Consider the following 71,505-nt stretch of genomic DNA (forward strand, 5'->3'; position numbering starts at 1 on the left):
ATTCTCTTATTTGAGAGGCTGGAACCAGCGAATGCTTCCCATGACTAATTGCTGCAGCTCCAAAAAATATATGAGTATAAATATATATTTTTAAGAAAATAACTTTTTCATGACTTGTTTTGATTGATCCTTGGGAAAACTTTCCTCTTGCTCATCCTCCCCATGTGGAGGTCAGAGGTCATAACTATCTCACTCCTTTAGGAGAATTATCAGTAGCACGTGTCTGGCCATCAAACATGCTTGAACTCTTGCTCTGGAGGAAATATGTCCACATCAGTCTGGTATGTGGAGTTGAAATACCTTAAGATGTGATTCATGTTCCTGCATGCTGCTGCAACACTGCAACACCCATCCACCTATCCTTCATTCCATCCATCCCGCCATCCCCACTTCCTAAAATTGAAAAAGTTTATATTGCAAAATTGTAATATGGCAAAGTGCAACATCCAAATCACAAAAGAGCTGCATATTTTTTGATAAAGGTGAAATACCATACCATGGATGAAGCATTGTGGCGCTACAGAAATGCCCCACCCTACAAATCATATTCTCCAGACGTAAAGAAACTTGATCATTTGGTAAAACAAAAATCACTTCATCTTTTTTTTATTTTTACCTACTTCTCATAAACATACATAAACACATAAACATACATAACATACAAAACATAGTTTCACCTAACTTATAACAATACTCATAACTTCTGTTATACAACAGAAAAGAAAAACTATAGAATAAACAAAATTAAGAAAATACAAGGGAGGTGATTAGAGCTCTGACATTGCCTGTGTGAGTGGCTCATCATCTTTTGTATATATTTTATTCTTTGCATATCGTTCAGCCCTAGTGCTGATTGACATCTGCTTCTTCTGTTTTCCTCAGTCAGGCAAACTGCCCTTTGTTCATCCCTTGATTTCAAAAAGTCCCTTTCAATCAAGCGGCAAAATTTTTCATTGGCCGTTTTATGAAGTTACATGTACATAGTTTTGGTGTGGTTAGGTTTATGCACAAAAATGACTTGGTTATGGAAAGACCATGGTTTGGATTACAGTTACTACTTTGGTTAGAGTCATGGTGACAGGAAATGATCTCCACTGTTAGTAAGAAAATGGAAGTCGAATGTTTTCTTGAAACATCCAACCCCCCCGACTTTATGGCTCTATAACGTCTCCTGACTTTCACCATCACTCCCAACAGACAAGATAGTTATTCCTACAGACAGTAGAGGACTTTGTCTCTTGAACGTAACACCTTTGCCCCGTCACTGTCATCTTGAGGGGATGGTCTCATCTATTTTTTTATCTGGGTCAGGATCACAGAGGCACCTGCTTTGCAAGGCTGATCTAAAGCTGGCTGCCTTTACAGCTCACAGTCAGGCCTTTGTGGTCTTCACTGGTCTCCTTGGTCAGTCCTTTGTAGGCATGCCAATCAGAATACAACCGTAGCCTTCAGCCCCTCTTTATATTAGTAACGTAATATCTTCATGTTGTACCTTGTCTTGTTTGGAATCTTTTTCAGTGTAGTCATTAAGGGAAAGCATCTAACCATCAAAGGTACATCAAGAATGACGAGAAGTGATGAGTAGTGTGTGTCTCCAGTGCACAAAGCCATCACATTGTTTAGCCTTCAGCTGACTAACAGTTATGTTACAGTTTTGTTTTTTTTTTGGTAAGGTTTCAAAAAGTGGGGATCATCTTATAGCAGAGGACAAAACTAGTATGTGTTCACAACACCAGATATTCTCTTTGAATGGGGACAGTGCCACCAGAGCACGGTCTCCCACAGAGTGTTGCATCAAGCATCACATTGTTTGTAATCTTCATGTTGCTGGGCTAGCATGTGTTTCCAGTCTGTTTAAACTGTGGTCTTTCTGACGACTTCAGGCGATCTGACAGTCATACATCATGGACGATCTTAGCATGTGATCTACTTTTCAGATGAATCTACAGACTTCATCATTAAAAGCTTTTTTTTTAAATTTAAATATTTCTGAAGGCCGGCGTAACGTTTTTTGCTGCCACATAGTGATAAGTGAAAAATGTTTCAATGTTTCTTGATGTCTTTGCAGAAAATAAACGAGGGAGAAAATTGTCTGATAGACAAGAATCATATCTATCACAGATGATGAGCTCAGACTGAAGTCTGAAAAATGATTCTGATGCTTCAGTAGTCTGACAGCACCGAGTGTGAGTCTGTGACTGATGGACAAAAACCAACGAGGCTTTTACACGTTGCATGTTTCACTTACACAAGACAAAAGGCTGCTGGTGTACAAGAAACCATAAAGGTTTGATGTATGCGTTTGAAAATGTATAGTAAACACATGAAATAAAATTTGATTTCTGAGAAGTCAGACATGGTCATATGTTGGCTCAGCAGACCAATCAGCTGCTGGCTGGAGTTCAAACACTGACCAAGGGGGAAATGGAAACCACTCTGTTTGCATGTCAGCATGGTTCGAAAGCTTTACCGCTCCTTTTGATCAACTATACTTGATACTTGGATTTTCCAGCGCATTGTTATGCAGTCCATACGTTCAGCTGTTTTTAATGTGGCTTGTGCCGTGCCATGATATATGCTCAGTTGAATCTGAGTCCTTTCCTTTCTCTCAGTATGTTGAGATGTTGTCTCCACTCCACTAATGTAACACAGTCTAGATTTTTTTTTCTTCTGTTTGTCCTCATTTCTCCTTTCACAGGTTTGACTGTTAACTTCCACTCATGAGATTCCCTCTCTCATCACCCCTGTTTTCTTTTCCCTTTCTCTCTTTTACTACCTGTTCCTCTTTTACCACCTCTCCTCATTGCCCTCCTTTCTCCTCCCTCGCTCTCCCCTCTCCTCCCCTCCTCCTCCACCTCGCCCCCACTATCTCACCTCAGCCTCTGTAATTGCACTGTGTCTTGGGGCAGTGGGAGCAACAGGCTGTTGTTTCCAGTTTCCCTCTGCTCTCTAATTATCCCACCTGAAGACCTGATGAGAAGTCAGACAGCCAGCCAAATGACAAGCAGACACTCGCACACACAAACACACACACATATTTTAAATGGCTTATTTTTTTTTACCCATTGAAAAAAATTAAAGTGTATAAAGACGGCAGATAATTCACAGAAATGTAAATTATCCATGCGTCTGTCGCGACAATAAGGAGCGACCCAAAACCTAGAGAGCTGATGGTATGGACACATGAAAGAGGCAATATTTTCACTTCACTTGGCCAAATTCACAAGTGTGTACTCTCCTGCAGTGATGTAATGAGTGTGATCACTGTGAGTGTTTGTTATTAAAGTATTAATCTAACATTTGTCAAGGTTACCAGCACACAAACTGCTGTGAGGGGGTTATGTCACAGCAACGACTATTTTGTTGAACTTCTACTTTTAAAAAATTACAAATTTTCCACGAAGTAATGAAAAAAAAAATTAAGTACAAATCCACGTTAAGCTGTAGGAAGGACGTGGTGAGCCTGGATTAGCATTGAGCCTTAGAAAATACACCTACCAAGACCCATAAAGCTCCCTGTTAAACATATAATTCAAATATTTAACTCGTACACAAACAGGAATTTGAACATTAAGAGATTAACTGGATGGATGTGTAGCGTATCTGGCCTTAGTCACCATGCAGATATTGTAGAAAACCTTTAGCTCTGGGCATAATCCAGGATTTTGCACAGTTGCCCAATATAAACTTTCTTGTCTGGCGAAAGGGGTCTGGGATTAGTTGATTGGGGTGACTGCACTTGTCTTCACAGAGAGGACGTGGCTGCAGTTGAAATGTCAAAAATAATCTCCCTTCCTAACCACTTTTCCTTGACCCTAATGGAAAACGTCATGAGGTCAGGGAAAGATGTGAAGGAGAGTTCGTAAGGACATAATTTTTTTTTTAACCAACTTTATGTGTAACACATGGAGGATAAATACTCCATCCAAACCACAAAATCAAAACAAATGGGATTGAAATGTTGAAATAAGATAACATGAAAGAAATATACAAGTGAAAGAGCTGAGCCATTAAAATAATGCAGTAAAAACAAGGAAATAAGTAAGGGGCCAGAATAAAATATATTATGTTTTGTCATGATGATGATATTGTCAACTAGAAATTCAATATGCTTATTCAAGATAACTCCAACTGGACTCAGAGGAGAAGAAATCTATGGATTTGCAGCTGAGATAATCATGCAAGGATTTCCTGGTGAAATTACACTGGTGCATGATATTAAATAGGAATTGTGGGACAGCATTTTCTCCTCTTCTTTTGTAAAGGAAGGTCCAGTCTTTCCTATGCTAAAGGAGATAAGATGGGAAGCATTGAAGCTCCTTAACTTATCATTTAGAGAATTCAACCAGTTTTTATCATGATCGCAGCCCTTATTAGGTATCATGTAGTCTTAGACAAAGTACTGGCTAGATGGATAAACTGTTATTTGTCAGGAAATAGTTCCAGCACGTAACATTTCTGTTCTCATACAGATTAAACCGCATCCTTACTCCAGCTCTGCACTTAACACACAGACATGAGATTGATAAACATCTCAACATCTCACTCTCAGACAGAAAGCAAATTAGCATATTCCCGTAAAGTGTTAGTTATAGATGAGATTAAAAAAAGTTCCATGTCCTTACAAGCTGGGAACTGAACCTGGCTCATAAAAATCAGTGTCATCAGGAATTATAGGTAAAATGCAGTTCCAGTATAAATTACTGTCGGTTTCTGCTGTGCCTCGTCCTTTCATGGTGGTTAAACTCACTTCCTCTGCACAGAGCTTGCTATTTGCATTTCAGGACGCCGTGCTCATTTCAGGAAATTTCACGAGATCTGGTGGAGTAATTTTGGGGGAAACCCAACCAAAAGGCTCTTTTCTAGAACTCACCATAGTATCTGCCTCCCAGATGTTTGGATTGTCCTCCTTAATTTCTTTATGAATGGTTTACCGCAACAGCCTCTCCTTGGTTAGGCTGGCAGTAAGACAGCGAGACAGCTTCCCCTAAACTGAGCCCAAAAAAAGAGATAAAAAAGACAGACAGGAACGGCGGACCACCTTTTGTGGCTGTGTCATTTCCCTGCTCAGCGTACAGTATGTTCCAGATGACCTCAGAGTAGTCTCTTAAATGCTGCAGGCAACTCCTCAGCAATCCAATCCAAAATAAATACTCTGAGAGTATAATCTGCCAAAGTAGTAGGGAAGCTGAAAACAGCACACTGTTGGTAGATGATAGATGGAGGACAGAAACATTAAACACTGTTACTTCACCTCCGTATCCTCTCCTAACTTCTCCAGTTACATTTGAATGAGCAAACGCAGATTTCACATTTGCGCCTGGATGCTGCCACAGTCATCTAATGTCAGCTCACTACTCTAAATCATTGGTCATGATTTTTTTTTAAACTGCACATAGACGACCACAATTCTCACATCACTCACCGGCTAGCTGCCATTTCACTAGTTTCTGTAACTCGATACGATTTCTTCTTGGGTTTACTGTCCATACTCCAAGACAAACAGCAATATTAAGAATCAAACCTTCAGGGATTTTAACAAAGTTGAACAATTCATTTGTTAGTGGATGAAAATCTCCAGCTCCTGTGAAGTTTAACTGTGCAGCAGCATGCACAGTACAACTATTGATTTATTATTATTAGTTATCTATGACGTCCACTCACCTTTTATTGACATCGCTCAACACGGTCTGGTCCATTCTCATAGCTCACCACTCAGCTGTGAAGGTGGTGACATTTAATTCAAAATGGTCTTTGAGAAAATGAGATAATACCAAACTTGTGTGGGGGCAGGAGCAGCGGTAGCTTGTGAGCAGAGGTGTAGTGCCGGAGGGCATCTATGACACCACAGTTAAGTTGTGTCTTGTTTTGAAGGTTGTGTAATCACTGTTCCTGCGGTGGCAAGTTTAAATAGATCAGTCAACTATAATCACATAATCAGATGTGAGACTGACTTTATGAGCAGTTTCATCATGTTGAGAATATGACGCAGCAGTCAGCCAAACATCCGGCCAAGTAATATCAGACAAATGTAGGTTGTGATCAACAGCAGGTGAATGAACACAAGTAGTTCGTGTTTTGAATGATTTCATTTACTGACTTGTGTCAAGCAAATGAAGCCACATTGGAAACATCCATTCAGAGGAAAAGCTGCAGTGCAGGCAGAGGTCCAGCGAAGCTAACAGGCTAGGCTATGAAAACATAGCTAGGCTAGCTTTCATGTCCAGCAGCTCTGTGGAAGCAGCACCAGCTGTCCTGTGGTAGCAGGCTGACTCTGTCCTGTTTCTTTGTAAATGCATCACAGATAAAGAAACGTCAGAAGAGTGAATGATGAATAAAGATGTTTTCAGCCTTTTCATCTTTACTAATTAACCATTAAATTCACTGTGCAGCTCAGAGGCTACCGGCAGCTTTTCAGGTGGAATGTTTCCTTGCTTGTTACTGAATGTGTGTTTGACGTTTGGAAATCAATCAATACGCTGTAAATGCCAATATGACAAATTCATGTGCTTAAAAATGTGCATACATTTCAAGTGGATTATGCAAGCTGTGATATTTTGTCATCAGTTGGAGAAAAAAGTGGCAGAGCATCGTTCCAGTGCACCCTGGCAGCACTGCACCAATGCTTGTAAGTTAGCTAACTTTAGCAGCTAGCTTGAGACCTTCAGCCAAACCAGTGGCTACTGACATTACCTCCTGACGTTTCCTCATGAAGGAAACACTGAATTTATCAGAGGAAACCATCCATTGTGGAATCTTGGTCTTTGCATCTTGTTGTGTTTTACATACTTGTCTTGGCAAGTTGCCTTTCCATAAATGCATTGTTAATATGGCTTTAAGTGCACCTTATGCTAACTACACATCGGCTAACACAGCTTCAGTGTTTACGCAAAAATTATGGATGGGCTTCATCAATCACTTTGCTAAAGCAAGAGCAAATGCTCCTCCCACAGAAAATAGCTGCTATTAATTCTGACTTTTAAAAAAAAGGGACCCAACATTTAGCTATTGTCATGCTTTACCACTAGTCGCGCTAAAAATGTAAAAGTTATCCAGAGTTTAGTGCTGGATTAAAGGTTGTGGTGTCTAATCTCAGATTTATCTTTATCCTTTTGAAATAATGAATCCTCCATGAACATTTAATGTTGTTTTACCTGTCAGATTTTGAGATAATTTCGAGGAAAGGAAAAGGTCAGGAAATCATGCAGCAGGGTCAGTGTGTTGTTGGCTTTTTGTTTTTGATTTTAATCTCCAAATTCCTGCCTTGATCATTCAGATCAGTCAAATAATTTAACTAATGGAAACCAGAGCATTGTTTTTTGTCTCAAGCTAAGTCATATACATAGTGCAAGTTTACAATAGACAATTTATTATGTTATCACAGCATAAATTTGGATCACACCCTCTTTTTCCTATGGTTGTGGAACTCACCTGAGAATACCATTTTGAGAATTGCAGTCAAAAATGGGTTCTGTGACTCATTTACACTGAGGCAAAATATTCCACAGTGGCAGGATAACATACTTTTTGCCTCACAGACTCACATGGATAAAGATGTGTGCACACAAAGTGGACGGGGCTGATCCACATCTGGTGGACCCTGCGAGGAGATCCCCGAGAGGAAGAGGGAGAGAAGAGTGACCAGAAAGGCAACACAGAAAGCAGAGAGGCTGAGCCCAAATGAGGAAGACCTCAGTGAGACGGAGCAAGTACGAGAGCATGACACCGGTCAACCACATGCAGAGGAGGCTGTGAGTAATGACGTTCAAGCTGTGGAGGTGTCTCACTGCAGATCCAGCCTCCCCCATGTATCCTCCCCCTCTTCCTCCTCCTCCTCCTTCTCCTCCTTCTCTCCTGCTGTTCACTCCTCTCCATCTGTTGTGATACAGCTCATTACAACCGTGTTCCCAATCCATCACATTGTCCTCCCTCCGCCTGGAGACCACAGCAGCCTCGGAGCCCCTCAGGATACAGCTCGACACTCTGAACCAGGGGTTATCTAGCACTGCATCTAGGTGGCAACTGGTGCAGATTTCAGCATTGACCTGACTGGATCATTTTCACTCTACTTTTTCCTCTTTTCAGTGTTGACTGGGAACATTTAAAATCTCAGGTGTTGGATTCACTGGAACCCTTTTTTTTCTGCTTTGTGATTGAAAGGTGTTGTAAATATCTTTGGGTTTTTCCCCGCTGTTTTTTTTAATGACTGGAAGAAGGGAGCTGCTGTGGTGAATTTTACGTTTCTCAGCAGATTTGTCACCTGGACAGTCAAGAGGCAAGCAGAATGGACTTCACCTACTTGTGGGTCCTTGCCACGACTCTGATGTTGTTCCACCAGTATCAAGGTAAATCCAACTTCAATATCTGTCTCTGTAAGCCCAGTTAAACTTGAAGCAAATAGAGATATAAAAAAAAAAGCTTGAGGGCTTGGATATGAGTTGCTGCAGACTTTGTTTTATGTTTAACTTCAGTGAGTTATTAACTGCTGAGGCTCAGTGGCAAACATTTGTAGTAAAATCTTGTTTTTAGAGTGTCAAAATTTATTATTACACTCTTTCTGCAGTCTGTTATAGTTGAGCATACAGCTGATTTTCCACCTTATAAAATTTTGCTCAAAAAAGTAAGAAAATGTCACCAATTCTTTATTCTTAATAAATGACAGAAGTGTATCTCTGTGCATGTAATACATTGTTCTTTAACTTATTTTGGAAAAAAAATCTGCAATTGCATTGAAAATAATTAACTGATGGACTTTGATGCATCTTTTTCCATATGCATTGTGTACTGAAGAATTATTTTCATTTACAATAGACACTTTGGAGACTTACACTTAACATCAGTGCCATTTTCCAAACATTAGTTTACATTGTAGTCAGGGCTTATGAATATGTAGCCTGAAAGCGACCATTAACAGTACAAGTGAAATATATAAGAGAAAGCAACAATAATATAGTGAAATAATAAAAATGGGATGTAAGCAGAAATGTAAAGCATTCTCTTTAACTTCTAGTGTGTTGGTTTAAAAAAGAAAAAGAGAAAAGTTTGTCTTTGACTTCATTTTATTTTCCAACTCCTTAGTTTTTTCTTTTTGTTTGTAGCACTTGTGTAATGATTTTCCCATTCCTTGTTTCCACCATGACAATGAGATGGGTGTGTCCATGTGTCCCCAGGGCCAGGATAGGCCCAGGCTGTGTGTGTGTGTGTGTGTGTGTGTGTGTTTTATCACATTCAAATTAGTTAATAAACTGGGAACTGTTGACGTTCCAGTCACATTTTTGGCTCAAAATGACTTTATTGTTGGTTTCAAAGCTCCTCCACACACAAAACAAAACCTTAAACTACAGTCACAGTCCAAAGTATTGATTAATCTTTTATGAACAATTGAAGGTTTGTAACTCTTCAATATAAAAAAGAAAAACAAACTCTACAAGCAAGTTATTGTTTTTGAGCAAATATAACTGTGTGTGCTCTGTGGAGAGCTAACTTATACATTCAGAATGCAGTTCTGTACATCACAGGGATTTTTAGGTTTTGTTGCATATGGAGAATCTGGAATGTGTTTACGGGATCTCACTGCCAGGGGTTTTGAGATTCCTTGCTACACCTGTGTGAACCCATGTGATAACAAAGGCATTGTTGAATTTCTCTCCCTTGTCAGCTCTGGCAACTGGCCAGAGTGAGTGTCACTACTGTGTATTGGAGCTCCTCAGTTCTGAGCCACATGTTTGACTGTTAGGTAGGGAACGTATTAATTGTATGTTGGCAGATGGTCCTGGGGCAAAGAGCCCACTATGAGCATATAATAACTTGATGTAGCCCCAGGCCATCAGATCCAGAGGTCTGTGATCTGGATAATGTGGTACAGTTTTTGGCTTTTGCAGCTGTATCTGCTAAGGACTGTGTGGTAAAACCCTTTTCATCAACAATAGATCCTTTAAGAGTGTTGGAAGAGTTATGTAACACCATGGTTGTACTGAAAACTGGTGTAATCTAAGCTTTAGATTACTTTAGTTGCCACTCCCTGGTTTAGGTGTCCTTCAGATTGGGACTAAAGCCAATCTGCAGATGGTTTCCTTAAGAACTCATAACAATGTGTTCATGAATCTTCATGGTGTGCAGAGTTTTACCTTTTTGAACACTAAAACTTCACATGTGCGTAATGGGAACCTCTCTTGCTTAAAGCAGCACTCAGTGATTTAGTTTCACACCTCCATAGAGCGTGGGAGCTTGGAGGAGATTAAAAAAAGAATGAAACAGCAGAGCCTTGAGATATCCTGACTTATACTAAGCTCTTTGCCCCAAAACATGTCTTTCAAACTTCACAACAGAAGTTGAAGACAACAAAGGTCCCCCCTGAGACACAGAGGACATTATGTACAACTGTTTTCTCTGCGTGATCAATAAATTTACTTGAAATCAAGAATTCCTTCTTGTAGATTCCTGTGTCTCCGTCCTTTGGTGGCACTGGTCTAACGGCAAGTTATTTGTTCTCTGTGGTACATATATATAAACAATAGTATCACTATTGGACAATATCAGCATGCTACAGTATGCCAAGTCCCACAGTTCCAATATGTGCCTGTTAAGTGTTAAAACATTGCCAGATTAACCTGCTGGACTCCTATTAACCCTCATTCCTCCCACTTGCTTCGCAGTGTGTACATCTTACTTATGATAGAAGGCGACCTGGATTAGATTAAATACAAATTAATTTGGGAATGTGCAAAATGTACCAAAAAATGAAATATGAAGGACCTTATTCAACACCTTGAGTAGTTGATAAGGCAGTACCCACTTTAGGGTACTTGAGACTTTAGCGGTATATCCAAACAACACAACAAGCCTAGAGGTTCTGGAGCCCTGGTTAATAATCCAGCCCCAGGAAGAACACAGTGTAGATGGAACAAGGAGCAGGAGTCATTGCAACAATAATCTGACCTCTCACCAACTTCCTACTAGAGAACAATACCAGTGTTCATTGGAGCCGGTGTGGCTGGGCTCATTTACATCTGCAGTCTAAGTAAGTGACGCTAAATTGAAAAACTGCAGTGACACAATCCTTTGCCTGCCTGATGGTAATTTGTGGCAGCCTTAAATATTCCCAATAGTCTTGTTGAGTAACACCTCTTCAGATATGTCTGGGAGGGATCTTCACAGAACAACCTCTTGAGTGTTCAGGTTTTAAATTGTTTTAATCAGAAATGTAGAGCCAGTCAATGAAAGCAGATCACATACTGACGTGTGAGAGTTCACAATTGCACATAGTTGGAAATCTCCACAAAACTACAGTTTCTTGCTATAAAAACATAGCTAAAGGACAGTTTTTCCATATAAAGTATAGTGTAGTTTTTAAGAGTACCAAATACATGGGAATAAAAACTTGAGGCTGACTGGTAAGTCGCTTGAGAAGAGGTGTGTTGCTACTTAAGTTGACCTTGACATTATGAAATGGGGCTTGTGGTTTACTGTCTCCCAACCCGCCCTGAATCTACTCATTTTCTTGCGTTTTGCTCTAGGCATGCTCATTACTGACAAAGAGAACAACACATCACTGAGGTTAAAGCTTTTGTGTGTGCCTACCTCATAAGTTAAATCTTTTTAGGGTAGAGTCTTCGTTAGTGTAAGGACCTCAGAGGAGTATCTAAGCACCACTCTGTCAACATCTTGTCTCCCCTTTTGCTGTACTTTCCTGGCTTTGACTTTTTCCATTGTCCATACATTTCTTTTCCTTTCCACTTCTCTCTATCCACTCTGTTTTTTTTTCTCTGCTATCTGCACCCTTCCTTTGGTCTTAATCTGTGTTGTCTGTTTGTGTTCGTCGTGTGTCACAGCCAGACATCTGAAGCCTATTAAGGTTTGCTGCAGAAATCACAAGACAACACCAGAATATGTCTATAACCACCTAGAGACTAAATAAAACCTAATAGCCCATATAACTACAGGAATGGCTGACTGAGCTAGTTAAGTGCAACTGTGGCTCAAAACACAATCCATGTGTTCCTGTGGCATCACTTTTTGGCTGGACTGCAACAGCAGGGCCTGCCCTATAAACAAGAATGTCACTGACTGACTGAGTGATCAAGTTACACCGTCAGTCAGCTGAATGCTACGTGACTGTGATAAGGTTACACCACTCATCAGCCGGCCAAGTGTTGGAGTTTCCCTGTTGGTTGTTGCTCTTTCAAACTGATTTGGCGTCAACAAACAGTGTTGATTTCCAAACAGAATTATTTACGTCTGATCCTATGTTTTTATGTTTTCAGGTTGCCTGTCTATTCATCTCATTCTCGTAAACACGATATCTCAGGAACGCCTTGAGGGAATTTCTTCAAATTTTGCACAAACGTACACTTTGACTCAAAGATGAACTGATATAAATTTGGTGGTCAAAGGTCAAGGTCAGTATCCTAAAAGGCCTTTAAGGACTCAGAGTAACTCTCGTGGCCCTTGACTCCAAAGAGCACATTTGTGGCTGCAATTTGCAATTTGCTGTTTGTTCCTGAAGCAATGACGCACTCTATTTTACCCTTCCTTGGATTATAAAATATACTGACTGAACCTGACAGCAGCCAATCACATTGTGCAAGCAGGATGGAAAAGCATTTGGCACTGCACACCAGCAGACACACAAATAATGAATAATGATGGACTTCTTGGGACTTGTATTTCTTGACTTGGAACTTGATTGGAACCTGAGCCAAGATCTGACTCACTTGTGACAGGAACAAAAATCAATATCACATGGATATCACACTCATTACTTTTGTCCATTGTTCTTTTTTTTTATACATTTGGGATGTTGCTTTACAATCACAGCTTTAGCTGTGGCTGTACCATTGTGTAGCCTCATGAAGTGCAAAAGAAACAGTGAAAGTTGTCAGGACATGAACAGTCAAATCTAAATTAAATAGCTGCTTGAGTTTATTGCAGTTATGTTTTGAATTTGGACGAGATAGTTTGTGCACAAGAATTCTAAAATCCTATTCCTGAGCAGGGTGGGAAACAGTTGCTGTTATGAGCCTAAGAAGCCCATTGAGACATTTATCGGGTTATGTAAATAAAAATGATTTGACTTGACTAGAAAAAACAAACCTTTATATAGCAATATGTTTTGTCCTCTCTCTTATCCTGTTATCATCTCACGATCCCTTAAAAAAACATGCAGCCCCGGGGCGGCCCGGTAGTCAATTGGTTAGGGCGCGTACCATGTGAACGCAAGACGCTCTTAGCAGGCAGTCACCGGTTTGACTCCCGATTGGTCCAACTCTTTCCTGCATGCTATTCCCCTCTCTCTACCCCCTTTCCTGTCAGTCTCCACTGATATATAATAATCTATGATCTATAATAAAGGCGCAAAAAGCCCCTAAAAAAAAAAAACATGCAGCCCCTTGGGTGGGTTCTGACTCCCATCAGCAATAGCAGCCTCACCTTGACACCTGTCCCAACCTGCTAATCCTAACCCTGAAGGTTAGCAGCTCCTTAATGTCTTCACTCTGCAAACTGTGCTCACTCTGGAGGTCAGGAAGGGTGGTGGGTAACTGTCGTCAGTGGCTCATCTGGAATCACTGATGGAGAGGGGTCTGTTTTACTCCCATCAGTCCAATAAGATTTTTCCAGGCTATCTGGGGCATCAAAAACTCCAAATTAGGCAGAGAGTTTACATTGGCTGTCATGTTGGCAGCACCTTTATTTCCTCCTAGGAAACTAGAACCAAGGCTATAACATCACATTGGATATGAAATGATCGGATGGTGTTCATGAACTACGTGCACGATACCATTTCATACCTTCAGTCCCTTTCTATAGGTGCACATGCATGCTGATAGAAGTGAAGAAACGCACTTATGTGTTCCTGAATCTTTGTTTTTAAGAGGCTTCTACCTGCACAGTGACTTCTGCCAATCCAAACAGCCAACCCATGGATTAGGCAGCTTATCCTCCTGTATATTGTCAAATATTGTCAAACCCTGTGGAGCCAGGCAGACTCTCTCATAACAGGGCAAGAAATTAAACTTTGGCTTGGCAGTCTCCAAACAATGTAGGAGCCTGCCTCTTGGGTTTTCCCACATTTTTTTTTTTTTTTTTTTTTTTTCTGGAGCCACAGATGCAAAATACCGCAGATATTTGCATGAATACTTGCACATGTATATAAAGTATGGAGGCTTATGGATGGGGGAAAATCTGCACCCAAAGACCAGAAAACACTAAATAAAATTATGAGAAAAGGAAGCATGCATTGCACTCAGGGCTGCTTGGAGGACTGATTGGGTGCCAAAAGTGGAGATGAGAACCTAATGTCTAGGAAAAAGTGTATAATGTATGATGCATTGCCTTTAGCAAGGAAACAATAAACTTTCAACTCTCAGCTTACAGCCTGCTGTCACATACAAAAAGAGGTTGGCACAGAGTTTGTGTTTTGACCTACACTTCAAACGGAAAATGGTGGTATCATAGCAGCAGTTTCTCTGCCTAAAATGGCGCCTGTGACATCTCTACTTTTGAGTGAAAATGTTACAAAATGATTCCAGTCTGGCTTGAGTTTCAATAATATTTCTCTCAAGCTTTTTTCCTACCTTTGGCTCCCAGAACATTAAATAACTTCATAATTAAGTTAAGCGCAATGTGGTTTCTTACGACCAGGGAAATAATATTGTTAAATGCGGTTTCTCTCCTTTTGACATCATTAATAGACTGTGAACATGAAGTCAAAGGTCTGTGGTGTTTGTTTTAACATCTCTGTTCTCTGTTTAATGTTGTCACATCTACTGATAGCTGTTCTCCGAGCCCCCAGTGCTGTCCAAACTTTGGCCACAGTGTCATGGAAACCACCAGTTCTAAGTGATGGATTCGAATGCGACCATTTTTGTTCACATTGTTATTGTGCACTTTGCTTTGGTCAGTCAATGGCAGAAACTGGGCATGTGGTAGTCGTCATTTAGCTGGCACAGATTTCCAAGACCAGCATGCTCTGACCTCAGTGGGAGTTTTAACAAGGGCTCATTGAGCCGCACAGAGCCGACACCCCGACTGTGCGTGTCCATGTTTGCACCTTGTCCTACATATTAAACAACACATGGAAAAGAAATTGTGAATTTGAAAATTTAACCCAGGAAGTGGCTTTTTGCTTTGTAACAAGGCTGTGTTGAAATAATACTACTTGACCCCTACAACTTGTCTCCTATGTTTAACTACCATGTTCTGTGTCATTATGCAACATCTGTGTACAGTTTAAACTAAAATAATAAAGCACTATAGACTAGATTTGACTCAGGGCCCCTCTACAGCTTCCACAAGATGAAAGGCCATGTGTTTTCAGTAATCATGAGGTCACTGGACTCCATCCACCAATAGGAATGGTAGTGTGGGACAAATTACACCTTTAACTGGTGGTGTAAAGCCAACATAAGATCTGAGGAGGTGTCAATCAAGCACAGTCCATACATACCCTGAACAGGTCACAGAACAGTCAGTCACACGGCTGACATGTAGAGACAAACACTGACGCTCACAATCACACCTACGGGCAATTTGGAGACACAACTTAACCTGCAAGTCTTTGGAAACCTTTGACTTTTAAAATGTCAATCACCAGGTGCAGTTTTTTTTTACATACTGAAAAGCTTTTCATCTTCTTATTTGCATTTTTTTCTTGCTCTCATCTTACCAGAAGCATTTGCTGAGCGGTGCTCATTGCCAGGCGGTCCTGTGTAGTCTTGGTGATTAGTATCTGTGTGTAGACTCTAAAGTCAAGCTGCAGCCTGTATGTGTGATGACTATGTTTTTCATTAATGAAATCATTTGCTCAGTTAATCACTGCTGCATGTGTGATGACTCAAGTGAGATGGAAGTGATTAAAGCAGCTGCTTCATGGGTTCATGAGTTACTGTACTCTGACATTCTTTTCTGACTGTAAAGGGGTTTTTTTGCACTGTCATTTATAATAATTTAAAAAATAGTATCAGTTAAATCTACACACAATACCCAATAACGACAAACTGAAAACAGAATTTTAGAATTTTTGCAAATTTATGAAAAAGGAAAAACTGAAATATCACATGAGTATTCAGACCTGTTGCTCAGTAGTCGAAACACTGTTGGCAGTGATTACAGCCTCCAGTCTTGTTGGGTATGACGTGACAAGCTTTGCACATCTGGATTTGGGGATTTTCTGCCATTCATCTCTGCAGATCCTCTCCAGCTCTGTCAGGTTGGATGAGGACCATCGGAGGACAGCCATTTTCAGGTCTCTCCAGAGATGTTCCATTGGACCCAAGTCAGGGCTCTGGCTGGGCCACTTCAGGACATTGACAGAGTTGTCCCTCCTGCGTTGTCTTGGCTGTGTGCTTAGGGTCATTGCCCGTTTGGAAGGTAAACCTGCCCAGTCTGAGGTCCTGAGTGCTCTGAACCAGGTTTTCATTAACATTATTTATGTACTTTGCTCCATTCAGCCTCACCCTTGACCAGTCTCCCAGTCTCTGCTGCTGAAACACTCCCCCACAGCACAATGCTGCCACCACCATGTTTCACCATTGGGATGATATTGGGCAGATGATGAGCAGTGCCTGGTTTTCTCCAGACATGATGCTAAGGACATACAGTTGAATCTTGGTATCATCAGACCAGAGAATATCTTGTTTCTCACAATCTGCTCCTCCGTTACATTGTGTTTTTGTAAACAGAATGTGAAGAAACTCTCGCCACAACACAGCTGGGTACAGCTGGGTATGTTGAGTTGGTCACAGTTTTGTTTTCTGTTTGTACTCGTAGCTCGTAGCTTTAAGGAAAAGTTTGACGTTTTGGGAAGAATGCTTATTCACTAGCCTGACTCTGTGCAATGATTTAAAAAAAAACACCTATCAGCTCTTCTAAAGCTCTGTAGTTAAGGTTGTTAAATCTGGGAAAAAAAACAAAAAAACAATTGTGAATATGACAAGCAGGTGCCAGGTGACCAGCAGAGACTTAAATGTCATTTTTACAGTTTTTGTATAAGTTTGAACAAATGAGATCTAATGTGTTAATGAATGAGGTGCTGGTAGATGTGCTTTGTTACCATTAGACCATCAAAACGATTAATATCAAAATTTGAAACTACTAGATTAAGGTCAGCGAAAGATCACGGTCGAAAGAAAGGAAAGAAACAGTCCACTGTCGCTTCTGAAAATAGGCGGTAATTCTGTTCACAACCACAAGGGGTCATCCATCAGGCAAATGTCAAGGTACGACCATTTTATTTTGTGAGGTCAATTTATGTTTGTCTTGAAGTAAAAAGAAATTTCTTGTCCATCATTAGTGGCTGTGGATTCATTATCATATGGAGGACAACATGAAAATTTGACAGTCAGTTTTTAATTTTTTAGACTTGCCTCTAAGATTGCAGTGAGAAGAGGGCATCACTTGATGATTGTCCCTGCTCAGGCTGAGCAACTGAACCTCCATCCCGTTTGTCTAACCTTGTATGTATAAACCACAGCCAGCTCTACCCTCTACCAGGTGGCTCTCGTCAGGATATTGCATGAAGGCCTGTTTGTGCCTGTGTGTTTCTTGGAGGATATGCGATGCCTGTGGGTGAGAAGCGTGACGTACCCATGCCAAATGGATTAAAACCTGTAGCATTCTCTTCAGCATTAGGACAAAACAGCCTAGTTCAGTCAAGTTTGGCTTAGCAGTTCCAAAAATGACCATGCAAACCAATGGGGAGGCTGCATTTATTTTCTGTGTATTTGTGCTGCAGGGCCAGCTCCAGATAAGGAGGCAGAGTGAAGTTCTCCTCTTTGACCTTAGCGTTCATTTTCCAACCCAGAGAATGAATAGTTTTACTTTAAACTGATCTGGAATATACTGGTAAAACACTATGTACAGGCAGTGAGTACAGAAGCTGTACAGAAAAGCTCAGATGTTCAATAATAGCCATTTTCTTATCTTTGAAATCGACAATCATCTTGTGCCCTGTCTGACATTCCGGCAGTGAGGTCAGAAGATCAGGGTCAAGCCTAAAACTGGTAATTATCAGTGTTATCAGAACTGTTAAGATGGGCGGGACTTACCAGGAATGCAGTGCCTTGGCATGTACTTTGTTGAACCACCATGACATCATGTAAGTGATAATACACTACTTGGCATTGGGTGGTTCTTGGCCCCATTCCAACTTGCAACCAAAATGCCACCATATGTAATTAAACTAAAAATATCAGTTGTTACTTTACACACGTGACGAAGTTTGATGTCACTTTGCTACATTTTAAACATCATAAAACATTGTTTCCGAACCTCAGAAACAGGACCTTCATCATTCAGAAGTTGTGACGCTGGGAAAAAGAAATTTGACCGGCTGATGTTCAGAGCAGTTGAAGTTGAACTGAGCTTTCTCTCCCTCTCGTACCTGTGACTTCTCCACATTTTTTTATGTTCTGTACAGTTTTGATCACATTCCTCCTGCGGTCTCCTCTCCTTTCCACTGCAGCATCTCCTGCACTCAGGCTACCAGCTTCACCATGGCTGACACTATTCAGCTCCTCTATTTAAGTTCTTATTTATCTTATTGTTAGTTGATTTGGGTGTTGGGTGATTTGGATTGTATGTACCTCCTCAATATGAGGTATAAAGTTTCTGACAAGGAGAACCAGGATCAAAGAAAAGAAAAACATGTTAAATGGGACCAGGTGTGTTGTGTTTGAAGTCACACTGCACACATGCCGAGGCTGAACAGGAGCTCCATTATTCTCTCTCCATATCTGCCTCTTTATGATACAGCAGTGATTTGTGTCTGGCAGAGAGCAGCTATGCTGACAGACGTGTCTACCTGGCTTTCGAACATACACGTGTAGGTGAACACTGAGACCCAACCTATAAACTGAAACGTGTCTCAGACCTGCAGGAGCAGCACTGGCTGTGTGGCGACCTTGGCTTAAAAGTTAGAGCTGCAGTTCACATGTTGCACTGTTTTCCTCCAAATGCAGTGCAGATTTTAAGTACATTTTGGGTGAATGTTTCCATCCACTACTGTCATGTGAATATTAGGAGTTGGTTGATGGAGATAAACAGCTGGTGGAGCTGATTCTCTGGTTGGTGCCATTAAACCAGTGGAGAAGAAGAGGACACAATGAGATGAGGCCAAAGCTTCCTGAACTATGAACACTGAGGGATTCCTAACCTAGAAACACGCTGAGTTCACATTAGTGGCAGGTTGGCTAACAGCCTGCAGACCAAGAGCGTTTGAGAAACATTAGGTTGAAAAACCAGTGCACATGATGGTTAGCATTAGAGGAAACATTACAGAGCCTCAGCCACATGTTTGAGCCCCAGTCAGACACAGAGTCTGATGAGGAGTCTGTTGTGACCAAAATCAGAGATTAGCAGACGTGTCAGAATGGTTAGCACCTTTTGTTTGTATTGTTTGTTAGCTTGTAACTGGCAGTGGCTGACACAGTCTCAGTCGTTGTGCTAATCCTAACTGACTCTCTGTCCTGACAAGGTTTCAGGTTTAACAAGGTTAAAAACTTGATTTTCATTTCCTCCTCATGTGACTGAGAACCTCGACTTCCAAACATGATGACAACTGAGCAAACTGCGTTCACTGGTGAAGACTAGTAAAGGGAACATAAATCGAGATTATTTGCTAAGCTATTATTTGGTGTTTGGGTTTCAGATTTGTGTTTCCAGGCACTTTCAGGCATGTTTATATGATTGTTCATATTATTACCTTGTGACACATTGCTTCTTTACCGCTGGTTGTTTTTGAAGTTCTGTTTGGAGTCGTTCTTCTTGATAAATAGCTGGAAACAAAACACAAACACCTTAAGAGCCCGCATTCACTGTGGTGTCCTTGGACTCTTGTTCCACTAATGTCCGAAAGGAGAAGCTGGGACATGAGCGTCTTGGACAAATAAAAGCGTCTTTGAAGATTTTATATGAATAAAAAACCTTGAATATTTTCTCTGCAATATAAAGAACAGACCTGTGTTATTTATGGTGAGAAGAAGTGTAATGTGTAAATCGTGTAAATCCCTCTTCAGACACCCAAGTATTCCCCTGTGTGCACTGAGCGCAGGATCAAAGGCTTTCTGTGGCCTCTGTGGGCTTTATGGGCCCTTTGTATGTGTGCGTGTGCTTTTTAGTATGTACATGCGTGCATGTATGCCAGTGTGTATACGAGTGCGTGTTGAGGTGTCGACCCAGGAATTACAGCGTGACATTGCTGCTCATGCTGTGGTTGTTGTGTAGCCAAGGGAAGCAGCTGAGAGTTGTTCCAACATAAAAAAGAGAGGAAAAGGTGGGTCACACACACCTAACAAAAACATATGAGGTCACAGATACTTTGTTCACAGATAATATGTTTGTTTTCAACCAAAACATCTGATCTTGCAGAACAGTATCCACTTGTAGTGACTCCAGAATTATTAACCTGTTTTCTGGTTGTGTGTAGACTCCCACAGCACTCAGTTAAGGTTTGGGAAAGATCCTGGTCTGCTTTAAGACAGAAGAAGTTCACAACCTATTTATTTGCATTTAACAAACTTAATCAAGAAGTGGTTTTGTTGCCTAAACTACAGACTCTGGACTCTGGACTCTGGACGTGAACCTGATCTCTGGTCTCAGTCCTGAGCACCACCTCCTACCCTGCTGACTCTGCTGCTGTTAATAAATATTACTGCATTCTTTTAGAAATTATTTTGCTGCTGAACATGATCCAGCCAGAGATTATGTTTCCTACAAAATGTATTTCCCTTTCAATTTAGTTGTACAGAAGCGTAAATTCTAGGAGACAGGTTGCCATATCGTGAGGATATATCATTTATTTTCTTGAGGGCTGATATTATTCTGCCCTGATGACCTTTTGGCTGAAGCACCGGATAAATTAAGTAACTTTTGCACAAGGATTTTTCAGGAATGCTGATGCAAACCAACACTTTGGTACAGAGTCAAATATCTTGAAATCTAATGCATGCATTCATGGTTTCTACAGGCTAATCCACTGACCTTTCATCTGGTGCAACCAACAGGTCAAATCTTTGCTTGATAAGATAGCAGCTCTGTGAGGCTGTGCTGCAGTAAATGCTAACATCAACATGCTAACATGCTGATCTTTAACAGGTCTGCACAAAGTGTTTTTGCCAATCCATCACGTAGAAGTTGAGATATTTCGGTCTGGAACAATGTAGTGCACCAACCAACACACACTACCATCCTCAGAGCCAAGTCACTGTTAGTAGACTGCGAGTCATTTTTCAGTGCTTTTCTGCAGTGTGTTTTGTAAAGGGCCCCCTGGTGCAGCTCCTCCAGATGGTCCAACTGTGAGTGAACTGCATTCTTAATCAGAACCCTAAATAAAAATAGTTTTTCATAGCAACCCTGCCTAAGACCATAGAATGCTGATGAAAACAAAGTCTAAGAATTAACTTTAAGAATTATCTGGTTCTTTATAAGAGCATGACCCACATGATTTTAAAAAAGAGAGACTAGACATCTCTCAAATCCTCTGGCAGTATAACAGTAACACTCAGTGTCTAACCAGTGTTTTCCACCTGTGCTTTCCAGTCTCCGCCTTCTCTGTTAAAAGCCCTACAGTGGAGGAGGGCCCCCTGGAGCAGCTCACCCACACAGCCCACCGGCGAGAGAAACGCTGCTCGTGCGAGAACCAGAAAGACAAAGAGTGCATTTTTTTCTGCCACATTGGCATCGTCTGGGTCAACACCCCAAGGTGAGTTTACTGTCAGCAATAGAGAAATATTAAACATTTAAAGAGTTTATTTCAACAGTAATGAAACGCTGGAGCATTGTAATAATTTTTACAGTGTCGGGACGTGATTATAAAACCAAACAAAGATAAGAAGCAATCAATGATCTTTCCAAAACCTCAGAGGGATGTACAACGTTTTCCCTCCCACAGTAGCCGGGAGGTTTCTGAGGGAGGATGAGAGACTTCATCCACAGCAGCTGCAGTCCAAAACTTAGATAAACTTCCATTGTTTTGCCAGGTCAGTGGTTTCCAGAACAGAAAATAATAGGCTACAGGATTGAAAGCACAGTCAACCATCAGTTTTAAAAAAACACCGTTCATTTTATCCATATTCTTGTCCCTAAGCAAATGTAATATTGAATTTCCATATTTAAAATATATGTACATATTAAATTAGAGCACATATGTAAAATTATGTATGAAACCTTTTAGAAATTGGAACAATGTTATATATTGACTGGCCCATATAAATACATCTGTTTTATGTGTGCATGTTTATATTGTAGACAAATGTTCCATATCCATCCTGAAGCCTGTTCATATATGTTGATTTTATATAAAGTGACCATTTTCCAGAATGGTAATCAGAAAAGCATACATAAGCACATAGAATTTTCATATGTATCTTGTTTTAATAATTTACATATAAATTAAACATACATCATTAATATATAGGGTCACAAAATGTTAATATATGTACAATAATTTTACTATGTATATGTCATGTTATATAACACACACACACACACACACACACCAGTCACTGTAGTAGGGACTGAGCCTAAGTGGCGGGTGCTCTATCAGGTGAGCCACTGGGGCGCCTCCAGATTGTGCTTTTTAATTACTTTTTTTGATAAATGAATAATGTGAAAAATGTCTCAAGTAGTGATTAAGTGGAACTGTGCCAGCACAATGTTTTCATTATACCTGCTCAGCTCTAATGTCATTATATTTATTCAGTATACTGTAAATAATACTCTCCCCTTTCATGCCATTGGTTTTAAACTGAAAGAGTCAATATACATGACTTTGTTTTGAAAGAAAATTTAATTCAACTTGTTCCCGAGCTGAGTGATACCCCCTCGATTCAATAACAGATAAAAAGGCTGACTTTGGTTTCTTTGTTTGGTCTTTGAGAAAACCACTGCACGTCAATAAATAAGGGTCTAGTTGGCTTCATCATGTTCATGTCTCCTCTAAACCACAGTATGAACACAATGTTGTAGACACACAGCTGTGATTTAGGTACAGATGTAAAACAGGAGGCCTGAAAACAAGAGGCTGTGAAATAGATTGTTCGCGTGAAAATGACTGGACAGTGACCAGTGACAATGACAGTGACCATTACCAGACTCAAAGCCTCACTGTTCCATATCAACACTGATCACAGATGTCTTAACAGTTGTTGACGGTTTAACTCAAACCATGGCTTCTATCCCTCTGTTTATTTTACTTCATTACGTCATTTGTCTGGATCTGGACTTTTCTAAGACGCTGCCTCACTCTGCAGTGTCAAACCAGTTGAATAACACGCTAACACCTCCTTTGAAGCCTTTTCTCATAAGAACCAAACCTGACATAAGATAGAAAATAAACCCCACATTCTCTATGCTCATAATCATTGTCTGGCAGTTATCACATTGTTTGACTGTCTCCTCATCATGACATCACGGAGAAGCTTTCACCTTGTTTTCACTTGACAGGAGCTACGCTTGGTCCGATATTCCGATATTATCAAATATCGCATTGGGTCCCCAGTGTGCTATATCCAACATTTTTCAAAATTTCACTGTGGTGCTGAGTCCGACCCTCATCTCACTGCTTTCTTACTATACATTGTACCTTGGCATGTCACAAATGGCAAACAAATGAAACTGCCCGATGGAGATAATAATGTATATTGCGATATTTGGCCTGGACTGCATCGAGATATTACATTTTGGATATCAGGAACTAACAGTACACCAGGGTTCAGACACTCCTGCAGCTTACACTGGGCTGTCTACAATGTTTTAGGGCTGACGAGCTTTAAAAGATTTACTGTATCGTAAACTGACATGAAGAAACTCTCTAGCTGAGCCACATTAAGGCTACAAACGATCCACAATTTAGCACTCTCTTGATATTTCCACTTTTTTCCATATTATTTCCAGAAAAAAACTGTATTGTTTTACATTTGGAGCAGTAGAGTAACATATGCCTTGAACTGGCCAAAGGTTAAGTCACTTAAGAAACTTTTTTTGAAGTTGCCTGGCCTCAAACTGGAACCAGGCACATGTCGCTTCTCACAATTGGTAGCAATTAACTTCATTTTAGCTCCGTATGCACAAGCAACGAGTAAGCAGTTAGATGTGGTGGAGCTAATAAGAAAGCTCACCTTTCCTAACGAATGGTAATTTCTGCCGTCTTTCCTCTTGCTTTTTCTAAATAGCCTGTTTTAACCCTTTAACACGAACCCAGCAGGAAGACCTCAAAGAGTCTAAAATCACTGTGGTCTGACCCTGATCTGCCCACAACCGCTTAACTCCTCACAGCCTACTCCCATTTCAGTGTCTACAAGAACTTTATAAGCCCAGTCCACATTGAATAGTCGAATTGAAATGAGAAGGGTTTGTAATAATTGATTTAATTCCTGGTGAAATTAAGGTCTGAGCAATAAAAGATAAAGATTTAGAAGAATATATTGTACATACAATGTCTTTAAAGAGCAGTGTTGTTCAAAATAGGACTTTGTTGTTTGCTCCTTCATTAATTGTATCCAGTCGTATCCAAACCATCAGCGATTTTAACAACTTTAACTAACCCGTGCAAATATTTTTCACAATACATAAACTGTGTTGCTTAAGAGTGTACTGAACTGCAGGCTTTCCACATCATGCCAATAAGTCACATTCGAAATGAATTAACTTCAGGGAGAGAAAAAGAGGTGCAACCAAAATAGCTTCCAGAGATGATCCAAAAACAGCTCCTGCAGTGGTGGTGGGACCCTCTCACTAAGTCTCAGATTGTAAGTTTAGTCTAAACATAGCAGGGTGGTAAAATGCAATCTTCCTGCCTTCATCATAAAGACCTTTTAAACAGCAGTGGCAGTGCCCACCATGACTAACTATACCACCGAACCCTGTGGGCGACAGCGAGCTCCTGGGCGCTGTTTCACATCCTGCTAAAAATACCAGTTTGAGTTAAATATGTGAACAAGTTAACACTCCTTTATTTATTTTTTTTCAAGTCAACAAATCCCATATGCAGACCTGAACTAAAACCGAATGTCTCCTAATAACGAGGAAATGTGTGTTTCACATTAGTGACTCGCGCTGTTACGCTGGGTGACGTGTTCCTTCATCACCATGAACACACACGCTGTAGTTTATCTTGACTCAGTCCCACACACACACAGTATCCTGCTGCCACAAATACTCACTAGAGCACCAATGGATTAATCCATCGCTGGAAATAGTCCCCAGTAAATTCTCTATTTCCTCCTTCTTTGATTAAAAACTACTACTACTAAATTGTGGAATTTATTGACATTAACAAAGATATAAAGTAACACAGACTAGTGTTTTCAGAGGGAGGTCCTTCAATTCAGAAAATAGATTTTCATTCTCACAAGTATAAACATATATACACTGAACTCAGTGAGGAGCTTCCTCCTCAGTCACAGATGGATGTCTCCAGCCATCCAAAAGGCTGCGATCCAAACTAAAGACAAGCTAATGAACAACAGCAAGCCTCCTCCAGGAAGAAAATCACCTTTGGTGAACTCAAATAAATACAGTTTACATAACTTCTGCCATTTGGTGGACACATTTATCCAAAACAACGTCCAACCAGACAACATAAAACACATTATTTTCTTGGCTTGAGGGTCATTTTAAGCGCGAGCCAAACTCTGACAGTGTCACAAAATGTCTAAATACTATGGACCAGTTTTTATGATCCTGATGTCAGAATCAGAGTCCTTCAGATCAGATCAGCCAGGTGATGGAGATCTGTCTTTGATGTGAGGCTAATAGATACACATAGAATGAAAACAAACATGTAGCAAAAATACACACAAAGCATTTAAATAAAAATGTGTACAGCTCATACTGTATGTATTTACACACAAGTGCCATGATTCAAATTCCTTATTGCATTTTTTAGCTCATTTACAGTGTATGATGTGGCATCACACCAGTGATGTGTTCATAGTTCAGTTCAGCATTTAAATTTGTCATGTGCTTATGTCTTATCTGAAGATATCTTTACTTTCAAAGATACTCAAAACACAGTTTGACAATCCCACAAGCTCTTAGTTTTAAGTGTACTGATGTGTGAAAGCTGCTAAAATGGATATTGATTATTATTATTATTTATTATTAGTATCAGCAAAAGTGATGATATGTCGATGTTGAGCTCACAACTGAAACTAGGAGGAGAAAACATCTCACCATAGATGTACAGGTCATATGTGTGTTCTGTTAACTGTGGTAAACTTAACCATGCCACCATGTGCAGGTATGAAAGAAAGAAGTTGAAACGTAGGATAGTCTAATACCAGAGCTTTTGTCTGGCTGTAGGTTTGCATATAAGCCACAATCCTGTATGATAGACATGTTTGAATGAAGGTAAGGAGAATAGAAGAATTCAGCAGGATTTTGGTTCAGTGGAGCCATAACTCATCAAGTTACAGTTCAAAAGTTCAGATCACATAGATTTATTCAACCCTTTAACTGCAGGGAGGAGCTCACTGACAGATGTAATGACATCAAGGTGGAAGTGAAGCCAGCAGAAGCATTAAGCCGACACAAAGGTCAACCAACTGTAAAGAGGAAGCTAAATGAGGTTTTTTATTAATTAGCCCACAGGAGCTGGGAGAGAGTTGATGGAGGGAGGCTGGGAGATGAAAGGGTCACAACTGACCACAAAGTGGAAATGAGATCCAGATGTGTTGCCATTTGATTAAAAAAAAAAAACAGGAAAAGGCACAAAGCGTCTCAGCATTCTGATCACTACAAAATGATTTGTCACAGGCTGACTAAAATCTAAATTCAGTCCAACTGCTCTTTCCAGAAATCTGAGTTCAAGAATGTGACACAAATGATCTATTTTACAAACAATAAAGCAGAAACCGCAGTTCTATTTTAAGGCATACCCTTGTTTTGACATAAATGTAGTGCTGTTAAGCCACTGGCATCTGCTGGCAGTTCTCTCCCCTCCACCATTACTCCAGCGGCGGATCCCCCCTCTCTAACCTGAGGCCAGCTGCGAGCCGTGGCGGCGGTCGCACTGGCACCAGATGGATCCGCAGCGTGATGATTCACTGCAGCTACACAGTAGTAAAAGAAGCTCGTCTGGCATGTTTGTAGTGAGTGCACTGAAGCAGTGAAATATGACAAAACACAATAAGGTGTTCCAGATATGACTAACACAGATCCAACTTGCACTAACAAAGTCTTAATCAGACCATAAATCACCTGTTATTCTGAGCTCTATTCTCAGCCTGCAGTGATGCTAACACGACAGGAGTCAGTTGGTGCAACACTTCATTAAAGAATCAGGACAATGATCAGGACGTGACATATGTAGACAATATTTTTTTCCTGTTTGAAAGGTGGAAGGTTTGTCTTATATTTAAGGACTAGCTTACTCACCAGATATTCTTTTTGAATGGAGAGAGTGCCACTGTAAGACTCCTACAAGCTGTTTCTTTATGGGTTGTTTGTAGCCTTGATGTTGCCAGATTAGCAAGTGCTCCAGTTTGTTTATTGTGAGTCTTTCAGAGTTAAACAGCTCTAAAAGTTTTTGGTAAACCCAAACAGTTAGTTGGTCTAACCTGCAGGAGTTAAGTACTGACACAGAGGAAATAAATTCATGACGAGAGAAAAATATTTACAGCGTCTCCAGCCGTCTTTACTGCAGAAATAAATCAGGGAGAAAATCTGTCAAACAGCCAAGAATTACAGCCGTCACAGATGATGAGCTCAGAAAGACTGAAGCCTGAAAAAAATATTGGAGAGAAGGATTCTGAGTCTGTGACTGAGAGAGAAGATACACAAATGTTAGTTTTACCTATTCCTGTATGCTTTGTGTCATTTACACAAGAGAAGAAGCTTCAGCGATGAGGACCCTCATCACCAGGGATTAGGAGGATCTAAGATGAGGGCAAAAGTTTTTTCTACCCTCAAATTCTTCTCTCTCAAGAACACATGTTGGAAGCAGAAGGTTTTTATATTCAGGCCAATATGGTGCTGGTCACTTTTATTATCATGCAATATTTCTTACTGCTAGCTAAACGTTACAGTGTTAGTTAGCAAATGTCGGGTTTTGACATAAGCCCGATTTTCATTTCCAACCCAAATTTTCGTTGGACTCCAGTAACTTTTTGCTGTTACTTCGTCCAGTGCCTGCTGGGATAGGTCAAGGTTGAGGCAGGAAGTTGGTCTGTGGGACTGTGATGGATGTTACAAGAGACAGTTTGGATAATCATTCTATTGTTCACATTCGTCATTGCTTCCAAATAAGTTTTGCTAACTGGGAAGCTTGTTTACGGGCTGATTGTCTGACTGCTGGTGTAATCAGAAGAAATAATTTCCACACAACTCCCACAAGATGTCAATAGTTTTGCAGGTATTTGGTCATAAAACAAACAGAAGTTGAGTCAGAGGATCCCCTAAGTTATTACAGTTCATCTTGAGGGGAACATGAATGTCTGAACAAAACCTCACGGCGATCCATTCAGTACTTGTTGAGACGTTTATTGCCTCTGGGTAAAAAAGGGCAGTTGCTACAACAGAACACAGTTATTATCTGCACAACGACAAGAGTTCGCTTATCAGAAAAAGTGAAACGTAGTCAGTTCGCACCTTCATCACGCTACAATCACATCATTCAAACAGAAGCAGTCAAGGGAAGTGTTCCTTTATTTGCTCATCAGGGAGAGAATGTGATGAAATTGCTGCTCTTTCAACACTGACTCTCTGTCTTCCAGCCACGTGGTTCCTTATGGATTTGGATCTCTGCGACTCAGGCGGGAGCTCGGCCGCTGCATCTGCACGGATACACAGGACGCCGAGTGTGTGAGCTTCTGCTCTGTCCAGACGCAAACAGAGTAAGGACACATGCACATAGATTACTACACGTGCTCGCAGCAGGAACTCACTTTCTCTTACAATTCTCTTATGTTTCTCATCCAGAGGGCAAAATGCTGTGGTAAAGAGGAAGACCGACAAACGACTGAAGAGATACAGAGCTGCATTCTGGGAAAAAAGGAGCCGACATGCACTGAAACACCAGACCTGAGAGAGAGGAGGCGCAGCAGTAACACAAGCTCTTCTGAAAGGAAGTCCTTTATGTATCAGAAATAAAAAACATGGACCCTTTTGTTCGACTGCCTGCCCTGATGGCAGTTTTTTTTCCTGAAGCCAAGCTAAAGAACGGTAAAATACTGACCACACAGAAGAGCATATGCAGAGTCTTAAAACTTGTTTGATAAAGGTGATCACAGCAAACAATATCAATGTTAAATGTATCTCTTTTTTTTCATGGTGAGGGACTGTTTAAAATCTGTGTTCACATAAAATAGGCTCTGATATGAGATCTGAGAGAGGGCTGTCAAAAAGCATTGCAAAGGTATGTCCTCTATGACTGAATATCAAGGCCACTAGAAAAAAAATATGTAGATTTCAAGAATAACATAACCTCCCAATAATATAATTTCTTATAATTGAATGAGAGAGGTTCATAAAACTGTATTGTGTAATGAAGTTGTAATTTTACAAGGAAATGTCATAATATTATATGACAACATGACAATAAACACATGACATTACTTTAATTTAAAAAAAATTACAATCTCTACTCAACTTTATTTGAACTTTATTCCCAATATATTAAGACTGCTTTTTTTTAATTACAACTTAATTTGCGAAGTATTACAATTATTTAGAAAAATTACAACCTTCTTTTGAAATATACTGACTTTTCCTTTTGTCTTTTAAACTTCTTGTGATGTTACAATTTTTTTCATTTACCTGTAACTTTGTCTTGTAAACGTGTAACTTTTTTTTCCCTCAAAACAGTTCAACCCTCTCTTCAAAATATCTAAACTTTATTCCTGAATCTATTTTTTTTTCTAGTAGTGGCCTGTATACTCTGTCATCACCCCCTAGGTTCCCTAGGTAAGAATAAGCTGTTTTGAACATTGTGACAAGTACAATGTGAATCAAGTGGTTTCTTGCATTGAGAGGTTGCAGTGCTGTTGCAATGAAATGTTCACTGTAATGATAACCTGTCTCAGTATAGCTGTGTCCCAAATCCATACAAAGTAGATATTCTTTACCATTTTATGCTAACAGGAAATTACAGGAAACAGGAAATGCTCCAACATGTGTGACTTCAGTTTAAGCTTTAAAATCTTTCCTTTAAGATTTAATCTTTTTTGTTTTATTTGGAGCTGTTTCACCACCATCTGTTGATTTGATTTTTATTATTTATATGAACAAACTTTATAGTTAAAACCTGCTCGGGATCAGTATGGTGGATGGAATTAGGACACAGTGCTTGTTTCATGTCTGCAAGCTTCACAGTGTATTGAAATGAACTCAACATACGGTAATAGCTTTAGAAAGTGGCTGTAAAATATAACATGAAGTATAAACCATGAAGATAATGATATATATATGTCTAAATTTTACAGAAAATGTCTTGTTGTTTTGGACAGTCTTTATTTTCACATGAATGCATCCAACAGCACTGCAGCACCCGCGGTGTGGGTCAGTCAGCAGCTGAGTGTTTGCTCAGTCTTCTTATTATTTATACCTGTTAGCACCTTTACTTTTTCCTCCAGCATGTCAAAGTGTCCCTGAACATGGCACGAAGAGATGTGGAACGAACACTGAAGTATACATATATCTGTATATAATCTATAATATAATCTAAAAACATTTCAATATGCTGTACAGCATCAAGGCCATCATCACCATCATCATCATCATCACCACCATGTCCTCAGTTCTCCATTGTATACCTCAGTCTGTCATTAGGAGCAGGGACTGGCCAGTTGGTGACCTGACCTTTGGCTGGAGGTGACGAGAACTGCTGACACTGATCACTGGAGGAGCTGTGAGCGGAACAGGAACCAAATAACCAGTCTGCAGGTTATACAGCCCCTTTACACCCACCATACAACCATGGTACACTGGGCTCCCGCTCACTTTCTTTGCAGTAAAACAAGAATCTAGTTTCCCCAGGCTCTTTAGACTTTAGTGAGATGTAAGGCCAGATGCTTAAAACCTGAGCAGAGACTTCATTTTGGTTCACTCGACCCCAACCCATCCCCTGCATAATTTATCTCTTGTGTTTAATCCACAAAGAGTCAAATTGTGCTCTTGAGCGCGGTATGACTTCTGAATTGGACCTCTGTCCTTCACAATGAAAATCTTAAAGGTCCCATATTTTACACTTTTCCAGTATTTAATCTGAAGTATTGATATCCATACAAAGATTTATTTGTGGTTTTAAGAACCAAAAACCATCTCAGTGTAGTTTTACACCCCCTTTCTCAGGCTTCTCTCTGGAGCTCTTGTAACAACAGGTTGGTGAGCCAATCAGAGGAGAGGATCTGAGCCTCAGTGATTCCTCTGACTCTTTTCTGAGTGATCCATTAAAAATATAGCAGATATCAGGTAAACACTCAGAGAAACCAAATCTTGCAAGGTGGGTCCAGCTTGACCATGCTGGGGGCATGGCTGAGAGCGGTGACTACTTTGTTGTGACATCACAAAGTTCCAGAAGTCCTGACGGCTGGTTTTAAGGCTCAGTTTCTGAATACAGGCTGTGTGCATTTCTCTGTGGACTGAGGCTTTGATATTTTCACAGTATTAATATAGAACCTCGACCTGTTTTATAATCAAAAAATAATTGAGAAATGGAAATATCATTTAATATAAAAATGATAAGGTGACTCTAACACTGAATGAAAGCAGGGATTAATGATCAGTGTCAGAAAAACATAAAACTATAACCTGTAAACTGCATAGAATGGACAAACAGCTACTCACAACAGAGTATATATTAGACAAGTCTGCAAGTCTTACTGAATTATTAATACATAATTTATATGAGATAATAATGAAGGGGCAGTAAATGCATTTTCACATGTAACAGGTTTTGTATATTAGCTAACAGGCTGTGACTTGCTCATTTTTAGTTTAAGGTCAGACTAATGGATATTATATAATTTTCTGACAACAGTTATCAGCCTGAGCTTTCATATCAGCCTAGTATCCCTAAGAATTACATTCACTGTGTACAGCCGTGCACCTCATGTTTTATGTCCAATGTTCAGACTCAAGGAGAAGTGCATCCTTGATGTAGAACGGCTGAAATTGAGGGTTCAGAGGTGGTGGTGATGGATGGGAATGTCTGACTGTCATGCTACTGTTATGGACCTGAAGTTAAAACTGGGCTAGGCAAAAACTGAAAATACAGCCGCCCTCCTGCAGCTCTTCCCTCACAGTCATATGCACACAGTTCATGCATGCACGCAACACAAATAACACAGCTGCAACACAGCGTGAGTCATCAGCTACGTTTAGCAGAAGGCTAAACTATTAGCAACAATCAGCATAGCCACTCATCCTGCTTTCCTGGTAAATCCTACACAACTAATCATTTCAACTCATTTAGATATTACGGAAAATTAAGTTGGAAACCTGTTAACTGTCCAGGAGAAGTACAACAAGTTCTCACCATTACTGAAACGCTTCACTGAGTTATAGACACATCAATCTGAGGGGAGAACAGCCAATAGGAACACTCACTCTGAAAAGACGTGATTGGCCAAACAAAATACACTAAAAGGTGATTATGGCCCATTGATGCACACATCAGCTGTGTCCCAATTCAAGGGTTGCATCCTTTGGAGGCTGCATTTTAAGATCGATGCTGTCACAGCAGCATGACTAGGCTGTCCCATTTTAAGGCTCCTTCAAGTACAGCCAGGAAATGTGGCCTTTTCCTCTGGATCCTCTGTGGCCCAACCTATCCATGATTCATTGCGCACCAGTAATGAAAGCAAACAACACTGACAGTTCAAAAGCTACTTGTTGTCAAGGTTGCTAGGCGAGCCACGCTTTGCGAGGCAACGGTAACAGTAAGGGCGGGCACAGTGAAAATTCATAGGACAGACCATCTCATTTCAGTTCAGCCTTCACGGTCTACGCCAGTAACGAAGGATCACACCTTCGTAGGCCACACCCTCCAAAGGACCCCCCGGGACACAGCTGTCCGGTCAAAAGTTTTAGAACACCTCCATATTTCCAGTTGTTACTGAAACATCTCTGTGTACTTTGAAATTAAAATATAGAAAAAATAAATAATCAAGATATTAAAAAAGTCACTGAATGTAAGCAGGTCACATTATTTAAATTATACATTTTTTTTCTTCCATATGCTTAAACCATGCACTGCAGTTTAGCAGTCTGCTTACACAGTTTACACAGTATTTCTACCAAATGACCCCTGGCAGACTCTGGACAGCTCAGTGCTGCCTGTACAAAACATAAAATAGTATCAAGTAGTATCAATCAATCAATAGTATCAAGGACTGAATATAATTCTAGGCAAACAAATTCCTTATAGAAAAAAATCCAAATTTTAAGACAGAAAAAAAATAACTGTACTCAATACTTACCCTAATTACAGCACAGTTATCCTGCTGTTCTGCAGCTTATAATCGACAACTTATCAGCAAACAGTTACATGATCCTTGGTTGATCTCCATGGAGAGATTGTTGGTCTCTACAGGAAGGTCAGAGGTCACAGTGAGCTACGGTGTCACTGCTGAAGGATAAAGTCAGGGGTGTTGAAAGCCTTTAAAGGCTGGGGTGTTGGTTGAAAAATGGCCTGTTATTTAATATTACACCATCACACCAGGTTATTTTGAAGCCATGAGCTCGGAGTCACTCAGTGAAAATTTAACACCATCAGTCTGACGCGTTCCATTTTCATTCATGCTGTTTCGTATTACACTGCACTCACTCAACAAGGGAAAACGATGAACTTCAACAGAGGCTGTATCCAAACTTCCAGATTAGTGGAGTGGTTTAAAACTGAAGAGAGCGGAGAGAGTGAAAGTTTCAGAGAGGTTTGCGCCTCCACCCACTCTCCACCCACTGCGATGAACTGTGATTGATGTCACATGATAAACAGCACATTCACTTTTTTCCTCGCCCAAAGTGCTCCATCTTGGCTGAAATAAAAACACCATTTAAGATGTGTAATATTTCATCATATTAATTATATATATGATGATGAAGTCCAGGGGTTTGTGTGGAGCAGAACTGTTGTTTTCATTTAGTTTTCATCACATCTTCAGCCACAAAGTGACAAACAAAACTCCACCTGTGAATTAGCTTTTGTAGGACGTTCTGAACACCAGCCTTTTCAGAATGTACAGCATCATATATGTGCGTAGATTTTTTATTGCAGGATATTTATTTTGTTAAAGATTTTTAACTACTTAAACACATTAAAAACAACAACTGAATGCTGTATCTTGTGGTGATTTTCAACCTCCAAACACATGCAACAATCTATACAAGTAAAATGAATAATGAGGCTCCGGCATATGAGACTGTTTTTGAAGTACTCGGCAAAAGTGAATGTTTCTTTATGATGCATTGTCGAACTTTACATGCAAAACAGTTTCAAGTGAATCAAATTGAAAACCCTTAAAAACCGCTGCATTTCTCCAATATTGGTGAAATTACTAGCTGACATAAATCACTGCTTTAGGCTTGGCTGAGTTTGGACTTGTGTTTTTCTCTCAAAAACATTTAGGAATATGAGTAATGTAGAAGGCGAAAGAAAAACTGGACACCCCCAGTTTGGTTCCAGAAGTAAGAAAAGAAGTAAGAAAACCCAGACCTTCCAAGCATAGATACAATTCCAATAATAATAATAATAATAATAATAATGATATCCTTGGTTATATAGCACTAATAAAACAAAGTTACAAAGTGCTTCACATTGCAAGCATAAACACACAGAGACTAAATGAATGGGGTTGGGTACCTCAAATATGAAACAATACAGTACCTTACCTGGAATTCAGTACTGGCACCCAACAACTTAATTATTTATAACATTTTGATGTTAGTCCCACTCTGTGTCTTTATACGCTGATACTCTCATCCAGATGTGCTCTCAGGAACCCAAATATGGCACCGTTTTGATTTAACATGAATCAGTACAATGTTGTGCCGGCATAATTGGGTGAGTTCAGTTAAAAGCACTGAGTTTGGTACCCAACCCTATAAATGTGCCACATTAAAAATTTAAAATGATAAAACCTAGAAACAGAATGAAAACCCAGAATCAGATGAAATCAAAACAAAGTGTGATGAAAGTATGTTTTAAGGTGCTCAGATTTAAAAGACTCTGTCTGCTGGATTTCCTCAGGCAGGCTGTTCCAGAGTCTCAGGGCCGTTGTTTCAAAAACTGTCCCCCTTCGTCCTCAGCTGACAGTCTGGAACAGATAGAAGACCGCTGCCTGAGGGTCCCAGAATGCCAGCAGGGTCGTACAGAGATAAAAGATCTCTATAAGAATAGATTCTTTTCTGTTCAAGAGAAAACACTGACATTGACATAGACATTACACTAAAATCACAGTTTAAAGGCAGGCATCTCCTGTCTAATACTGATGATTAACACAAAACACAAAAAAAAATATTTTATTTTTTGGGTCTTTTATCTCTTTTACTTGACAGCAGCAATGAAGACAGACAGGAAACGTGGGGGAGTGACATGCAGTAAAGGGTCCAGCCAGGACTCCAACTGGGAACTTGCTGTTCAGGGCTTTTACGCCCATGTGGTATGCATCCTAACCACTTGGCTATCAGGTCGCCCCACTCTGGATCTATTTTGATAATTGATTTATCATGTGCATGATGTTTTTCTGGCAAAAATGGTACATCGTTCCCTCATCCCTGCTCCTTAAATGTGATGATTTGCTGCTTTTATTGTCGTCATATGTGATTATAAATTGAACTTTTTTCAGTTTTGAACCATTGGTCTGAAGAATTTGATATTTGGAGATGTGGTCTTGCTTTAGGAAATTATGACATTTTTTTCTATTTTCTGTCATTTTATAAACCAAACAATTCACAGAACAATCAAGAAAATATTAAGATTAATTGACAATGAAATGAGCCATTAGTGGCAGCGCTATTAAAACATTTGCAAACCAAATAACTGATTCAGGATCTGAATTTCATTTGAGTTGAGATGGATATATTGGATATTGTACCATTAAGAGGTAAGAACAGTTTGGTATTTATGGTTTCATCTTACAGCAGCTTAAATCCTGATCGGGGCAGTTTATCATCATTCAGCCCCTACATCCCCCTGTCCATGTATGGGCAATTCACTGTCTTGCTCAAGGGCACAGCAGTGGCTGAGGGGCTGAACCTGTGACCCTCATGGTCATTGTTGTTGTGGTAATAATTGTCCCCTTACCTCAACTCAGAGGTCAAGGGACAGGGGCACTTCAGCAGGTGGATTATCTAATTTCAATAGCTGATAACTTTTCAGTTTGACTTCACTCTTCATGTGCTGTCCACATGTTACAAAGCTGAGGCTTCAAAAGTAGCCCAATGCTATAAAACTTCAAAAAAAAAAAAAAAGAAAAGAAAACATCTGTTTGTGTTGAAATTTGAAATGCAAACTTCAAATGTAACCGCATATTGTTCTGCCAGCTCAAAATTTTCTCCAGATTCATAAAGTCAGATGAATTAGTCATCAGACAACAAGCTGCAAAGCATCTTCTGGAACAACTGGCTGCCATGTTGTGGACAGCAGAGCCTGCTGCGTCACAACGAAATAAAACAGCAGTAAAAGTTACAGAAGCCTGAAGTTTGACTGAGTGAAAAATACTGAGCGCAGTTTGGTCAGATAAAGCCAATAATCAATAAACCATGAAAGCAAATAGATGTAGGTTACTTGATATTTACAAACTAATTTTGGGGTGGATGGATGGGTCAACACAACACAGGAATATGACCCAGGAGAGCAGTGTACGATTCCCATGTGAAAGTAGCAGTTTATGTTGTATCCATGACTATTCATTGTTACTATTGTAACCATGACAACAAAGATCGTCTAACGTTGAGGATGTACTTATTTTAACCCAAATCACCATCTTTTCCTAAAACTAACCAGGTACGCCAATCTTGGTACAGTCTGTGTGTTTATTATTGTAACCGTGACAACCAAGGTCTAGTACCCCTGCCACCACAGGGGCACTATTTCAGGAGACACTCCCATAGGTCATACCAGAGGGTTGAAAAAAACGATCTGATTGGTTGTTCAGGTTGGAGGACTGGTTGGTGACATCACTGGTCTGCTGCTGCTGGTGCAGCATCGTCAGCAATGATAAATGCAACAGTAAAACTGATCACATTTCAAAAGCTCTTGAGAAACACTTGACTTTGCAAAAATCTCTAAACTGAAGTTGTATAATACTGACACAACAAAACAGACAACTCTGCAAACTAACTATAATATTAGCTAGCCAGTCATGTTACAGACCAACATTCTATTCTCTAATGCTGCTAGATTGATTTTACTGAACCACTCACTGAACCCTCAGCAGCTGCAACAGAAGACTGACTGAGGATTTCCCTCCACATCTGGAGAAATAAATCATTAATTCAATGGAAGCAAAGGCTTCATAATAAATGATCAAGATGAATGATGGTAATAGTTTTATTGTTGTGATTTATGAAAATAAAGTACATGTTTGGCTGCAGTCTTGAGGTTCACCAGGCCATTTAATGACTGAGTGAATTTACTCAGAGGTAAATGATAAGAAATAGTTTCCACCCACAGGCAACAGAAGTTAATGAATTATTGAATTTAATGAAGCCAAAGGAATTTATGAAAGAAAATGACCATAAATGATGATAGAGATATTTATGTACAGTCACTGTCAGCTGGTTTTCATCCTGGGTGTTCTGCAGTTCTTTTACACCGCCACCTGGTGGGAAAGCTGCAGCACAGCATGACTGCATGCATGGCAACTGTGAGCTGCCTTTTGATTTTAAAGCTGTTGAGTTGATAAATTCATCTTGTCTCAGAAGACAGTGGACGGCTGTGGCGGTCTGTGGGTTTTCAGGGATGAAGTTTCTTTCTTTGTGTGGAGAGACGGCAGAAATAACTTCAGTTTTAATACATACATGAGACAGCTCTGTCTCTCTTCTTCAGATTCACAAACTCTGTTCCTTCAGTTTTTTTATTGGTCTCCAGACCCCATCCTTCCCCATCTCTCCACCATTATCTTGAGCAAGGCATTTAATTATAAGACCATGGACGGCTCTCGTGACACTGTCCTGTCTCCCCCTGGTGTCCTCAGAGCTTTCGGTCCTTGCCAGTCTCCCACGACCCTGCTCCTTTGCACACCTGTCCTTCATTACCACATTAGGCCCATACCTGTCCAGCTACACTCCAGTCACACTTCAGATTGTGTTTGATGCCTTGTGTTGGGGGTTCCAGCTTTTGTCTGTCTGTTTCTCTGCCTGATGAGTTAAACTGGTTTTGACATCACTCTGATGTTTTTTTTTTCTTTTTGTATTTGAGTTTTATCAATGAGATTTATATATCCACATTGCAGCACCTCGTGTTCATCTTTCTCTCCTGAGCAGATTCAGATGTCAGACAGATGTTTAGATGTTTAGTTTGCACCATCTAGTGGACAGATAGTGGAACTACATCACCTGGATTCCCACAGACTGAGTTTCTGACACAGGTTAGACTGGTTTTGACGTCACTCTGTCTATTTTTTCGTACTTGGACTCTGAAGTTATAAGTTGTGACTCGTCCTCAGATCAAACACACACAGACTCCAGGACTGACGAGGGAGAATGAACAGCTTCTTCTCTCCAAATGTTTCCTCGACACATGAAGGTGGAAAGTGTCTGTAAGTCGACCTGAAGTCAGTTCAGCAGGTGAGAATCTGTAAATGTCTGAACAGGATCACTGTGGTCACATTGTGTTGTATCACTGTTTGACTGGACAGTAGAAATGTTTCTTGGTGCTGATTGGCTGGTTTAAAGTATCTATCTAATGCCTGCAAGTGTAAATATTCTGAAGAATTTCTATCACAGTTGATGTCAATGATTCTAGTGTGATGTGCATCTATTACTGCAGCTGCACTGTAAAAACATGGAGTTCTGTCAGTTTTATAGAGACGAGACTTCCAGACCTCTAAAAGTGTGAGTTTTCTGAATGATACTGAACAGTTTGTTCACTTTGTTCATTGTTCTAATCTATGATGAGACTCATTGAGTTAACTCAAGGTTTTAAATCAACAGACTTTAAACTTGATTTTAGGCTCTGAAATGGCTCCAAATGTGATCATTTGACATTTTAACTTGACTGAAACAGAAAATTTTGACTGAAATAAGGTTAAATGATGAAAGTTTGGTTGATTTTCTTAAGCTGCTGTGCAGTGTTTCTGAGAATCAGCTATAGTTGAATTGCAAACTGAGCTCCCATCATAACTGAAAAATGTGTCATAACTGGTCTGACAGCTTGGATCAAGCTGGCTGCAGTGAATTTAATGAACTGTTGCTGTTGATGGTGTTTAAAACAACAAAGTGAGTTCAACTTAGTTTTGCTCCTTTGGTGTTTCCTGCTTCACTGAGCTGAACACTGGTGATCCTGGATAACTGGTATCCTGCAGCTGGTTATCAACTGGCTCTGTTAACTCTGGGTTTAGTGATCAGGCAGAGTTGTTAATTATATAAACAGAACCATGAATGAAGCACTGTATTTAAATCAGCACTTTAACAGCAAAATAAGTTGACTGATCTATAAAAGCATTTGTTGGTTATTAGTGAACTGTTCACTAAGTGGCTGCTTAGGGCTCCTCAGCAGTCAGGAGCCCCAAACAAGCTGAAGATGTGAACCATGTTTGGATTTCTCTCTTCAGCTCTTGTACTATTTTTGTATTTCCTACGAGAGTAAGTCCGTTGAAGGTTTAAAGCTGCATTGTCTGTGTATGTTGGGATGATTTTTGGCAGCAAGAGTTTAGGATCATCATAAATAATAATTTAGGATTCATGACAGATTTGGAGGTGCTCAATCAGAGATTAATATAACAAGCAGATTTTGGAAACACTTTAACCAGTCAAACAAATCAATTTAAATAAATTAGTTTAAATTAAATAATTTTTGCCAACATACTAATGGGAGTCAGAAACAGATGTATCCTGTAATCAAAACCTTGCTGTGTTGATTTAGCCCATCATTATTAAACTGTGCTTTTGGAAACAGTTGGCAGGAATTATAGATACTTGGAATAACTTTAGGCAGTGAATAAATAAGCAGGTTTTCTTCCAGTTCATCACTTATTTTTTGGTATTTGTTGATGTTTTGGACTCATACACTCATTGTATAGATAACTGTCTTTTAAATTTATGTGTGTTTTTAATGATTCTGCGTCTGTACTAATGATGTGTTCCATGGGTACATGGCCAAAAAACTTCCAATGTCACAATATGTAAAATATCTGCATTAGATATGATTGTGCTTCCTGTTACAGGGCAGAGTATGTGACACAATCAACTCACTGACAGAAAGTCAGAGTCAACAAGTCTCTGTGATGAGGAGACACTGAGGATGCAGTGAAGTGTATTTTGTTACAGGCTCAACCACAGAACTTTTCACTAAAACACAGTAGTACAGTGTAAAAACACAGTTTGTTTCATCTATAATGCTGCTGGTCAGTTATCACCATCTAGTGGACAGATAGTCGACGTGCACCACTAGATCTGTGGTTTCTCTGAAACTGACTGGGTCACGAATACAGGTTAGACTGGTTCCTGATGACTCATTGATGTTTTTCAAACTTGGACTCTGACGTTATGAGGATGTGACTCAAAACAAAACAGAATGGAGCACTGTAGTAAATTTACAGATTAAAACCAGATGTGGGAATATTATTGGGGTGCTACACTGCATTATGAAAAAACATTTAGAGGGACCAGCCCCAGATTTTGTCTGCAATAAATTCATTTTGCTTGAGTTACAACAAATGCAGAGACTAAAAATTACCTTGTTTTTGTTGCACTGAGTTTAATCACAGATTCTTATATCCACATCGCTGCAGCTCAGCTTCCACTGCTGAGCTCACATAGATATTAGATATTTAGATATGTAGCATCTAGTGGACAAATAGTAGAACGACTATTTATAGTACCTCTGATGTTTTTCTTTTGTTTGTTTTTTTTTTTTTTTAGACTCTGAGTCATAAATTATAAGGGTGTGACTCATTCTCAGATTAAAATGTAGTTATTGTTTGTTCCCAAACCCTAATATTTGAGGTGATTCCAACATTTGTAAGAATTTCACAACTTTTCAAAGTGAAATAAAAATCTGTACAAAATAAACCAGCATCTTATTCCATCAGACAAAGTGACCAGGTACGTAATGGAACAAAGATTTTATGATAAATGTATTCTACTACCTACCTTACCAAATGTATGGATTATAACACGTTCACTGCTAATTTAAAGTATAATATTATAATTTTGCATCAAAATGATCATTTTGATGCAACATTTTTGAATGTTGCTTCTCTGTTTTAAATTCTTAGAGCTTAGAGTCTGCTTTAACAAACAGGCTGTTGTTAGAAGTTAAAAAGGGTTATCTTTATTTGTGATATATTACTGACACTGACCAGAGCTATATAAATCTGATATAAATCCTGTTATAATGAAGCATGCTGTTGTGTCTGTGTGAAGGTGGGGGCTCTGCTATGAACCAGTGTGAGGACAGAGAGGAGGGAGCCCCTCCCTCTAAAACCACTCTGTGTGGGGAACATGAGAGCCAGACCAAAGCTCAGAGGTGAGATGAGGATCTCTAACTGTCCATGACTCTTCTCCATGTCAGAGCTCAGCACTCAGATCACTGCTCCATCATTATTCACACTCAAAGCCATTTTTGTTTTTTTTGCTCCTGAGTTTTTTTCTGTTGCTGTTTTGTTTGTTTTTGATTGTCCTTGTTTTCTTAAGGAGCTCAACCAGCTTGTAGAGATATTATGAGTCACACTGGACCACACAAATGAAAACTTGCCTTTACTTGAGTAATTTGAACTGATGATCATCCACTCATTATCCTGCCGATGAATTATTTTACTTTGTCCACTATGTGATTCTACTAGCAACCAGCAGCAAAGACCAGACTGTCCTATACCAACCTGTGTGTCCATGAAGAGTGATCGGTCTATGGGACATCCCATTGTCTTTAAGGGTGGACAGCAGTCTCCTGCACTAAGCTGTGTGTCCATAAAAAGTGACTGGTCTATGGGACATCTTATCAAAGAAAAAAGGTAAAAGCTGATAATTCTGCTGTTCTTCAAGCAAAAGATGTCAAATCTTGGTCTAACACTTCATCCTGTGTTATGTTTTGACTAGTGTTCATAGAAAACAACACCTGTAACAAGCATTGTGTTTTGTATCATTTCATGTTATAAACTTTCATCTTTTCTCCACAGAGTTCTGCAGGAGAAGTCAGAGGTTCCCAAGGGTCAGTCCACCAAGCAGCATCACACAGACTTGGACTCCATATTTATGGTGTGTAAATGTTCATCCACTGACAGAACTGCTGACTACAACAGCCACCAGGAAATACTAAACTACTGACAGTCTCATGCTGCTCTCTTTAGACCAGCAGGGCTTTAGTCTGTGACAGACCGGGATTGAATTTGAATTAAACAGGTTGGAGGAGGCAGAGAGTGGGAGAGGACTGGGGGTGCAGTTGTAGTGAACTTAAACTCATTAGTTCACTACAGAGCAGTAATCAACTGGTCTATATGTTGTCAAGTTTTACTAAACATTTCTGGTCTCTCTCGTTCATCTACAATGAATCCAAAAGAAAGGTTTGTTATCCTCATGTTTTCCAGAGCATTTCAGCCGTTACAAAATATCAAAGACTCTGAGGTTTATTTTTTCCTCTTTCAGACCTCCATGGTCTCTGTCTCTACAGGGTGTAGTGACGATGCAATAATTCATTGATTAAAGATGGATGATATCACCTGAACTAATTAATCACAGTCACGATGAATACACCAGAATTTTCAGTGACTAAATTCATGTTTTGAGGTATTTTGGTTGAATCAGTTTGGGGTGACTGTGATGATTAGGACCTCTGTGTTGTCAGGATTAAAATTCAAATTTTTCATCTTTTAAACCAGTTAAACAGCAAGACAGTGAAGCTAGTTTACTAAGGTCAGCAGGTTTGAATAATGGCTCTGACTCTTTCTGTGTAGCTATAGAAAGAGATGTGGTGGCAGATGGTACAGCAACAGCCCAAGTCCAGAACTGGTTACTGATGATCTGATGGTTTGATCCATGAGTTTATACTGAAAGTGAGGCTTATACAGTTTGTTATTGTGTTCCAGCTGCTGGAGGAGAACATTGTCAGTTTTGTGAAGAACGAGCTGAAGAAATTTCGAAGGGCTCTGCGTCCAGATTACCCAGAATACTTCAAGAATCAGGAGAATGATGAGGATGTGTTCGATGATAAGGATGAAGAGCAGAGAATGAGCAGAGAGTCATTTCTGAAGATCACAGTGAACTTCCTGAGGAGAATGAAGCAGGAGGAGCTGGCTGACTATCTGCAGAGCAGTAAGAGGATTTCTATAAAGATTTAACATGATGTAAAATTGGGACATTTACTAAAGTCTCATGAGTAGGAGCGAAATACAATCCTATACTCCATCTTAAGGAGGAAATGTTTAAACATCAACTTCAGAATTCATTCATCTTATTTCTTTATTTTTCATTCAGAAAGTCATGCTGCAGTTTGTCAACACAAACTCAAATCTAACCTTAAGGAGAAGTTCCAGTGTGTGTTTGAGGGGATCGCTAAAGCAGGAAACCCAACCCTTCTGAATCAGATCTACACAGAGCTCTACATCACAGAGGGAGGGACTGGAGAGGTCAATGATGAACATGAGGTCAGACAGATTGAAACAGCTTCCAGGAAACCAGACAGACCAGAAACAACCATCAGACAAGAAGACATCTTTAAAGCCTCACCTGGAAGAGCTCAACCAATCAGAAGAGTGATGACGAAGGGAGTGGCTGGCATTGGGAAAACAGTCTTAACACAGAAGTTCACTCTGGACTGGGCTGAAGACAAAGCCAACCAGGACATACACTTCACATTTCCTTTCACTTTCAGAGAGCTGAATGTGCTGAAAGAGAAAAAGTTCAGCTTGGTGGAACTTGTTCATCACTTCTTCACTGAAACCAAAGAAGCAGGAATCTGCAGGTTTGATCAGTTCCAGGTTGTGTTCATCTTTGACGGTCTGGATGAGTGTCGACTTCCTCTGGACTTCCACAACACTGAGATCCTGACTGATGTTACAGAGTCCACCTCAGTGGATGTGCTGCTGACGAACCTCATCAGGGGGAAACTGCTTCCCTCTGCTCGCCTCTGGATAACCACACGACCTGCAGCAGCCAATCAGATCCCTCCTGAGTGTGTTGACATGGTGACAGAGGTCAGAGGGTTCACTGACCCACAGAAGGAGGAGTACTTCAGGAAGAGGTTCAGAGATGAGGAGCAGGCCAGCAGGATCATCTCCCAAATCACGACATCACGAAGCCTCCACATCATGTGCCACATCCCAGTCTTCTGCTGGATCACTGCTACAGTTCTGGAGGATGTGTTGAAAACCAGAGAGGGAGGAGAGCTGCCCAAGACCCTGACTGAGATGTACATCCACTTCCTGGTGGTTCAGTCCAAAGTGAAGAACGTCAAGTATGATGGAGGAGCTGAGACAGATCCACACTGGAGTCCAGAGAGCAGGAAGATGATTAAGTGTCTGGGAAAACTGGCTTTTGAGCAGCTACAGAAAGGAAACCTGATCTTCTATGAATCAGACCTGACAGAGTGTGGCATCGATATCAGAGCAGCCTCAGTGTACTCAGGAGTGTTCACACAGATCTTTAAAGAGGAGAGAGGGCTGTACCAGGACAAGGTGTTCTGCTTCGTCCATCTGAGTGTTCAGGAGTTTCTGGCTGCTCTTCATGTCCACATGACCTTCATCAACTCTGGAGTCAATCTGATGTCAGAGGAACAAACAGCCTCCCGAAGAGCTAAGCTATTAAGACACTTATTTAAAGCAACACATTTCTACCAGAGTACTGTGGACAAGGCCTTACAGAGTTCAAATGGACACCTGGACTTGTTCCTCCGCTTCCTCCTGGGTCTTTCACTGGAGACCAATCAGTTTCTCCTACGAGGCCTGCTGTCAAAGACAGGAAGTAGCTCAGAGACCAATCAGAAAACAGTCAAGTACATCAAGAAAAAGATCAGTGAGAATCTGTCTCCAGAGAAAAGTATCAATCTGTTTCACTGTCTGAATGAACTGAATGATCGTTCTCTAGTGGAGGAGATCCAACAGTCCCTGAGATCAGGACGTCTCTCCACAGATAAACTGTCTCCTGCTCAATGGTCAGCTCTGGTCTTCATCTTACTGTCATCAGAAAAAGATCTGGAGGTGTTTGACCTGAAGAAATATTCTGCTTCAGAGGAGGCTCTTCTGAGGCTGCTGCCAGTGGTCAAAGCCTCCAACAAAGCTATGTATGTGATCATATATCCATCTAGCTTAACTGTATATTTTTATTTAGTCAAGACAAGAGTCACATTTTTGCATTTAGTTTCTTTTGTTTTACTGATTCCTCTTCAGACTGAGTGGCTGTAACCTTTCAGAGAGAAGCTGTGAGGCTCTGTCCTCAGTCCTCAGTTCCCAGTCCTCTAGTCTGAGAGAGCTGGACCTGAGTAACAACAACCTGCAGAATTCAGGAGTGAAGCTGTTGTCTGCTGGACTAGAGAGTCCACATTGTGAGCTGGAATGTCTGAGGTTAGTGTTTAGCTGTTTTGAATTTATGATACTGACCTGTTTAAAATATGAAGTATATGAATGTTTTTTTTTCTGGAATTCCTCTTCAGACTGAGTGACTGTAACCTCTCAGAGAGAAGCTGTGAAGCTCTGTCCTCAGTCCTCAGCTCCCAGTCCTCTCGTCTGAGAGAGCTGGACCTGAGTAACAACACCCTGAAGGATTCACAAGTAAATGAGCTCTCTGCTGGACTGGAGTGTCCACAGTGCAGACTTAAAGGACTCAGGTTAGTGTTAGGCTGTTTGGTATTTATGACACAATGATCTAGGGGTGGGAGATCTGGCTAAAGGATCATACAACAATCTTTCTGAGTAGAATCGATCAATTCATAATCTTCATCTTGTTTCTGCTTTGGTTTTATTGTGAAAGTCATGACTGGAAGTTGATTTTTATTTTTTCACTCCTTTGAGCTTATAGGTTATTCAGTATTTATGGAGGTAGATTTGCTTCAGTATTATTTGTGTGAACAGATCAACAATCCATGTTTAAATGTGTAATGTGTAAATTAGTATTAGTATAGTAATTAGTACACAAATTCCACTAAAAAATATGTGAAATCAATTAATTTACAAATAAATGAGAAGCATTTGTGAATATCTTCCTCACATGTACATTGTGAATTAAGTTTGTGTTTGTGAAGTGAAAAAGCATTTGTGGATCTCAGTTCTACGCTTGTGAATTTGCATTTTCCAAACAGTCTTGAGACAAAGCTTTCCGCAATCTGAAGAAAATGGACTGTATCGTTGGGCTGCTTTTGGAAAGCATGTGATCGCCTGCTAATGACGCCAATTCCACTTTTCAAAGTAAGAGCATGCAGTTTTTTTTTTTTAATGAGCCTGGGGTCCTGGGGCTTCATTAGTCCTGTACAGTCACTGGACCCGTGTGATGAGATGTGATTTAGATACAGTTCTATTTGTTAGCCACTAGAGGACACTGCGGTCTGTGAAATGTATACGTGTTACGGTGAAGCAGGGACCTCAAGTAACTTTAATGTTGGATTGTGTTATGAGATCATTTGAGTCCCAGCAGCTAAGAAGCTGAATGCTACCCTGTTCATGAAAGAATATGGATCTTCAATTTCACAACAACCGGCAACTCATCTCGTCATTCAGGTTCATTCGGACAGGTGGAAAGTTTGTCACACAACTCTGTATGTGTGCAAATGCAAATCCACAAGTGTAGAACTGAGATTCACAAATTCTTTTTCACTTCACCAATAAAAAAATGATTCACAAATGCCTGTTGGAAAGTTTGTGAAACTTTTAAATATGGCACCTTCTGGGGCGATCTGGACACGTAAGCTCACTCACGATATAAGATCATCAGTTCTCCCACCTCTGATTTTTGTATCATTCAGTTTTCTCATCATATTTTTTTCTGGAATTCCTCTTCAGTCTGAGTGGCTGTAACCTCTCAGAGAGAAGCTGTGAAGCTCTGTCCTCAGTCCTCAGCTCCCAGTCCTCTAGTCTGAGAGAGCTGGACCTGAGTAACAACAACCTGAAGGATTCAGGAGTGAAGGTGTTGTTTTCTGGACTGGAGAGTCCACACTGCAGACTGGAAACTCTCAGGTTAGGATTCATCTTTTTGTCAAGGCTTTTTATAATTTTATGATCTTGCAGTAAATAAGGTAGTAATAATGAACTGAAGAGGTTTGCAGTTTTGGGAGATTGTCACCAGTATAAAAAAGCTGCATGCTCCATAATTAATCACTGATTTAATGAAATAAAAGGAAAGTGTTGTTGGTTTGGAAATTCGGGTCCAGTGGAGTGGTGTAAACATCTTGATGTTGTTCTACTAGTGTACAGTGAAGCCTATGTGCAAGTTTCATACCATACATTGTCATCCTTAAATAACATGTTTTCTTGATGCCCTCCCCCTCACCTACTGTCTTTGCAGTAACTTTTAAAGCATCAAAACTTTCAATTCAGTAAAAAACTCATAATCACAGACCACAGTCAGTCTAACTCTCAACAACACTGAGTCACAGAGATTCAACCCTCTCACTGTACACCTGAATGAATATGATTGGATGTAACTGACCACAGAGCTGTGAATGAACCAATGGTTGTGAAGAATACTAGAAACAGCTGATACCAATCAACCAGTACAATACACACCTTCAGTGCTGTGTCTGAACCAACATGATGCTTCATTAGTGTCAGTGACAGTTAGAGTCTTGTTACAGCTGTGAGCATCTGATGCTGATTTAAACTGGACTAATGTGAAACTTTTAGACTTTGCAGTAAGTCTCTGTTTGTATGTGTACTTGTAATACTTTGTGTAATGTTTTGTGTGTGTGTGTGTGTGTGTTCAGTCTATCAGGCTGTCTGGTCACAGAGGAAGGCTGTGCTTCTCTGGCCTCAGCTCTGAGCTCCAACCCCTCCCATCTTAGAGAACTGGACCTGAGCTACAATCATCCAGGAGACTCAGGAGTGAAGCTGCTGTCTGCTGGACTGGAGGATCCACACTGGAGACTGGATACTCTCAGGTATGGACAGATGGACAGACAACAGCAGCTCTCACACTGTTTCTCTGTCTCTCTGACTAACTCAGGAACTCTGCTTCATGTTTCATGGTGGATATGAGTGAAGGTGGATGAAGCTGATCCTGACTTTGTTTCTTCCTCCAGGGTGGACCATGGTGGACCACAGACACTGAGACCTGGTCTGAGGAAGTGTGAGTGTTTTTTAACTTTGATTCATGATTCACAGCTGCACATTACAGAAGATACTAGACACTAGATAGTTTCATTCGGGATTCAGTTTCTGTTTTGGTCAGTGAGGCTGGAAAGATGTTGAAATTCAATCAATCAATTTAAAATCCACAAACACAACAAACTGAGCACAGTGAGCCAACAAAACTAATCAATATGTTTTATTAACAGTGGAGCCAACAGAAAGTTGACTTTGTTTATTTTGGTTTTTTGACTGTCAGTGATTTTATAGAGGAGTTTTGTTGCCTTCAGGTGCTGCTCATAAGCTTGTACTTCACATGTTGGACTGATAGAGGTTTTGTTCAGAAATCCTTCAGTTTTCTTCTCTGTCTGTGTGACATGCAGATATCACACAGACAGAGAATTGATACACAAACACATGATTCAGGGTGTGTCTACATCCATTTCTGTCTCACTGTGGGAGTGGAAATGAGGCTGTTAGGTTCCCTATTAGGTTAGGACCCCGGAGCAGAGACGCACAGAGACAGGAGTTGGAAACTGAAGACTTCTTTAATGACACGAACCAAAAACAGTCCAACAAAGCAGGCAAAAGGAGGCAGGAGGCTGGCTGGCAGGAGAATGGCTGGAGAAACAGAGCGACGGAGAACCTGGAGGCTGGGTAGCCGGGGAACAGCATGCAGGGAGAGAGCATGGAATAATCTGGCAGAGAGTGGGTGATGAACCGAGGGTTTTAAACTGGCTTAATGAATGATGGGCTGCAGGTGGGTCAGGCTGCCAGTGCTGCACCACGCCCCTGCCACACACAAGCTCTGCAGGGAAAACAAAAGGGAGGGGGAACAGAAAGAACAAAAAGTGCAACAACCAAAACATACAACTCAAAACCGTAACAGAGGCTCCTGTATGTGCGTCCACTGTCACACTGATTGAGATTCATAAAACAGAACCATGTGAACTCACAGCTTCATAATCCTGAAGAAAACAATGTGTTTGCATATTTCTGTCTTTGTGCACATATCTGGCCCCTGGTCAGTGAAAACCAGCTTAAAGCCAGTTGGTGGACCCACAGTCCTCAGACTGGATCTTCTTTAACACTGAGTTCAGCTTTTTGCAGCTTTTGGACCAAAACATCCAGACTGTTGAAACTTTTTTGTAGCAGACGACAGTTTGAGATTTGATGCCAAAGGTGTAAACTTTGTGCTGAATGTGAGCTCTTTGGTGGAGCTAATGACAGTTTTAGAAAGCAGATGGTTCAGAGCTTCTTTGTGCTGCAGTGGAAGATGATGAGCCAGTTTTATTAGTGAGACTTTATTCACTACATGTGTTTATTGATGTGGATCCATCAGCCGTCATCCTCAGGTCCACACCAGAAAAAAAGCAGAACATTGCTGACATCTTGACTCATGTTCAGTAACTGTTGATGTTGTTATAACTGGATTGTTGGATTTTCATTTAAATGTAGTCAAACATTATTCACAGTTGAAAATGAAAGTTTGAAAGTTTGAATGATTCACTTTCAGTAATTGTCAGTAAAGTTGTTGATAAATCAACAGATGATAAACTGCAGCTGTGTTGTGTCTTGTTCTCTCCATCAGATGCCTGTGAACTGGAACTGGACACAAACACAGTAAACAGAAACCTCAAACTGTCTGACAACAACAGGAAGGTGACACGAGTGACAGAGTATCAGTCATATCCTGATCATCCAGACAGATTTGACCTCTGGCCTCAGCTGCTGTGTGGAAATGGTCTGACTGGTCGCTGTTACTGGGAGGTCGAGTGGAGAGGAGACGTTGATATATCAGTGAGTTACAGAGGAATCAGAAGGAAAGGAGCCAGTGATGACTGTGTGTTTGGAGGAAATGATCAGTCCTGGAGTCTGAGGTGCTCTGATGATGATGGTTACTCTGTCTGGCACAATAACAGAGAAACATCCATCTCCTCCTCCTCTGTCTCTGACAGAGTAGCAGTGTATGTGGACTGTCCTGCTGGCACTCTGTCCTTCTACCGAGTCTCCTCTGACTCACTGATCCACCTTCACACCTTCAAAACCACATTCACTCAACCTCTGTATCCTGGGTTCAGGATCTGTCCTGGTTCCTCAGTGTCTCTGTGTGGTCTGTAGGTGTGAGAGTCTCTCCTGTGGACAGAAACTCTGCTGACTGCAGCTCAGCTGCTGAAATCAAAGTTGACTCTGTTCACCATCACACACTCTGCACTGTGAAGCAGATCTGTCTCAGACTCAGACACTAAACATTCATCTGTCTGATTTCATCACTTTGATCATCAACCAGTTTGACAAACATCATGTGTTTGTGAAACAGCACATTTGTTAAAAAGCTGCATCATTCTGTGTTTATACTGCGCTCAGATCAGTGTGTAAATGTTAGGATGAGGATCAGATTCCCTCGGATAAAAGACTGTAACATCCTCTGACTGACTTAAAGCTTGAAGGTGCCAGACTGAGGTGTTCAACCACTGTAGTCCTTCTCTGCTTTCTGTGTGTTCAGAGCAGATGAGTTTCAATTATATTAAATCCTATATGTTATAGTATTTATCTGCAGAAATGTCAAAAACAAATCGAATGAATGAATGCTGAATAAGACTTGACAGATATCAGTAGGATAAACTCAGAACAGAGGACCCTCAAGAGAGAAACTCCAAACATCAGGGAAGTCTCCAACTTCTCATTTCTCCACAAGAGAATTAAGACAGTTATGGTAAACATGTTGCAACTGTAGCAATGATGGGATGACTCAGTTTGGCCGGATTCCAGATGAAGGAAACCCTGAACTAGACTTGGGGGCTGTATTATAGAAACTTCCTAACTTGCAGATTCACCTTAACTGTTTGGTAACCATGGTAATTAGGGTTAGGACCTGGGTGAGAAAAAAAGACTTAACAGATGAATAGTTCCTAAATCAATGTCCCTATCCTATGTGAAGACAGGAAGGTTTGTTCCACAAACTTCCTGACTTCCTGAAATCTAAAATAAACTCTAAAAATCTAAAATAAACTCTGACTTTAGGACAACTGTAAATCTGCCCTAACTTAAACTTTTCTGCCACTCAGCAAACTTGTTTAATCCATATAGCTCCTCTTTAATTGCTTTTACACAAATGTCAACAGGCAGAGCTTATTCATTACAGACCCTAACAACGTGCTGTGGTTTGATGACAAACTGTCATTATTAGATACAGGCTATCTCAGCCAACTCACTCTCTCTTGTGAGTTAGTGTTATTATAATTTCCCTAAAAGAAGATCTTTGTATTTTTTACAGCTGTTAACCGTCTAACCCATCCATCCTTGTCTTTGTCCCATTTGTTTTGTATGTTTCAAAAAGAAATCTAATGGGTTCCAAAAACTACCCTCGCCAGATGAGGTGAGAAAAGTTGGTTGCTAGGTAACAGACATAAAAGTTGATAATGCATCTTGAAGTGACTTTAAATTCTGCAAGTTTTAAATGGAGTCTGGTATGTTTCACATGAAGGGTGGTGGAACAAGCCTGGGCACAGAGGTGGGTCAGCAGCTGGTTATTCATATCAGATAGTTTTGATTTAAGATATTAGATTTTGCATAAGGAAATTCTGTTTTACAATATACTTTGAAAGTATTTCTATGACTTTTCAGCAAAAATGATCCAACAAATAAATGTTGTCTTTACAAAAAGGAAATTGTGTGCCTCTAGCTCTATCACATGATTTCTCAGAAATGTTGAAACACATCACTTCACTTTTGTTTCCTTTGACAGCAGCTCTGAACCCAGCCAGCTGCCGACTGCTTTCTGTAATTGCTGGTGAAGACATGAGACTGTGACAATGTGATTGGCTGGTTGAAATCATGGCGAGATTTGATTGGTTACCAAAAACACCTGAAATCATCTGAGTGATTACATGAAATGTGAAGTGAGACAGGGAGAATTGTGAATGAAGTAGGCATAAATATAGTCTTCCTGATAAGTACATCTGTTCACACCTGGATTTAAGATTCACCACATGTGTCTCCAGTGACCACTTGTGATCGGATCTCACTTCCCGGCTGCAAATATCTTCTTTGTATGTTTGTGTCTGTGAGTGAGAGAGGAAGAGAGCGAGAGAGCGAGCGGAAATGAAAGGTTGAGCAAATCAATGCATAGCACAGCTCTGCAGTGAAATAATATGTTCGGTTTATTATGAAACTGTGACTTTACTCATTAGACTGTGGCACAGGACGTCAGTAGAGTAGGCGGTCCTTCAAGGTGCGTTCACACCTGTACTCAGCTGTCTTCTTGTGATTGGATCTCTCAGGGCAGATGTTAACACCAGGTCTGCGCAGGGCCTGGGTCGTCAGGACCACACGTGCTCTTAAAAAGTGTTTTGTCAGAGTTTTATCACACCATCTGTGGCCCTGTTCAGACCTGGTATTAATGTGTCCTGAGAGATCCAATAAAAAGTGATCAGCTCTACACCTGTTTACACCTGGCTTTAAAATGAGTCTCCACATGCATCTCCAGTAACCACTTGTGATCAGACATAATTTCCTGCTTCATATGCAAATAAACAGGTATTCCCTGTTGTTTTTAGTCAATCCAACAGACGGGTCCCTTATCAATGTGCTTCTGTGTATGTGTTTATATGAGTGAGTGAGAGAGAGAGAGAGAGAGCGGTAATGAAAGGTTGAGCAAATCAATACCTTGCTGACAGCTTTACAGTGAAATAAGGTTTTATCTATTAGATATTTTTGGTTTATTATGAAAATTTGATGACAGGACACATTTGTGTTCACACTGCTAAAAGAATGTGGACACATGTGGCCCAGACCACCCCTGAATGTGGTCTGAGTGATCAGATCTCAAATGCGTCCTGAATGCGTCCTGGGTGTGTTCACACCTGTACTTAGAGCTGTCCACTTGTGGTCAGATCACTCAGCTTTAAGTACACTTGCACTGAAGACAAATCAGATTCTCCTACGAGGCCTGCTGACAAAGACAGGAAGTAGCTCACAGACCAATCAGAAAACAGTCAAGTACATCAAGAAAAAGATCAGTGAGAATCTGTCTCCAGAGAAAAGCATCGATCTGTTTCACTGTCTGAATGAACTGAATGATCGTTCTCTAGTGGAGGAGATCCAACAGTCCCTGAGATCAGGACGTCTCTCCACAGATAAACTGTCTCCTGCTCAATGGTCAGCTCTGGGCTTCATCTTACTGTCATCAGAAAAAGATCTGGATGTGTTTGACCTGAAGAAATACTCTGCTTCAGAGGAGGCTCTTCTGAGGCTGCTGCCAGTGGTCAAAGCTTCAAATAAAGCTCTGTAGGTAGAAATAATAATAAGAACAATGTGAAATTTGTTTAGTTTTAATTCTAAACAAGTAAGTAGTTTACTTACTTACTTGTTTAGAATTAAAACATGCTTTTCATCACTTATTCTTTCAGATTGGGTGGCTGTAACCTCTCAAAGAGAAGCTGTGAAGCTCTGTCCTCAGTTCTCAGCTCCCAGTCCTCTAGTCTGAAAGATCTGGACCTGAGTAACGATTCAGGAGTGAAGCTGCTGTCTGCTGGACTGGAGAGTCCACACTGTCACTGGAAACTCTCAGGTCAGGATACAACTGTTTGTTTGACAGATGATCTTTTAAAAGTTGCTTTACCTGCTTTAGGTTCTTGGTAGGTCCTGTTGACATGACTTTCTAAAACACTGAGTTCATTCATTTTCCTATCTCCAGTTTGTCAGGCTGTCTGGTCACAGAGGAAGGCTGTGCTTCTCTGGCCTCAGCTCTGAGCTCCAACCCATCTCATCTGAGAAAGCTGGACCTTACCTACAATTATCCAGGAGACTCAGGAGTGAAGCTGCTGTCTGTTAGACTGAAGGATCCACACTGGACACTGGACACTCTCAGGTATGGACAGACAACACGAGTTCAATATGTGGAGGTATGTCTTTCTTATATTTCATGTTCCTCTGCTCAGGTTTGTCATTGTTATGCCCCCAAGTGGTCCAGGGGAGTGGGGAGTAACAATGTTAAATAAACCGGGGAGAAGGAATAACCAGGAAACCAAGGTAAGGTTGCAAATACGGTAATTTATTATAACCAAAATCCTTTCACAGTAACATAAAACAAGCTCCGGGAAACGGGTGGAGCCGGTAAAACCTGGGAAAGAAAAAGCCACAATCAGGAAACTATATGTTAAAACTGAAAACACCCTCCCAGCCACAGGGAGTAACACACTGACACTACCTCGTGTACACACTCAGAGAACTGGCCCACTGGCGATAACAATAGTATTAGAGCTCTCACCACTCGCTCGCACACACAGCCTCACGCTGTCATCTGGCACACCTCAGCTCCCAGCCTTTATACCAGGTCTAATGAGCAATAGGACACTGGTGCGCTCAACCACTCGCCACAGGAGGGCAGTACCTGGAGGGGCAGCAGATAAACACACACACAATACAACACTACGGCCCTAACAGTCATCATGAAAGATGTCTTATTTCTCTTAATTCTGTTCAGAGTGAGTCGGCCTGAATTAGCAAACACATGGATCCCTACGCGTATTGTCCAAAGGAGACATCCCTTCATTAAACAACATCATTCTCATTTTTAGCCACAATAGCAGTATGGATGTAGGTATGAGATTGTCAATTGGTTGGTCCACCACTTTGGTCCATCTCAACAGGTACTAAACCTATTGCGATGAAACTTTGGTCAGGCATTTATGATCTTCATAGGATTCATATTCTGGGGATAATAAATAGTAATCTGTCTGAACAGTGTGTAAATAGTTTAGTTGTTCATGTGTAAATTCTGGTCAAACTTATGGGACAACTTAAAGTGACAACTTAAAGGGACAACCAATATTTCCCATTCTGTTGAATCATGGACATCAATAAAAAAACAGAGTAGATGTTGTCTTTAGAAGTAGAGTAAGTAGTACTGGAGAATGATATTTGAACTGAAGACAATGTTGACAATGACAAGACAATGTTGTGACACAGTTTACCTTTAACAAAAACAATTGCAGCCATTGTGATTCTTTGCAGCTCCTGCAATGTGGATATTGCACTTGGCCAAATTGCAATTTTGATTGTACTTTGATTAATTGTGCAGCCCTAGTTTGTAGGTAAGCTAACAAGGAAGGTAACGTTACCTGGCATAACATTTTGAATTATGCATCCAAACAAATATATGCACTGTGCTGGCAAAATTGTGTTTTTAGGTTTTTGTGGCTATAAAACCTTTTTGTATGTTGTATGGACAAATGCCATAATATAGAGGAAACAATGAGACTAAAACTATGGCTATAGTTGCTGCTGCATGGTTAACATGCAGAGGGGACAATTTCCCATAGCCAGCACACCAGCTTCAGACACTGATACTCACAGTTCACCCTCTAATGTAACTAACATCACACCAACAACATATCTTGATGAACCAGAAATTAAGCTGAGTGTCTGTGGGCAAGTAATTTAACATTACTGCTCACACAAATGTGACACCAGTAACTGCTTGCTAACTAACCAGTTGGGGTTAGCTATAACAAACATTAGCAAATTAGACTAAACAATACTGATCTCTTGGCTCTAGCTAATGTTACCCACCTGTTAAGCAGAAATCTCTGTGTCCATTCTCATGCTTTTCAACTCTCTGAGGTCTCTCAGCCATAGTCAGACTGGCCATCGTGAATTCCGGGACAAATCCCAGTTGGCCACTGTTGAGTTTACTGTCCTTTCTTGTTCCAAGTAAACTTGCGCGTGCGTTTGATGAAGTTAATGCAGGAGACGAATTCAGAATTCTTTTCACTAATTTATTAAACAAGCTTTCACAAAATTAAAAGAGGATCGTTACAAAGTTCCGGGTCCAAACTATCTTTCCCTGACAACAACATGCAGCTGTGCCAGTTCATGAAGTCTGACCTCCTAACTTCCCCTTGCCCGGTGTTTTCATTACTGTTACACAAAGAGAATAGAGAATGTAGGTTGAGCTCTTCTTCATTGGCTGTTGCCCGTCCTGCCCTCGCACCTTCGTGGTTATCTGACTCCCTTTGACCTCCTTCACTTGTGCCTGAAACAGAGACAAGAAGACAGACAGAGACACAACACCCCCACATCCCCAGGGCTGTCTCCCCTCTATCAGTTGACCATGCCCTCGCACAACTCTATCCTCGTCTTTGCCTACGCAGTCCGGCCGTGGCATGTCCGCACCGCACCTAGAGAAAAACCCCTTCATGCATCCTTGGCTTCACTATCTGGGGCAGAGGGTCAGAAGTGTAAAGTGCCCTACCACATCAATCAGCTGGTGTATCGTTAAAAACATAGTAAAACATAGTTTTGTTTTTTTTGGTTTTTTTTACCAGTCCTGCCAGTCTCTGTCCCTGCCATCTCTGTGTGGTTGTCATTCAGGGTGTTTGAATCACTGATTGTGCTCTTAATGAACTTTTTGTGTGCACACTGTGTTAAGTCTGATGTTTATTGTTGTTTTCATTTAGTTTAGTCACTTTAGTTGTCATTGTCAACATGATTTCAACAAATGCATTTATGTAATCCAACATCTTTTTACAATTTTAATGTATTTCAGTGCAAAAAATACTACAATGTTATAGTCCTGTGTTTTAGAGGTCTGACATCATTAAAAATAAATGATATAATCCTACATACATTTCTAAACACCACTGGGCTAGAATTTTAACATGGGACTTAAGAGTGAGGTTCTGCTAGAATAACTCCCAAGATTTTTTTTGGGTACCACATGTTGTGCTAGAGATTGCCAGAAGGTAACCAGTCACATAAAAAAGACTTTCTAAAATAACCCCATAACCCATCACCCTGACCACGAGCTCTGAGGGAGCTGATAAAAATCATAATCTAATCTTATTGTAGAGGCCATGCAGGAGGGGCCAGTTCAGTGTTGATAGATGAAATGTAATCCTGAGTGATTTGGGTGAAGACAGTCTTGTTTAAAAAGTTCCAGTCAGTTAAGAGGAGGTAAAATGATCCACAAATGGGATATCTATTGGGATGGGATTTCCCTTTAAACAGATATGAAGCTGATGTTGGCGGGTGAATTTCACATCACTGAAGTGTGGGTGAGGACTATGGATCATAAATGATACACTGCTTATGGTGTTCAGCAGACTGTCTGAAGCATCTGAATCTGGAGAAACCTAAAAAACACATTTATCAACACAGGAGAAACATGAAGTAAGTTGCCAGTGACATGTCAGAAACTTCTTTCCAAACGCACACTCTGGTGACAGACTGCTGGAAGGTTACCTGGTCTTTAGCTCCACCTGATGAAGCCTGATCTCCACTACAACTTGAGTGTTTCACTGCATCGTTTCAGCCTCTGGAGTTCATTACACCAGAACCCACTGTCCTCTGAGTGCCTGTCCTGACCCCAGAGTCTGTACCAAAAACTGAACAGTTTTCTGTTTTCTCTGACTAAATCAGATTAGGTGTTCTAAAACAGTATTTTAAGTAATTTATAACTAATAAAACTTAAGCTATCCAGCACTTGACAAAAAAGTTACAAAAACCTTCACAGGATAAAAAGGGCCCGGACTAGGATCCATGCAGCAGACCTCAAGGTCCAGGGGTCGCTGAGATTTTGAAAACATGAGTTTTACTCGTTTATTTTTATTTCTTTATTTTCCAGCATAAAAACAGGACCTAAGTACTGAATATCCCTCACAGTAATGACATTTTGAAAACTGGACATGTTGTAGACGCGGTGTGAGCAGTAGATGGCGCACACTGCCTCCTCTACTTAACGCTTCCGGTGGTTGTACATCCGGGTCAGGAGCTCTTCTTCTTCCGGTGAGAAAAAGTCCCGTGAAACGCGACATAAGCGGTGGAGGACCTGCTGGTGTCCTGACTCTTGACGGGGATACACGGATCCCGGATGCGTCCTTAGCCCGGGTTCTTGCTAGCCTGAGTTGGAGGAGAGGCGATTAGCATGGTGAAGTGTGTTGTCTCGGGGTGTCCGAACCGCATGGTGACCGTTACCCGGGGGATCTTCAACCGACCACCGAAGCGGTTCTTCAGCTTCCCCAAGGACCCGGCCCGAGTCAAGGTACGGACCGTGAACCTGACCGGAGCCGAGGTACAGCCGCCAGTGTGCGGCGGACTGTCCTGGGGGGCCCGGCTGGTTATCGGTGTGTTTCGGCGTTCAGGAGAGGATGGCCCCCGCAGAAAAGCGGAGGGAAGGGGGTGTGTGCGGCGCTGTAACGGGGCTGGGACGGTTAATCAGACGTGTATTTACAGGCAGGGCAGGGCAGACTCCCGCTTCAAAACAAGTGACCATACAGTGACCTCAGCGTTGTTTACACCTTTTCTCATCTAAGCTAGGTCATGTGTTGTAATATAGCCTCCTGCTGTCTCCTGGTTTAAGTGTTTTGGTCCCAGACTGTGTAAAAACATGGCTGACTTCAGAGAAGGTTTAAAGCCTGGAGGTTGGATTTGGAGAATGGGTTTATGGGGTGTAGTGGAGTCCAGCTGACACACAGTAACGCTGCTGACTTTGTTCAGGTATGGCTGGCAGCGCTGAGGGAGACAGACAAGCAGGATTCAACAGACCAGCATTTAATCTGCGAGGACCACTTCCTGCCAGAGGACATTACCACCAGTGGGGTAAACAGTGATGCCATTCCCATCATGCCCCCTTGCCTGGACGGGCCGCTGAGCCTGATCAGCCCCTGGGGAGCTGAGTCCTCTGAGGAGGAGGAGGAGCAGCAGTGGGCCAACAGAGGCTGTGATGGTGATGACGATGACGCAGATGATGGCGGAGATGATGCCCCTGCTGCACCACAACCTCCTGCACCAGAGCCACCACACCAGGTTTGGAGACTGGTTTTGTAATGTGATGCATGGTTTATGTTACAAAGAGTTCAAAGAGAGGAAGAGAAGACGTCGTCTAAAACAGTTCTGTACTATGCACATGTTGTAAAAATGCTGTGAAATGACCTCTGATGCCTCTGAATTTTATTTCTAATCTCAATGTTATCCATATTTGTTAAAGTGTAACAACTGCAAAGTAAATGTAAACCACAGTGTCTTTTAGTTGTTCTGTTTTTCTCTCTTTCTGAACTCCAGCGTCCAGGTGGAGGTGTAAAGAATCCTCCAGAGGCTGAGAAGCCCAGGTATCAAATGTCTCCTCCTGGTTTTCATATGTTATGTTAAATCTGTAAAACTGACATTTTACAATTTTTTTGTTTAAAATTAAATTTATTTTTAATTAAATTCATTTCGTTATGTTACTCATGTGTTGCGGTGGGACAACTGAAGTAAAAGATATTTTGTTGTCTTTTTCTCTCCAGCGCTGCCCCGTCACCAAGGAAACAGTCAACCCAGTCCAAGAAATTTTCCCGACAGGGTGAGTGTTGCTTTCATTTAAGTCAGATGTCCTCAAACTGTAAGGGAGAAATCTGCAGATTAATTGATGACATTACATTTAGCCTTAGTTTTGATAGTAAATCTGAGAGATGTTCTCATTGTGTGCAGACGTGTCTCTGGGGCTGTTGACTCGGGGTTTCCTGGAGCTGCTGCTGGCGGCACCAGACGGCTCTCTGGACCTCAGGCAGGTCGCCCTGAGCCTGAAGACTTGCAAACGGCGAGTCTATGACATCACCAACGTCCTGGACAGCATCAACCTCATCCAGAAGGAGTCGGCCAATAGGATTAAGTGGATGTGAGTAATGAAAAGTGAGGATGTCTCAGGCTGTTGAGTTATTTGCTCTGCATGTTGATGTAGTTCATTAATTTCCGGATTAGTCCCTGTTTTCCTGTATTGACAGGAACTGTAATGACAACTTTTACATCAGTTAAGCCACTCTCGGATTCTGATACTCTGACTCTCTGACTACAGAGGGAAGAGTCCAATCTCCAACTTCCTGTGGAAGAGCCAGCAGATGTTCCAGAGAGAACTGGACAACCTGAAGCTGGTGGAGGACACATTGGACGGCCTCATCAAAAGCTGCGCCCAGCAGCTCTTCGACATGACCGACGACGTAGAAAACTCTGCATATCCTTTAACACCAGTGCAGCTGACCTGTGCTATAAAATGCTATACAAGTGCAGTCCATTTACCTTTTACCTACTGTGAGTCAGGTGCATCCAAGAGGCCTAAATGTGAATAGAAGCAGTTGTTTTGAATTCGCACATAAAAATGCAGCAGGTTTTCTTTAACCTTTTTGTTTACGTCGGCCTACGTGACTCACGAGGACATCAGTCGACTCAGGAACCTCCAAGATCAGACGGTGATTGTCGTCAAAGCTCCGGAGGAAACCAAACTGGAGATCCCTGCACCCAGAGAGGTAAAGAGACGATCAGACAGAGGGGACCCACACAGGCAGGCTGACTTCAGAAATCCTGGTTTATTTTTCTAAAATCTGGTCTTAAATCCTCTGGGTTAACCTGAGATAAATGACCATGGTTTTCAAAAGCAAAATAAAACGCAATAATACTGCAAGAAAGTCAAACATACTTTTGTATCTAAGTCAGAGTTATCTAAAGTTTATAATTTTAAATGTGATTAGAATTCAGGCTTCAACAATTTGTTGATAGACAGGAAATGAATCACCGACTGTTTTGATAATCGATTACATTTTTGTGCCCCAATTTTTTTTTATGTCAGTGAGGAAGAGCTGGTTTTCGTTGTTTTATATCTTTATAAACTGATTATATTTTGACACTTAATCAACAGAGTAATGAATGAATCAAGAAAACAATCTGCACATTAATGAAGAATGATAGTTATTGTTAGTTGTGGCTCTAAATAGAATTGAGACTTGATTAATATTAAAAGATCTAATTTCCTGAGGATTGAAATCAAAATGTCTGTGTGTGCCAACACAGGACAGCATCCAGGTCAACCTAAAAGCAGGGAAGGGTCCCATCATGGTGGTGACCTGTGAGGTGGGATCAGGAGACGCCATGACCTCTGAACCCGGAGAGGTGAGGAGTGGCTTCTTTCTGACGCTGGAGGAGAGCCAGATCAAAACGACCACACTGCACACAGGTAAAAATGGTTTTCTGGGTTTTGTCCATAATGTCCATCAGTGATTATTGTGCTGCTGATGGACGCTGTGGTGGTGGATGACCCAGTAGCTTGTATTAAAGGTGTTAAACTGTTATTACTTTAAAGAATTAGATTCACTGATATTAAACTGGTCACAGAAGTTTGTCTTGTGTCTCCCTATCACCCAGTCAGCTAAAGAGTCTTTCATTCTTGGTCTCTCTCTCTCTCTCATGGGGTCTGTTCTGGTCCAGCCTCAGGTCTAATTATCCTCCAGTTTATTCACATCAGCTCCCAAAAAGTGATTCATGCAGGTTTATGTTTTGTCAGGTCCATTTTGAGTAGGATCTAGTGGACTAATGATGTAATAAAGACTGTGGTTATAAATGACCTGAAACACAGCCAGTTTTTGTTTTGTTTTGGGTTTGTTTGTTTTTTTTAAGAAAGAGGGACATATTTAGGATTTCTTAACCTCAGAGTTTGTCCTCAGTAAGCATGAATAAGCATGAATAATGCTTACTGAGCATTAATGCCAATAATGCCAAATCCTTATTTTACATGATTTTTATAGTGTCTCTCATGTCTGGTCCTTTAGATTTTAAAACCAGCTGGAAAACATGATGGAAATGTGACTTTTCCGTTTGTTTCATGTGTTAATGTGAGGAAGCTTCCTCAGAGATCTGATGTTTTCATCTCTTTGTTGGAAGTGACAAGTCACATTTAAGTCATATTCTCATCACATCAGCTTTGTTTACCACTCTGGTTGCTTCTATGTGAAAACTGAAAATGTGCAGAAAAACAGGGAACAGGTGGGTGGGTCTGCTCCTGTAGTGGAACGACTCTGATGCACGGATACTGGTGTATCAGGGATGAGCTGGAATTTTATCCTTTTATTTTCATTGTTTTATTTCATGGAGCGCTTGTCACTGTTGCAGAGTCCTGCGGTCCACAGAGCGCATAGCCACCGGCCAACCACCGGGAGGCGCCAGCTGTCCTCAGGCTTCAGACACAAACGTGGAAGAATGAGTCTGGTTAGATCATCTGCAGGTACCGACAGGTGGCACAGGGTGTCTGATAAAACACACAGCAGTTCCTGCACTGGACTGGAGCAGCTCGCATGTGGTTCTGAATGTTGTGAAGAGATTTCAATCAAAACTAATCAGCTGCAACACAAAAACACCGGAATCAACAGTTCAAACCAGTGAAAGGCTAAAAAAGATCACCGTGGAATGTAAAAACATTACATTTATCGGTCATTTTCATTTGTACAAGTGATTAAACTCTGCAGGGTCAAACTGAGAAGAACTGGGTGGCTCTGCAGAGATGTTAAATCATGGATCACAACAGTTTGACTGGGACATTTTTTGAAAGCTGTGCCTCTGCAGTGTTTCTGCAGACTTTGTATTATACTGTACATTATCATCATGTCCTGACTGACGGTCAGTGGAAAATATTTTACTGTTCTCTTTGTGTTTTTGGATATAAAATGTTCTCTTGGTTTGACACACACCTCTGTAAGTAATAAAACATTAACTTGTATAACACTGGGAAACGACTTCCTTGTCAGCTGGCACCCTGAAGGTTGCTGGTTTGCATCCCTGAAGCAGCAGGGCGATAACGTGATAACGTGGTGTGTGCAGAGACTGTCTCATCCCAAAAGGTCCTGGTTTCTAACATATGCTGCTGAAGTGCCTCTGAGCAAGATTTCAGAGTGCCTGTCGGCTTTGGGGTGTGAAGGGTCCAGCTGCAGACCCCCAGGTGAGTCCTGAGCAGAGCTGGATGAAATATACACATCCTGTACTTCCAATCCAGAATCCAAGTGTAATCAGGGAAAAGTATTTTAAAATGACCCCTGTGACTCCAAGATTATTGTATATTATCATAATTTTACATTAACAACTATTACATATAAGACTTCAACTATTGATTGTTTTAATTATGGATTACTCTCCTGATTATTTCTCCTTCCTGTTCATGGTCATACCCAGGTGCAGCAGGCAGGGGGCAGCAGTGGGCTGTAGGCCTCTGTTTCCAAAGGCTTGAATTAAAGCTTTTGTTTGAGCGGAGCAAACCTACAAAGCAGTAACAGTACTACTTATAAAATGATTTATTAATAAAATAAACATAAAAAACAAGTGAATTAAGTAAGAACTTTTCATTACACTTCTGTGCAAAATGTAGAAATAAATGTTTGAACCTTCAAATGAAGAAAAATTATGTTGATTTGCTTATAAAACAGGTTTTTAACTATTCTACAATTTCAAAATGTCTAAAGAGAATTACCCAGCTGAGCATCATATAAACTTACCATAAGTAAAATGTGAAATTTTCCCAAGGTTTTTAAACAAGTGGTGTGCAAGTATGAAGTAGCACAAAAATAAAATGGTACACTGTTCTTCAGTAAATGTACTTTGACTCCAGCGCTGCCTCGCTGTGTCACTGAGGTGTGGTTTGGTGAAACATCCTCCTCCTGCTGGTCCTGGTCCAGCTGACGGACCCCGCCCTCCTGCTGTCAGGACGGAAACATGAGACTCACACAGATTTAACTCAACAAGTGAGCACCGCAGAGGGAAATACAACTCCTCCATCGTTTGAGAACAAACAAGGCTTTTTTTTTTTCTTACATCTTTTAGGTGAGTGTGATGTGATTTTCACTCTGTTGCTTGTTGGAAAGTTAATGAAATTGTTTCTCGGGAGTGTGTTTATCCAGGGAGTTGTGGCAGTTTGTGGTCTCTGTAATGTTTCTCTGGTATCAGTATAATTCTCCTGTAGAGACCTGTAGTGTATGTGTAGTACTCACAGTTATAATGAAGTTATAATTTATTGTATTTTAATGGCAAACTCTCCTGTCCTTGTCATCTTGCAGTTGGTCTATAACCTGTGATAGTCTTCCTCATAGAGGATGAGTAGAGCTTCTATCATGTGAGCACAGAGTGTTCACACCATACACCAGAGCCTGCGGCATCTATTCACTCATTTTGGAGACATTCCTGTTGAAAACAAAGGCGCGTTGCTTTGTTTCTGTCCGTCAGCAGCCGTGTGTTGGCAGACTGAAGCTGATTACATAACAGGAACTCAGAGATGACATGTTCTCCGTCAGCCTCCAGATGCAGCTGCTGTTCTGAATGAACACGCTCATAAACGTAATGTTTTCTGCTTAGGTTTGTGGACATGTGAGGACACTGTGGGTCCTCACCTCAGGTCACATGATGATTAACATAAAGAGAAACAATGAGGGAGCAAGACTCTGCTGGATGATGTTGGGCTGTTTTGTGGCAAAACCTCAAAACTATTGCTGGAGCCTTGGTACTAAGACAGAATTTGGACTGAAACAAAAAGAGAGGCTGCTTTATTTTGACATGTCGAAACAGAGCCAGGGCCGGCCCTAGGGAGAATCATCATTCATGATCAGTATTGTTTCTTCTGTTCTTTGTGGCTGTAATGAAAACTGCAGCCACTGGTTTAGCAGCGCTTATAACTGTTCTTCTTTTTTTTTTTCTTGGTGTAGCCACAGACTCATTTACGTTGTTTGTGTACATTCCACGTCCTCCACAGTGTTGCTTCACTTGATGTTTCCCTGAATTTCACAGCAAGAATCTGAGCAGCTGTGTCTCTATTAGGGGAAGCCCTGTTAAATAATCCCCAGCAGGCCCCTGGTGTGTGTGTGTGTGTGTGTGTGTGTGGCAGACACATTAAAAGCTAAGTGGTGACCTGCAGAGCCCCACAATACCTCCAGGGACGTGAGTTCAAGACCTGAAATCCCAACACACGTGGGTTTCATTGTTTGTGGTGTCATACAGTGGCCAAAAGTATGTGGACACATGAACATTCACTTCATACTGCATTTACATAAAATATCAGTCTATGCTGTTATAGTATAAGGGGCCCAAAGTACTGAAAAACAGACCAAAAGATGTGTAAAGAGGCGTCCACAGACTTTTGGTACCTATATATAATGATACCTGGGAGTCAGTCGTCACAAGGCACAACGAGGCTGTGTTTAAATCCTCCTCCATGTTGTATTTAGTTTCACTTGTCAGTTCACTGCTACAGGAGCCTAAAACATCAAAGCTGTTGTTATGGTTGCTTGCAGTTAAATACAATCAGAAACCAGGACTCGCTGTGGTGTATTTAAGAATGTAAAATAGGTCAAAAAGTAAACAAATCCCAAAGTTATGCTTATGTCTATGCCCTCCTGACCATTCTCACCTCCTCTGCTTCACGACGTGGTTTGACCTGGTTGTTTGTGTTGTAAGACGAGCGGCTCAGGTGACGATGTGGTGGCGTGGCGGTGGGGAAACGCCCCAGCAGGTCGAACACTGCTCGTCTGTGTCCAAAAAACCGCACAGAGGTGTGTTTGCTTTTTGCTGGAAGCTGTGCGGTCCAGCAGGCCCACAGTCATGTTATTGTTGTAACACACTCAGGTGTTTTGACAGCATTTAACTCCAGGATAAATAAATATTCAAGGAAAACCTGAGGCCAGACTGATGTTTCTCTGTGAGCCCTCAGCTTTGATTCTAATGTCTTCGCATCAGAACGGTCAAGAGCTCCAAAACTAAACAGACCGATGTCCTTGTTAAGAACATAAAATAATGTTGAAGGACCATTCTGCAGGTTTTGCGTGTACTGGTACTGGATACAGTCTCCTTTCCTGCTGAACATTAGTTTGAGCCTTAGGTTTCATTTATTTCCATAATTATCAACACGCAGAGACTTGAAACTTGCTGCAGATTCCACACTGAAACTTGCCCCGAGGAAACATTAGGAACAGATTGTTGCTGAATGTTTGTGCAGTGACTTGTCAAGTATTGACTTTTACAGGTCAACTACAGCACTGGTCAAAATTTAAAATATATAACAAAGCATTTCTCTTAAGAGCACTCAGACTTGCTTGTTCTATGCTGTGCTGACAAAAGGCTTTTGTAAGTCATGGAAGATAATATAGAGATAAATGAGTCAAACTCAAGACTCCTCCCCAGGAGACCAGGGTTCAACTCAACTGTGTGAAATTCAAAAGTTGACATTTAAAGTTTTCAGTCTTAGTCTGGTTAGATTTAGGCAGCTAAACTACTTGGTTAGGTTTAGGAGAGTGTAAAACCCAAGTGTAAATGGCCACATTGGCTATCCACCCCAGGTGCGAATAGCACTGTTGGCTATAATCACCTCAGTGCAAGCAGCCCTATTGGCTATCCATCCTTAGTGCAAATAGATTTGTTGACTAGGCACGCATGTGCAGATAGCATGGTTGGCTACCGACAACGGGGCGCTTGTCTCTTATATGCTGTTTACACCCTGGGGTGCAAATAGCATTGTTGGCAATGGACACCTGGGTGCAAATAGCATCTGCCAAAATAAAATAATGCTTCAACTGAACTGGTCATAACTGATGAAGGTTTTCGAGAAAACTTTGCTTTGTTTTGATGAGTCACAAGCTAAAGCAGCTGGGAACCACAGCCAGAAGCATCTGGAAACAATAATCCAACAACTACAGCAGTGCCACACAACGCTAAGGCAACACTGAGATGAAGGATACGTGAATATAACTGAGCATAGACTCTGCTGCACGTGTTGATTTGAGTTGATTCTCACAGAAATGAAATGAAACCAACGTCTGCCTGGAAAGAAGGAAATCGATCTGAACATTGATGGAGGATTTAGTTAAACACAACCAATAAAACTGCATTGTTTCCCTGTGGAGACTTCAATGATCAATAACAGAAACACTCCAGCGATCAGCGTGACATGTGTTAGACCAGCGATCATCTCTGATCTCTTTGTTCACTCCCATCAACAATAGAAACTTGTTATCTGCGAGCGTGACGCTCTGTCGGTCGAGTGTTCAGTCCTGGCTCTCCATATGTCACCTCACAGTCAAACGGCACATCAGTGAATACTGAGTGGACTCATTAGTCTCTGCTGTGTGTTAATGAGAGTCAGTTTACACGCTGCATCAGCTCTGTGTCGGGACCAGAAGCAGAAGGAGTGATTGTCTTTCCATTGCCAACTAAACCTCCGGCTTTTGTTGACTTGTGTTTCTTCTCTTGGAGTCGTGTTTACTGAGTTTATACTTAAATTACTGACAAATGTGGTTTTTACGATTTCGTGAAAGTAGAAACTTTCTGTAAACAGAGTTGTGACTAATGCTGATATTTATAGTAATTATAGAGCCTGTGTTGACCTTTTCTTGTTCCTTGCCCTGATAACCAGACTGTCTTCATTCTTCATTCTTCAGCCTGATGTGGTGTTTGTTTAGCTATTTTCTAATTGGGGTATGGTTATATTGCTCCAACATCACAGGAAAATGACGTCCCTGTTCTTTAAATTATTCAGCAGGTCACTGTCAGGAAAACACAGGTCGTTTTTAGTGTTTACTAAAAACGACCTGTTAGTACTGTATTTTCTGATGTTGCCAGCAGTGCTACAACTAATTAATCTGTGAATAATCTGTAATAATCACAATTATTTTCTCAATGAAAATGCTAAATAAAGTCCATTACAATTTCCCAAAGTCTAAAATCTGCAAATTGTTCATCTCACCAACAGTTCAAAGATGTTTAGAATATAAAGCAGAGAAACTCACATTGGTTAAACTGCAACTGGAATATGATATTTTTTTTTTTTTTTTTTTGCTTAAAAGAATTGTTGCAGATCAAATTTCTGTCAATTTCACCAATTAGCAATAATTTCAGCTCCAGTGGATGGTCTCCAGAGATCATTGATGAACATACAACGTGTTTTTGTGACATTCAGAATCCTCAAACACCATCATGCAGATATAAAAATACAGGATTTCTTACCCATTTCTCTTTTCTTTGAGCTAAAGATGGCAGCTAGCTATGGTCACTTCTTACTGATCTGCCTTTTGATAAATCTGCTTTGGTTTTGTCAAACAAAAACCGGGATTCTTTACTTCAGAGGAAAACGGTGACTGGATGAGACACCTGACAGAACCTCAACCACCAAGATTCATTAAAACTCATTCAGCTGCTTCTCCCTGCAGCTGAAAACACACACACACACACACACACACACACACACATACACACACACACACACACTGTGGAGGTGAAACCAGCGGTTTGTTTTTCCTCGTCACAGTGGGCAGCATCGAGCAGCAGCAGCAGTAGAAGAAGAAGTGGCTCTATGTTCAGGTGGAATGTGCGGTGGATTTTCTACCTAATTTCCCCTGATGTTGTGCGAGGCCACCGCTCTCTACGCGATGCAAACGGGCGATAGGCCCTTGTCACTCCCTCTGTAAGTCATCCAGCTCTGAGAAAACCTCTGATCCAACAACAGAGGCTTTGTTTGTGGCACGAGGGCGAGCTGATGGGATCTGATTCAGCAGAGCAGAACTCAATTACAGCGCAAAGTGAAGCAGCTTGTGGCTAATAAAACTAACTGGATCACATTTTCACCATTACAGTTTTATTATCGCCCTGCTACAGGCAGGAGGTTAAAGTGGTTCTTTTTACACTTAAATTCACAAGATTGCAATGAGCCTCAGATTATAACTCAGCGACATCATACTGTATGAGGACATCCAGCTGTGAGGAGGTCAAAAGTCAGAGCCAAAGAACCTTGATTCCCATTAAAATGAAGTGAACAAAAGTTTGAACCCAATGCAATAAAATGGTTTTACACTGCTCCACTGCATGCAGTAATGTGTGAATAAAACACGGCAGTGAAGAAGAAAATCTCCAGCCAATAAGAATGGATGTAAATTTTCTTCTTCTGCATTGTACAGATTTTCTGCTTTTCGCTCCTCACTATATCTCAGTCATCTGAATCTCATTGGGTTTTGGGCTGTTGGTTCGACAAAACAAGATATTTAATTTTATTTACTGATTAATGAAGAAAATGATTTGCAGTAGTGTGTTATGAAAATAACGGTTATGTGTGCGTTGTGTGTGAAGCTGCAGCAATCAGCTCTTGGTGGTTGTCAGTCGTCGTCGTTTGACTCTGCAGCCTCCCTTCAGACTCACGTGCAGGTGAATTAAAGCCTCTTTGAGCTCACCATGCTCAATGTCAACACAGGAAGTGGATGGTGCTGTCGACCAGCATACCTCAACCTGAATTTAACAAGGCCAACACTGTTCTTGGCAAAACCCAGTTTCTGCTTTTTTTTTCCCCCACTTTGTGGTTTGGACGGGGTTGTTGTGGACACAGCTGAGCCTCAGACAGCAGAAAGACCGTGAGGTTAATTTCAAAGTGGACTCCAAACACCTCAGATTTCTGTCAAGTGAAGATGAAATTTAAAGTGTGTACTTTTATGAAGCAGGTTTGTCGCAGAGAAAAATGACAAGAGAAGCGGTTTTGAGTTTGTAATTCTGCAATTTTCTCCAGACGAGCATCTAAATAATAGAGCAATCTCTCTGTGAAGAAATAAAGGCATTAGAATCCACTAAACACAAACACACACTCATTCATTCTGCTTTGATTACTCAGAGGATGGAGGAAACTACAAGAGCTCATGATAATGAGGTTTATTTGGTGCCTGCAGCTGTAATTTCAGGAGTCATCTGTCTGCACCACCGGACTGAAAGGCTTGGGTTTGCATGTTGGGGGGGGGCAAGGGGGCATTTTGCAGACAGTGGTGGAAAAAGCTCAACGTGACCATGAAATGTTGAGGAAACCACAGAGGCCGTTATGGTGCCGTTATTTGATGACAGCGGGTGTAAATCATGAGGTGCAGAATCGTCTAACATAGATGTCATTCCCTGGATATTTGGCTGCATGTCCGACCTGAAATGTCGTTTTCAAAAAAAACACAAGTAGGTGTTCGCAATGTCTCTTCTTCCTCCAGTTTCTCAGCTGTGAAATGATGTGTGGTGTGAGCCACAACTTACATCAAAAAAAAAGAAAATCGTGCTCTTTGTCAGAGTCACAATTCAGTCAAATCTGAACACACATGATGATTCAGCGTGACTTACACTTTCCACGAACATCTTCATCTCTAATGTGCAGCTCAAATCAATGTCCATGAACCCACTTCAAATCATAGAAAAAAACTGCTGCAGAACTTTAAGTTCTTTTTAGTGTCACAGTAATCCAGTGACAGTTGTCTGTACATTCATGGGTACACTGCAAACAGGAGCTGATCACAGCAGATTCAGTTACTTTTAATGAAGACTATTTCCCCAAATGAAAAGAAAAAGGAAAAAAAAGTAATGTCAGTTATAAAATCCATTCATAAAATTATAAGGAGCGGTGGGGGGGTCCAGTTGCTCCCATTTTGTCTGAGGGGGGTACGCAGTGTCAGACTTTAAAACCCCAGGCCTAAAACAACACTGTAATTTGAGAGTTAAACTGGATGTGCCATTGGTGTTGTGCTGTGTATTGGCTCAGTGCCGCTGTCACTGAGTTACGTCATCCCGCTGTTCTCAGAGCAGCTTCCAAACCCACGAACAACCAACCAGGATCAGTGTTTCCTTCAGCAGCTGCTTCCAATTATTCGCATAATACTCTCTCTCTCTTCCCACATTGTAATAAACCCCCTCACTCGCCCTCGCTGTCCAGAGTCACACAAGTGAACTTGGCATGTTCTCGTTATTGTGTGAGGGAAAGTCACTTCATTATTAGCCAGTATTTTGTTTTAATTTTCACAGAAATGTGAGCCTTAAGAAATCTGTTGCAACCTTTTTCTTACTGTGTTTATATTGGATTAAATCAAAAGAATTTTGACACTATCAACTTTAACATTTCGGACATTTTTCACCTCATGTCTTCATCATTGCATTTCTGTTTATGGAAGCGTTACTCCAACAAGGTGAAAAGGTCATTTTTTAATTTTGTTGTGACCTCAGGGGCAGTTTTTTTTTTTTTTACCTGTTGTAATTTTTCATAAAAAGGCTCATATGGAGCCTCCTCAAACTCTCCCCCTCCTAAAGTGGATTTGCTGAGATTGGAAAACATATATCCAGTTATCCTGTTTCCCATATCCTGGGCACATCTTTCCACCCCCCCTCCACCCTGTCTGTACTTCCATCCATCCCTCCAGCTTTGATTCTTCAGGGAAAATCACTCCTGATATGTTGGTTTTTATTTCCATTGCTTTAGTGCAGCATGCCGTCGGCGAGCTGGCTCTGATTGGGGAGTTTTTCCATTGTTGCTCATTGGGTTTTGGACTCAGTTTGGTTTAGTAACGGTACACTGGAG

The 71,505-nt window shown here is 40.9% G+C and overlaps 4 protein-coding genes across 8 annotated transcripts in view; all 4 read left to right on the forward strand.

Annotated features, from left to right (window-relative positions):
* Positions 1–4,199: 4,199 nt before the first annotated feature.
* Positions 4,200–30,619, forward strand: LOC139612431 (endothelin-1). Of its 2 annotated transcripts, XM_071468005.1 has the most exons (6): positions 4,200–6,628; positions 7,539–7,751; positions 7,890–8,345; positions 21,535–21,697; positions 28,710–28,829; positions 28,915–30,619. In XM_071468005.1, exons 3-6 carry the CDS (start codon positions 8,285–8,287, stop codon positions 29,018–29,020), a joined length of 450 nt encoding a protein of 149 aa, XP_071324106.1. In that variant the 5' UTR covers positions 4,200–6,628; positions 7,539–7,751; positions 7,890–8,284; the 3' UTR covers positions 29,021–30,619. The 2 variants fall into 2 exon arrangements, with proteins under 2 accessions (XP_071324106.1, XP_071324105.1); XM_071468004.1 differs by having other exon boundaries at positions 7,539–8,345.
* Positions 30,620–38,228: 7,609 nt separating this feature from the next.
* Positions 38,229–53,630, forward strand: LOC139612162 (NLR family CARD domain-containing protein 3-like). Of its 3 annotated transcripts, XM_071467439.1 has the most exons (13): positions 38,229–38,525; positions 38,604–38,724; positions 41,524–41,626; positions 41,943–42,110; positions 42,276–42,354; positions 43,182–43,407; positions 43,570–45,373; positions 45,480–45,653; positions 45,743–45,916; positions 47,085–47,258; positions 48,005–48,178; positions 48,320–48,366; positions 49,957–53,630. In XM_071467439.1, exons 3-13 carry the CDS (start codon positions 41,538–41,540, stop codon positions 50,484–50,486), a joined length of 3,639 nt encoding a protein of 1,212 aa, XP_071323540.1. In that variant the 5' UTR covers positions 38,229–38,525; positions 38,604–38,724; positions 41,524–41,537; the 3' UTR covers positions 50,487–53,630. The 3 variants fall into 3 exon arrangements, with proteins under 3 accessions (XP_071323540.1, XP_071323541.1, XP_071323542.1); XM_071467440.1 differs by lacking the exons at positions 38,229–38,525; positions 45,743–45,916 and having other exon boundaries at positions 38,550–38,724; XM_071467441.1 differs by lacking the exons at positions 38,229–38,525; positions 45,743–45,916; positions 47,085–47,258 and having other exon boundaries at positions 38,550–38,724.
* A 4,471-nt stretch (positions 53,631–58,101) lies between these two features.
* On the forward strand, positions 58,102–62,905 carry e2f6 (E2F transcription factor 6). Its single transcript, XM_071467444.1, has 9 exons — positions 58,102–58,410; positions 58,866–59,174; positions 59,430–59,476; positions 59,654–59,709; positions 59,838–60,024; positions 60,202–60,356; positions 60,534–60,649; positions 61,191–61,353; positions 62,286–62,905. Exons 1-9 carry the CDS (start codon positions 58,294–58,296, stop codon positions 62,309–62,311), a joined length of 1,176 nt encoding a protein of 391 aa, XP_071323545.1. The 5' UTR covers positions 58,102–58,293; the 3' UTR covers positions 62,312–62,905.
* Positions 62,906–63,046: 141 nt separating this feature from the next.
* LOC139612161 (rho guanine nucleotide exchange factor TIAM2) overlaps positions 63,047–71,505 on the forward strand; it is a 49,636-nt gene continuing 41,177 nt past the window's right edge. For both annotated transcript variants that reach the window (XM_071467437.1, XM_071467438.1), the window contains exon 1: positions 63,047–63,983. The gene's annotated coding sequence lies outside the window, so the exon portion shown is untranslated. The remainder of the gene's footprint in view (positions 63,984–71,505) is intronic.

Source organism: Trachinotus anak, unplaced genomic scaffold, assembly GCF_046630095.1.
Source record: "Trachinotus anak isolate AG129_WGS33_773 ecotype Australia unplaced genomic scaffold, CSIRO_AGI_Tana_v1 ptg000031l, whole genome shotgun sequence".
NCBI lineage: Eukaryota > Metazoa > Chordata > Actinopteri > Carangiformes > Carangidae > Trachinotus > Trachinotus anak.

Excerpts from the sequence above, each read along its gene's own strand:
- LOC139612431 (XM_071468004.1), top strand. The coding sequence starts at position 8,285 with ATGGACTTCACCTACTTGTGGGTCCTTGCCACGACTCTGATGTTGTTC. Across the intron at positions 21,698-28,709 it reads GTCTGGGTCAACACCCCAAG|CCACGTGGTTCCTTATGGAT; the intron begins GTGAGTTTACTG and ends TCTGTCTTCCAG. Across the intron at positions 28,830-28,914 it reads TCTGTCCAGACGCAAACAGA|AGGGCAAAATGCTGTGGTAA; the intron begins GTAAGGACACAT and ends TTTCTCATCCAG.
- LOC139612162 (XM_071467439.1), top strand. The coding sequence starts at position 41,538 with ATGAACCAGTGTGAGGACAGAGAGGAGGGAGCCCCTCCCTCTAAAACC. Across the intron at positions 47,259-48,004 it reads TGCAGACTGGAAACTCTCAG|TCTATCAGGCTGTCTGGTCA; the intron begins GTTAGGATTCAT and ends GTGTGTGTTCAG. Across the intron at positions 48,367-49,956 it reads GAGACCTGGTCTGAGGAAGT|ATGCCTGTGAACTGGAACTG; the intron begins GTGAGTGTTTTT and ends TCTCTCCATCAG.
- e2f6 (XM_071467444.1), top strand. The coding sequence starts at position 58,294 with ATGGTGAAGTGTGTTGTCTCGGGGTGTCCGAACCGCATGGTGACCGTT. Across the intron at positions 60,357-60,533 it reads CGACGACGTAGAAAACTCTG|CGTCGGCCTACGTGACTCAC; the intron begins CATATCCTTTAA and ends CCTTTTTGTTTA. Across the intron at positions 60,650-61,190 it reads AGATCCCTGCACCCAGAGAG|GACAGCATCCAGGTCAACCT; the intron begins GTAAAGAGACGA and ends GTGCCAACACAG.